Source organism: Juglans microcarpa x Juglans regia, chromosome 6D (genome assembly GCF_004785595.1).
Source record: "Juglans microcarpa x Juglans regia isolate MS1-56 chromosome 6D, Jm3101_v1.0, whole genome shotgun sequence".
In the NCBI taxonomy this organism is placed as follows: Eukaryota; Viridiplantae; Streptophyta; class Magnoliopsida; order Fagales; family Juglandaceae; genus Juglans; species Juglans microcarpa x Juglans regia.
Window position 1 is genome coordinate 20586551 of NC_054604.1, and position 72089 is coordinate 20658639.

Sequence of the window (72089 nt, forward strand, 5' to 3'; positions counted from 1 at the left end):
TGAGTTAATATAAGTTAAGATGGGTTTAAAAACCAAACGAAGCCGGCTCCAACAACAAACTATTATAATTGTCTTGGTGGCCCACTTTCATGTTGTGTGGGATAAACCATCTCTACGGTTTCTATGATCGAAAATCTATTTAAATACTGAGAGGGTTAAACATTCTCCTCTATAACATAATCGTGCCTCGATCTAACTATTAGGAGACACTCTAAGATAAAATTGTTAAAGTGATCATTCTCTCATGATTAAATCAGTTTTTTTGTCAAATTACCAAAAAAGTGGTACATTTTCTATTTCATGTTATTTCATAGTAACGTATTAATGTTTTGTTCATTGGGGAACTCTCAACTGGCCGGACTCTATTGTTTTGCCTTGACTACAAAAAAATGGCAAATTTTCAACATTCCATAAACACTAGCAACTTGGAGCCAAACCCTGGCACCATGGTAACCAGTGTTTGTTTGCTAATGCAATGCAAGGGCCAATAAAAATAGGTCGGGAATTTTATTGTTTGGCAATTATGTTAATGTCACTAAGAAATTTTTTGCTCTCGGCATTATGGGGATTGTGATACCGGTGCTTTCAAATGTTAGTAACAAAATGGTTTGCTCCAAAGTTTTGAATGTGAATACTGGCGCTTTCAAATGTTAGTAATAAAATGATTTGTACCAAAGTTTTGAATTAAGTACCGTACTAGTCGGTACGGTCAAAATATACCCTTTTTGTGGCGTAAAGGGTACAAAGAAGGATATAGTTTCACACCGGTCAGAATTTCGGCTGTTTCGGCCCGTATCGGCCTTTACTTTTTTTTTTTTCATTTCTTCAAATTGCAAGTTGATCAGCTTTTAATTTTGACTTCCAAGCGTAGAAGCTGTCAAAGTAATACAAGGGTAAATCCCAAGATCGAATTCACAGGGACAATGAGAATTTAGCAAACATTTCATTTTCGCAAGACAACATAATACCGTTTGTAGTGACACGAAAGTTTAAACGATAAGATAAGAGTAAACTAAATGAGCTAGCTATGAGCAAAAATAATAAGAAAAGAAAAATAAGTTTTAGAAATTTACCGCTAACAATATTAACACATAAATGAGGCTATTTACTAAGGGAGTGTGGAATGAATTATGAGAGAAATTGTCGGGAAGTTCAAGCATAAGTAAAGCTGAAAATAAAAGTGAATCTATTTTTCTAAAATTGCTAAGAATCAAGAGATTTAAAGAAAATGTGCGGAAGTTGACTTAAACTTGTAAGAAGCAATTAAACAAACACTTGGGATGCAATTTTCACCCACTAATTTGGTGATGGATTTACTTCTCCTTTCATTTTCTCTCAACTATTATCTCATTCATAGAAATCATGGTCGGATAATATAGCAATGATCCATAATTTTTATTTTAATAAAACTACTTGACAAATTATATGACAATCATAGAAAAGTGAAAGAAAAACATTAAAGTCATGTTACTTGCTCAAGTATCAATTGTGCCTTTACGTCTACAATTGATCTAAACCAAGAACAAAGAACTCTAATCTTTTCTAGATGCACATTGAAATATAATCCATCAAGTTAATCATCAAAAGCACTAAATATTGAAGAAAATCCAACCCCAAATAGTCATGGGTTACTCATTGAATCCCAAGCTAAAAATCTAGCCTATCATCTCTAGATTAACAAAATGCTCAAGAAGATTAAAATCCAACATCACTAAATACTGTTTCAAAGGAAAATTGCTGAATGAAAAATATACTATATCCCTAAAATGTGTTGAAATCTGAAACTCAGAACAATAAAAACAGGCGGAAAATAAAATAAAATAGCAGTAAAAAGAATCGGAAAATAAAATGAAGAAGAAGAAGAACGCCGAACGAAAATAAATCCAAAAACACAGCAGACCCTTTCGGCCAAAAATCTTTTCTTTTCATATTCTCTCCCTTTCTGCGTTTCACGTTTGCAGATCGTGCGTTTTGATCTCTCCCTTCTGCTGCACATTTCGTCCCTGCAGTGCGCACGTCTCAGCCCAGTGCGTTTCGCGTCTACTAGCTGCCCGTTTTGATCTCAGCTCCCGCGTTCCACTTCGTGCATCCCTGCTGCTGTCCATTTCTGCCCAGCACCAATTTCTGCCTTTTGAGCGTGCGTGAGTCGCGACCCCTTTCCATGTGTTTCGAGCCAGCCCCGCGTAAGCGTTTCATCTCTCCATTTACTGCGTTTTGAGCCAGCCCAGCACAGATTCATGTTTCATCCGCAGCCCCTTGCGTTTTGACTCCAATCCTCCTCTGCAGTTCGCGTCTCAAGCTGCCCGTTTTGATCTCAGCTCCCGCGTTCCACTTCGTGCATCCCTGCTGCTGTCCGTTTCTGCCCAGCACCAATTTCTGCCTTTTGAGCGTGCCTGAGTCGCAACCCCTTTTCATGTGTTTCGAGCCAGCCCCGCGTGAGCGTTTCATCTCTCCATTTACTGCTTTTTGAGCCAGCCCAGCCCAGATCCGCAGCCCCTTGCGTTTTGACTCCAATCCTCCTCTGCAGTTCGCGTCTCAAGCTGCTCCTCTTACGCGTGAGTGCCCTGCACCATTCCAACCTCTGCAACGCGCCTTGAGCCGCTCGATCCAGCCCAGGTTCATCTTGCATGCTGCGTCTCCTGGAAGCCACTATTCGCATGTCTGCCCCTCAAGTCACTAGTGTTTTGCGTGAGTTTTCAGAGCATTCTTTGTAGTTGCTGTGTCAGTTGGATAATTCCAAGAATACCCATATATTTTTAACAACTTTCCCATAATGCCCTGCAACATTAACAAAAATATCAGAATAAAATTTGAGATATTAATCAGAATTTAACATTGAGTCAAGCATTAAACTTTACTATATAATTAAGTGCTTAATTCATTTTTTGGTTAAACAAATCATTCATTTTAGGAACTTAATCATGTAATTCTTAACACTTTATCACACCCCCCAACTAGCTTTTCGCTAGTCTCTAGCAAATAATGCGATAAGAATATTGTAGGATCCAAGAGTGAGCTACTAAACTCAAAAAAAAAAAAAAAAAAAAAAATCTCTAGAAAAGATCAATCATATTGAAATCTTGGGCATAAGAATGTAGTCAAGTCAGGTTTTAGCTCAACACCAAAAGCTTATAAAATTCTCAAGAGCTCAAACAAGGGAAATGTACTTAAGCTGAAGATCTTTGAGTGCACCAAGTGTGTGAACAGATTTCCATTTGTTAGTTTTAAGATTTCTCACAATAGTTTCAGCCTAACAACTTTTTCAAGAAAAACCAAAAGGTCTTCACTCTAATTCAAAACCATTACATTGGCGGCTTTCACGCTATCACACTTTGAAAGACCCATATTTTTTTTAACAGATCCCGGTGATAGGCAGCCTTTTCCAATGCACTTGCACCTTTTTTTTTTTTTTTTTTGTGTGTGCATGATCTCTAGCTTGTCCCTTTTCTCATGTACTTTTACAACCTTTTTCTTCTTTTTTTTTTTTTTTTATCACACTTTTCCTAAGCCATTAAGATATGGTTCATTGTAGTTCTTGCTAGTTGCTTAGAAGAAACCACTGATTGTCATCAAACAGACCACAAAAAGTATCTGCTTGTGTCAATTAAGGTCATCAATCAATAGCTTTGAAGTAACTTTCCTAAGTTTGAGTTGCTAAGACTTATCATAAGGTCAAGTGTCGAACTTAAAACTAACCAATGAGAATTAGTGTAGCCCAAAACTGCAACTATCTGATCTTAAGTAAAGAAGTGTGAAAATAGTAGCTTTGTAGCAACAAAAAAATTTAGACCCCACAATTATTAATCCTGAGAGACTAACGGTAGAAGACTCTCTTTACCCCCAACTAAAAATGGGCAGTGTCCTCAATGCAAATCATGAATAAAACAAGGGATGAAAGAAAATAGGGCCGAAGGAAAATACCTGAGATGGTTGAAAGGATTGTGAACATAAAAATGAAACCATAAAAGAATAAACAATGCTGAACCTGAAAAGACATACTAAAGAAAAAGAAAAAGAAAACATAGAATTGAAACAAATAAAAGCAGAAAAATAAAAGGAAAAGAAGAGAAAAAAAAAATCAAAGCAAAACAAAAATGAGCTAAGGACCATGAGAATAAGTGGGATCTTCCAAAGGAATGGAAGTATCCTCATGTGAAAGTTTTGCCAAAAAATATTTAAGTCGTTGGCCATTAACTTTGAAAGTGTTTCCATTTTGAGGATTAGTAATCTCAACAGCTCCATATGGAAACACAGCCTTAACTACATAAGGCCCACTTCGCCTCGATCTTAATTTGCCTGGAAATAGATGGAGGCGGGAATTGTAAAGTAAGACTTGCTCATTGGGCTTAAAATTCTTTCTTTGGATGTGCTTGTCATGTAATACCTTCATGCGTTCCTTTGACAATTTAGAATTGTCATATGCATCTCGCCTAAGCTCATCCAATTCTGAAATCTGAAATTTTCTCACAGAACCAGCATGGTCAATAGAAAAATTAAATTGTTTAACAGCCCAATATGCCTTATGTTCAAGCTCAACGGGAAGACATGCCTTTCCATATACCAAGCGATAAGGAGACATGTTAAGAGAGGTTTTAAAGGCTGTCCTATAAGCCCAAAGTGCATCAGTAAGCCTTAAAGACCAATCTTTTCTGTTGGGATTGACTGTTTTTTCTAAGATGTGCTTAAGTTCCCTATTAGCTAATTCAGCTTGCCCATTCGTTTGCGGGTGATATGGAGTGGAAATTTTATGGTGTATACCATATTTTTTCATGAGGGAAGCAAATGGTTTGTTGCAAAAATGAGTTCCATTATCACTAATGATAGCTCTAGGCATGCCAAATCTAGCAAAAATGCTTTCTTTCAAAAACTTAAGCACAATCTTATGGTCATTTGTTTTACATGGAATGGCTTCAACCCATTTAGAAACATAATCAACAGCCACGAGGATATACAAATAACCAAAAGAAGATGGAAATGGCCCCATAAAATCAATCCCCCAACAATAAAAAATCTCAATGACCAAAATGGGTTGTAAAGGCATCATGTTTCTCTAAGTGATCGTGCCTAGTTTTTGACATGGCTCACAAGTTTTGCAAAAATCATACGCATCCTTAAACATACGTGGCCAATAAAACCCACTTTATAAAATTTTTGCAACGTTTTATTTGCATAAAAATGCCCCCCACAAGCCTCATTATGACAAAAAGAAAGAACAGCTTGTATCTCATGATCAGGCACACATTTCCTTATGATTTGGTCAGAATAATATTTAAACAAGTAAGGATCATCATAGAAGAATGACTTTACCTCATGCTTGAATTTTCGTATGTCTTGAGCACTCCAATGGGGTGGAGTTTGTCCTGTTACCAAAAAATTAACTATGTCAACAAACCAAGGCAAATTTTCAACTGACATTAATTGTTCATCAGGAAAAGAGTCAAGGATAGGGATAGTGTGATCCTTTTCAGCAAATGTAAGCCGAGACAAGTGGTCGGTAACTACGTTTTCAGCACCCTTCTTGTCTTTGATGATAAGGTCAAATTCTTGGAGAAGAAGAATCCATCGGATTAAACGTGGTTTAGCATCCTTCTTCGACAATAAGTACTTTAACGCTGCATGGTCAGTGAAAACAACTACAGGAGAACCAAGAATATAAGTTCGAAACTTGTCTAATGCAAAAACTACAGCAAGCAATTCCTTTTCTGTGGTAGAATAATTTCTTTGGGCTCCATTTAAAGTTCTACTTACATAAGAAATGACATGTGGGAACTTATTTCTACGCTGTCCAAGAACAGCTCCTATGGCTACATCACTAGCATCACACATTATCTCAAAAGGAATAGACCAAACAGGGGGCTACATGATAGGGGCTGTGGTGAGCAAAATTTTCAGCTTATCAAAAACATCTTGACAAGAAGAGGTCTATTCAAAAGCAACATTATGTATAAGTAACTCACACAAGGGCTTAGAGATAGAACTAAAATTTTGAATGAATCGCCTATAAAACCCAGCATGCCCAAGAAATGATCTGATTTCTTTTACTGTTTTGGGTATAGGAAGCTTGGAAAATAAGTTCAATCTTAGCTTTATCAACCTCAATACCTCATGATGAGACTATGTGACCAAGAACTATGCCTTGTTGAACCATGAAATGACACTTTTCCCAATTGAGAAGCAAATGCTTCTCTTCACACCTGGCTAAAACAGCTTGTAAGTTAGTCAAACATGTATCAAAAGAACTGCCGAACACTGAAAAATTATCCATGAATATTTCCAAATAGTTTTCAATCATGTCGCTGAAAATACTAAGCATACATCTTTGGAAAGTAGCTGGTGCATTACATAGTCCAAAAGGCATTCTTCTAAATGCAAAAGTGCCAAACGAGCAAGTAAAAGTTATTTTCTCTTGATCTTTAGGTGCTATTTCTATTTGGTAAAAACCAGAATATCCATCAAGAAAGCAATGGAAATCATGACCCGCAACTTTTTCTAGCACTTGATCGAGAAATGGCAAAGGGAAATGATCTTTCCTAGTGGCGGCATTCAACTTCCTATAATCTATACACATTCGCCAACCAGTAGAAATCCTAGTAGGAATCAATTCATCTTTCTCATTTTTCACAATGGTAAGCCCAGATTTTTTTGGAATTACATGAATGGGACTTACCCACTTGCTGTCCGCAATAGGGTATATGATTCCTATGTCAAGTAATTTCAAAATCTCTGTTTTTACCACCTCTTTCATAGTAGGATTTAATCTCCTTTGCATCTCCCTAGAGACTTTAGCATTTTCTTCTAAATAAATCCTATGAGTGCACACAAGAGGATTTATACCTTTTATATCTGCGATTGTCCACCCAATGGCACCTTTGTGTTGCTTTAAGATTTCCATCAATTTTCCTTCTTGATCATGAGAGAGTTGGGCTGAAATCACCACTGGGAAGGTGCTGTCCGGTCCCAGAAATGCATATTTCAAGTCATTTGGCAATGGCTTCAGCTCTAGTGTTGGGATTTCATTTGCTGAAGGTTTCAAACTTACTGTCAACGGTGGGAGTTGCTCAATCTTTGGCCTCCATTTAGTCTCCAATTTATTTTCTGCATTAAAAACATGAGAAACATTAATGGGGGTGTCATCAGTGAGGAGTTCACAAAAATTTTCTAACTCAAACAGCAGGTTAGTGGGCTGGTATGCCAAATAAGTCTCCTCCTCAAGGATGCTTTCTAACAAATTCACTTCTTGTACATCTTCCAAGTCTTGAGGTTGCCTACAAATATTGAAAATGTTTAGTTCAAGGGTCATGTTCCCAAAACTCAGCTTTAAAACACCACTCTTATAATTTATTAATGCATTTGAAGTAGCAAGAAAAGGTCTCCCAAGAATCACAGGTGCTTGAAAAGAAGATTTGTGTGTCAAGTGAACATCCAACACAATAAAATCAACGGAATAAAAGAATTTATCCACTTGAACCAAGACATCCTCAACAACTCCTCTTGGCATTTTAATAGACCTATCGGCTAGTTGTAAAATGATAGGAGTTGGTTTTAATTCCTCCAAACCAAGTTGCTCATAAACATTATAAGGCAGTAAATTCACACTTGAACCTAGATCTAACAATGCTTGACCAATTTTTGAACTTCCTATAACACAAGCAATTGTTGGTGAACCGGGGTCTTTATATTTTGGTGGGGTATTGCTCTGAAGTATGGCACTGACCTGCTGAGTAAGAAAAGCTTTCTTTTGCACATTTAATTTTCTTTTAACCGTACACAAATCTTTTAGAAACATAGCATATGCATGAATTTGTTGAATAGCATCCAACAAAGGGATATTAATCCTAACATGCTTGAATATTTCTAAAATTTCAGATTGGTGTTTGTCTTTGTGCAGAGGAACCAATCTTTGAGGAAAAGGAGCAGGTACAGGACATGAAATCTTTTAAGTTTTAGTTTCATTTTGTTCAAACTCACCATTTTCAGCCTCATTTTGTATAGGTTTAGAGACCTTACCAGCCTTGTCTGAACCTTGAGCCGGAATGTTCACCACCCTACCATTTCTCAAAGTGGTGACCGCCTTCACTTGCCTCACATTTGAACTCTCAACTGCTCCTTGTGGTGGCTGACTTTGTGGATTGTGTTGAGGTTGTGCAGGAAGTTTTCCTTTCTCTTGAGAGCACCATGCCGTAGTCATCTTTGTAAGTGTGCTCCGAATGTCATTTATCGCTTGAGAGTTTTGATTGTTGATTGTTGCTTGACCTTGCATAAACTGCTGCAAGGTGTTTGACAATTGCTGTACTGTCTCTTCAAATCCCTTCTTTTGCATTAGAGGTGCTTGAATTGCGAGTTGAGAGGGTCCCGGAGCCAAGGCTGCTGGAGCTACTTGCTGGTCATTCCTCCATCCAAAATTTGGGTAGTTTCTCCATCCTAGATTATAAGAATTAGAATATGGTTTTTGTATCATATTTACAGCATTAGATTGGTCCAACAATACCTCTTTGAATGCGGGGATCGTGGGACACTCATTAGTTGAATGCCCATGATCCTCACATATGCTACACTTCTCTGAATTTTTATGGACAACATGCACTTCATTTACCTTTTTCAATTCCATAGCTTCCATTTTTCTAGACAACAAAGTTACTTTAGCACGCAAATCATCATCTTCTTTTAAAGTATATTTTTCATGACCAGACTCAACTTGCCTAGACCTATCATGCACATTAGTTGTGTCCCAAGATTGAGCATTTTCAGCAAGGTAATCAAAATATTCGAATGCTTCCTCAGGCTCTTTTTCAAAAAATTCTCCATTACACATGGTTTGTACAAATTGGTATATTTTAGGTGTCAAACTTTTATAAAAAAAACTTATCAAATGCCAATTTTCATAACCATGATGAGGACAAGCATTTAAAAGATCTTTGAATCTTTCCCAACTTTGATAAAAAGTTTCAGAATCTTTTTGGGTAAAGTTCATGATTTGTCTTTTAAGTGCATTCGTCCTATGTATTGGAAAGAATTTCTTCAAAAATTCAGTTTGCATTTCTTGCCATGTGCCTATGGTTCTAGGTCTCAATGAATTTAGCCATGTTTTAGCCTTATCTTTCAAAGAAAATGGAAACAACTTTAGTCTAATAAACTCCTCAGTGCAAGTCCGGTCCATGAATGTAGAACAAACCTCTTCAAACTCTTTGATATGAAGGTAAGGATTCTCGGAATCAATGCCATGAAAATGTGGAATTAATGGAATCATTCTAGATTTGAAATTAAAGGCATTTGCATTCAAAGGTTGGATTATGCATGAAGGTGTGCTAGTTCTGACAGGTTGTAAATAATCTCTAAGTGTCCTATTCTGATTCACTACTTCCCAATCATGATTCTCATTTTCAGCCATGGTACTATTAGTGTCAGAAGATGACTCAAGAGAAAGTGATGCTGAGGTAAAAGATGCTTGTGATTCTGTCCTAACCAACCGAGAAGTTTGGTCCCTAGTCCAACCAGTCATACAAACAAGAACAGAAAATAAAAGAATATGCAAAATAAACACAAAAAATAAAGTAAAATAAAATAAAGAAAAATGTCACCTAAGCTGTGAAGAGGTTCACAGCACTACAAACGTCTTCTCAACAATATGAGAATGCTCTGATAAACACCAGTTGTCCCCGGCAACGGCGCCGAAAACTTGATCAGCTTTTAATTTCGACTTCCAAGCGTAGAAGCTGTCAAAGTAATACAAGGGTAAATCTCAAGATCGAATTCACAGGGACAGTGAGAATTTAGCAACCATTTCATTTTCGCAAGACAACATAATACCGTTTGTAGTGACACGAAAGTTTAAACGATAAGATAAGAGTAAACTAAATGAGCTAGCTATGAGCAAAAATAATAAGAAAAGAAAAATAAGTTTTAGAAATTTACCGCTAACAATATTAACACCTAAATGAGGCTATTTACTAAGGGAATGTGGAATGAATTATGAGAGAAATTGTCGGGAAGTTCAAGCATAAGTAAAGCTGAAAATAAAAGTGAATCTATTTTTCTAAAATTGCTAAGAATCAAGAGATTTAAAGAAAATGTGCGGAAGTTGACTTAAACTTGTAAGAAGCAATTAAACAAACACTTGGGATGCAATTTTCACCCACTAATTTGGTGATGGATTTACTTCTCCTTTCATTTTCTCTCAACCATTCTCTCATTCCTAGAAATCATGGTCGGATAATATAGCAATGATCCACAATTTTTATTTTAATAAAACTACTTGACAAATTATATGACAATCATTGAAAAGTGAAAGAAAAACATTAAAGTCATGTTACTTGCTCAAGTATCAATTGTGCCTTTACGTCTACAATTGATCTAAACCAAGAACAAATAACTCTAATCTTTTCTAGATGCACATTGAAATATAATCCATCAAGTTAATCATCAAAAGCACTAAATATTGAAGAAAATCCAACCCCAAATAGTCATGGGTTACTCATTGAATCCCAAACTAAAAATCTAGCCTATCATCTCTAGATTAACAAAATGCTCAAGAAGATTAAAATCCAACATCACTAAATACTGTTTCAAAGGAAAATTGCTGAATGAAAAATATACTATATCCCTAAAATGTGCTGAAATCTGAAACTCAGAACAATAAAACAGGTGAAAAATAAAATAAAATAGCAGTAAAAAGAACCGAAAAATAAAATGAAGAAGAAGAAGAACGCCGAACGAAAATAAATCCAAAAACACAGCAGACCCTTTCGGCCAAAAATCTTTTCTTTTTATATTCTCTCCCTCTCTGCGTTTCACGTTTGCAGATCGTGCGTTTTGATCTCTCCCTTCTGCTGCACGTTTCGTCCCTGCAGTGCGCACGTCTCAAGCTGCCCGTTTTGATCTCAGCTCCCGCGTTCCACTTCGTGCATCCCTGCTGCTGTCCGTTTCTGCCCAGCACCAATTTCTGCCTTTTGAGCGTGCGTGAGTCGCGACCCCTTTTCATGTGTTTCGAGCCAGCCCCGCGTGAGCGTTTCATCTCTCCATTTACTGCGTTTTGAGCCAGCCCAGCCCAGATCCGCAGCCCCTTGCGTTTTGACTCCAATCCTCCTCTGCAGTTCGCGTCTCAAGCTGCTCCTCTTACGCGTGAGTGCCCTGCACCATTCCAGCCTCTGTAGCGCGCCTTGAGCCGCTCGATCCAGCCCAGGTTCATCCTGCGTGCTGCGTCTCCTGGAAGCCACTATTCGCATGTCTGCCCCTCAAGTCACTAGTGTTTTGCGTGAGTTTTCAGAGCATTCTTTGTAGTTGATGTGTCAGTTGGGTAATTCCAAGAATACCCATATATTTTTAACAACTTTCCCCTGCAACATTAACAAAAATGTCAGAATAAAATTTGAGATATTAATCAGAATTTAACATTGAGTCAAGCATTAAACTTTACTATATAATTAAGTGCTTAATTCATTTTTTGGTTAAACAAATCATTCATTTTAATCATGTAATTCTTAACATTTTATCACAAGTTCAGTATTTTATCCTTTAATTCAGACTAGACTATTTATAATTTTTATATACATTTATATATTTTATTCATATATAAATTATTATTTCGAAATATAATTTATATATATTTATATATATAATTTATTCATTTATAAACTATTTCAAAACAATATCAATATTAAAATATCTCATTTTAATGTGTCGGCCGAAACGATCAAAATATTCGTTCGTACCGTAAACTTACTTGGCGCCATCCACAGATTTCAAGTAATGTGATGTTTAAGTATTTTCTCGCCCCTCATGAATAGAGACAACCTTTTTTACCGATGTTTACAAGTGCTAGTAAAGTCTTTTACTACCAATGTATGCAAATGTCAGCAACTTGACAATCAGAAACTTTTTGATGCTGACACTTGTTAAAGTAGAACAAAAAAGGCCAATAATATATATTTTTACTGAAAGAAAAAAGTTACTACTTTAGAAGATTTTCTCGCTCATTTCGCTCTTGGAAATTATTCTCCGATTCATAGATATTTATGACTTAACATTTAGATTTCAACTGTGGAATGATATTTTGAGCTTTACTAAATGGTTTTCCCAACTTATCAGCTACCGTGGATTTAGAAAGCTAAGAAATAAAGTTATATTAAGACTCAAATGAAACTATTAAGAAAAAAGAAAGTGACTTGGGATTGACAAAAAAAGAAAAATATTTGGGATAATTTTCATGTTTTGATGGATTGAATAAGGTGTTTGTGGGCCCCTTTCCTCGATAAAGGACCTAGTGAGGATTAGTGGTGCCATGGGTGCTAGCCTCACGACAACACCCAAGGTTTGAACCGGATTAGGCATGCAACGTTTACTAAGATGTGCATGTGTAGGAAAATGGTATATAATTCACAGTGGAAAAGTAAAGGTTTAGCAAAAAACTAAACATTATAGTACCAGAAGTCTAAACACCATAATTACATTCTCATAATATCTACAAGTCACATTACTCCTTAAATGTTCATACACATAACCAGTTGTTTAATTGGCATCTCCAAAATAAGGCTGACCGAACACATATGGTCACCTATATATAGTTACTTATAAAGTTTCCACAACTGTAAGCATGTTAGGCAGCTATGACAAGACTACTAACGACAAACAATGCTCGTGAATACACAATAAACAATTGTATGTAGTAAAAACCAAGGTGAATACATATATTTGCATGGTGAGGAATCACGCTCTAAGGTATTACCCTATGCGCAAAACTCATTACATATATATGTAGACATGCATATCGCTGAGGCGAGGAATCATCCTTTTCTCAAGCACATAAAGTTTGTAACACAAATCACATAACAATTTACCATTATCATATAGATATTCATCACAAGGACATATGTCACTTGATGGGCAGACAGGGGATGAGTCGCTCCACTGTTCGGAATGGGGGAATCTCTTCCACCCGACCAACATGGTGTAAGTCAGGTTGCCTGTACCCCAATACAGGTCGACTCTCATACAGAGATATGCATGTTGCACCGGAAAAAAAAAAGTCTACTCGGCCAACTAACTCACCAACATGGTACCGCCCCACCAAAATCAGTCACAGGGACTCTCTACCCGTATGAAGCTTTTGGTGAAGTCTCGTGGCAATAGGTTGAGGAATTCCCCATCCCATCCCATGATGATCAAGACAAGATTTTATTACTCACACAAAGATATCATAAAAAACAAATGCATTCAATTCTAAAAAAATATGAATTAAAAATATCCGTAAACATAATGAAAAAACATTTATTATTCCATGATTGGAAATGGAGAGATTACAGAGTATGCATGAGCCAAAATTTCATAACATCCTCACACAACATTTACCCCCCTTTACTTGGCATTGTTTTAGGAGCTAACTTACCTCACTTTGTTAGAGTTATGGCAGTGTTGCATTGCTCCTTTCTTTGTCTTCTCTGAAGTTGCTTGCTTCCCTCAAAGATTCTAACTTTAAGGCTCTCAGATGCTTACGATATCAAAAGTGAGATTTTGACTTTTGTCTTAAGCACTTTATAGCATCGGCTCATTAGGTGTCATTTTGACTCCAGATGTGATTGAAATATTTCCTTTAGTCTTGATCGTTCTATTGTAGGCTGATAGAGACAATTTGGCAGGGCATGATCCACACGTCCTTACGGCCTGCCTTATGTGCAATCCTCAGTCTCTCTTTGACTAAGGGTCTCTCACATGGCGTTAGACCATACCTTCGGGTTCAAACGATATGATCCATCGAGTCGTTATCCTTTCAGCAGACTCACTCTGGATGTGACTCTTCAAATGGATTGTTTGTACGACGCTGCCACCTTCTAAGCATTTCCATGTAGTCTTGGAAAGCTAGTACGTGTTAGCTAGGTCTTTCTCTTGACCGTTGCTCACCTCTAGCTTGTTTTTTGCCTTTGTACATTAGATGGCTTTTTTGAACTAGGAGCCTCTTCAGTTCCTCATTCTCGCCCCAGTGCTTGCTCGTCCTTCCATTGGATTGGTTGTACTCTGCAGACCATTGCTGCCTTGTTTTCTGGCCATATCGAGGAAGGATTATCTTTGCCTTCCACTCGACAAATAAAGGCTCTCTTCATCTCCTTCCTTTTTACTCCTAAATGATGGTATGCTCTCTTTAGTTGACGCAATCTCCACAATGTGTCTAATTATTAGATACCCTTAGAAATTTCTCCACCTATGACATTTCCCTAAAAATAAATTGATTCAATTTAGTAAAAAAGACTAAAATTTTACTGCACCATATGGGTTATACCAAAGAACTGCCCAATTTCATAAAAACAAAATTTCATCAGACTTTGACATAAACGAGGAATAGAAAATATTGAAACCCACATTTTTCAGCATAAAAAGAAATCTACGTATAGGAAAAAAAAAAAGAAAAGAAAACAATTCTACTTAAATAAACTTATATATCTTGACTTGCTGATTTGCAAAAAGAATCAGAATTTTATTTTTTACGATTTGAAATAACTTCAAAATTGAAATTGACAATTTATGCTCCGTATTTGCCTTTTCTTTCCCTCCGACAATTGTCCAACCTACAGTTGTAGAAGAAAGACAATTCTCAATAGACATGATCAGCAACTAAACGATAGTTTAAATTTCAAATTTGTAATGATTGTAGAGAGAGAGGTCTGTCTATGCTGAGAAAAGTGTTGTAGACAATAAAATGAGTGGCTTGGAAGGCCGAGAAATAGAATTAATTAGAATTTAGATGGAAGAAAGCAAATACAAATGCAAATACAGAAGATTTTTCATTACATGAAAACTAAAAGAAGAAGAAAGAAAAAGACATCATGGTATAACTAAGGAGTTTTGTAGTTTAGAAGTGATTATTGCTGCCATGACTTCCAGTCGGTCTCTATTAGTACGTACCTTACAAAAATACTGTGAAGAATATTTATTACCTAGATCTAGTACTTAACTATATTTGATCAAATTAACATTTCCAATTATCTTTTTGCGATGAATACTATATATCAATTACTATTCACCCTCATACTCCACATCTGACGGTTTTTTTTCATAGGGTACTGTGGGCTAGTTAATAGTGACTGATGAGAAGAATTTTTCAATGAGAAAACAAAACAAAAAATCTAAACTATTCTTGATCTGTTATGGGCGCCGTTATATTCTAGTCATGGAATTGCATCTATTATCCAAAATGGATCAGTAGCATTAATCTTAAACTCTTGGTAAGACATGATGGATTTGAAGAAAAGAACTCTACTTAAATAGATTAATTATATATTTTGATTTGTTAATTGGATCAAGCCAAGTATTTTTCGATTCTATGCTTTGAAATAATTAATTCATAGCTGAAATTGACTAACAAAGACTAACTTCATACGTGGCAGAACATTAAGGCAAACCGCGCAGTGGAATGGAAACAAAATGTAAATATATATAACATGAAGGCCAATCATGGTTTGCTACATTAGTCATGATATTTTATAAAATCAAATATATATTCATTCTTTTTAGTTTATCTTTATTTGACTTCTCTCTCCTGATCTGAATTAGAATATAACTGCCCATGTTTTTAGAAAGTTCATTTTGTTTGGTGTATAGTTTTGCTTTAAAGCGTATGCCAAATAAAATTGTCAGTTTTTTATAACTTTTTTGTTAAATACTCGCTATTCTCGAACACAAGAACAACTCTTATCTTTCTGGCTTTTATGCAAACACCAGCAAATGTATATTTAATTGCCGTCGTAAAGGTATACACGCCTGTAACTATCGACGTAAAAATGAAACTTCTACAAAAGACTATTTTTGCCGGCGTCTATAAACGCTAGTAATAAAATGTTGCCACAACCTCTTTTTTTTTTTTGTTCTCGTGTCGTAAATCTTCTTTTATATCAGGTGTACACCTACAAAACATATATCAATGAACTTTGATCCTATGTATTTTAACATATGATCATTCAGAAGATTAATCTTTGCTGCTCATGTTTTGATAGATCTATATGTATTTTGTGGGTTTTGGGCATAGACTATGGAGGATTGAGAGAGATTTTGCTTTTGTTATTATTGGCATGTGGAGGAAGGCTGCTGGAGGAAAGCATCAGAGCACAACGGACGGTGCATGGGCGGCGCCATAACAGGGATTCAAAGCCTATAATAGTGGTGAAGGAACTTTTTCTTTTATTAAAAAAAGTGTCGATGGTGGGGAGAGGAGGCCAAAAACCACATTACCAACACCTCCTCGCCGGTATGAGTCAACTACCGCATAGATGTGACAACAACAAAGGCTGAAAGCCCGGTAGCGATGGCAAGGAGGAAGTATCTCATTACTTTTATAGACAATTTTAATGGTAGTTGATACATGAGAAGTCTCATGCCATTTGTAATTCTTAAGGTACTTCTCATGCAGGGGAAATACAATATAGTAGAAATGAGAAAATCATCGAATTGGATTAAAGTAGTGAGTGCCATGAAAATAATTTTGAATTAGGCTATAACCTTGATCTATTCCACAAACTTTGTGAACAATGTGGAGTAAAACTCTTACAGACAATGGTGTATATTTGAGACAGTGCTCTTAGTATGTTAATTTCAAAGACTTGTTTAAGGTAGATAATGTATGGGCTGTAGAGCTAAAGCAAGACTACAATCCACATGAAATGAAGCTGGATCTTAGAATAGCTAGTTGGCACGTTATTGATTACCTTGAGAGATTGAAAGGGTATACTTTGTATTTTCCTAATCATAGTCTAGGTATAGGAGAAATTGAAATGTTAAATTCTTTAAACTCGGCAATCTCAATGGAAGCATAGAAACAAGAAATGTAATTTTCAAGGAATTGCCTTCTTGTCTATTTGAAAAAGCTCATAATTCTTTTTACAAATCATTTCAATGATAACATAGGAGAACAAGTAAATGACAATCCATCTCATAAACCTTGGACAGCCTCCCAATACGAAGGGAATATCACAGAAAAGGATCCAGGTTATGCCCCACAAGGATACTTGAGTATTTTATTGTCAAATAGAATCTTAGTAGAAATCCCCCTAATAACGTTTGCTCAAACTATGAAAAGGATCTAGGTTATGCCTCACAAAGGATACTCAAGTTCTGAAACTATTTTATGGTCTGATAGAATCTTAGTAGAATTCCCCCTAAAAATGTTTAGTCAAATGGTTTCCTAGTGTGGTAAAGAGTCTGGTATTATAAGCCAGATACAAAATCATGATTCCATGCATTGATGCCATCTAAACGTCATCCAGAAATATCAACTCTTCCAAGAAGTTCGTCCTTTTGTAGAACTCTATGCACCACAATCTAGACTGCACAAACTAAAGAGAAGTATGATCAACAAATATGATATTTGTCAGCGGGATCTTATGTTTCACTTGGGTTCTATAGTTGTTCCCTGCAACCTAACGGGGCATGAGGTTAACTTCTTTTGTTTTAGGAAAGTGCCCGTTTTCTACGACTTAACTCTAGTTTTTGTTAGAGTGAACACCAAAAACACAAGAAATATTCTCTACCATTCTTTGTGTAAATTAAATTGAAAATTTAGTAAAGATAAACTCACAAACAGAATAAAAAATAAATAAAGTAACCCACAAGAAATACATCAAGAGTTTTACGTGGAAGACCCTCAAATGTAAAGGGAAAAACCATGAGACCTAGTTCGGTTAAAACTTCCACTATAATAAATAATGAGGTTACAGATTGTCTTTTCCAGAGCAATCTCTAGAGGCTACCAGTGAATGATTCAACACATAATCACCATACAAGTGGGTATCAACTAGAGTGACAAGAAAGATCTCACCAATTGGATATTTGTAGTTAACAACTAGAGAGAAATCTCAACAATCAGCACCAGTCAAAACAAAGCTCTCACCATCAGGAACAATATACTAAAATTTCATCAAAATCAGACCATAAATGGTCCATATATATCTTTGGTTGCTCCATATATATCTCCTCCTCCAAGCCACTATGAAGGAAAGTAGTCTTCACATCAAGCTTTCAATTTCTATATTCATACTTGCATCCATGCCCAAGACAACTATGATAGAAGACATTTTTATCACGGCCGAAAAAAGCTCTTCAAAGTCATTGTCTTTCTTCTTAATAAAAATCTTCATAGCCAAACGCGCCTTGTACCTTTTCTACGAGCTATTTGGCTCAATATCCAATCTGAAAACCAGTTTACTCTTCAATGCTCTTTTACCCTTTGGTAGTTATACCAATTTATAGGTATGGTTCTCATACAAGGATTTTATCTCTTCTTGCATGACTCTCAACTACTCATTTTTCCGATCATGTTACATAGCCTCTTGATAATATTTTGGCTCTCCTCTATCTGAAAGCAATACATACTCAGCAATAGAGAATTTGGTTGAAGGCTAATGCTCTCTAGTAGATCCTCTTAACTATTTTCTGTTGGTGGTTCTAAAGGAGGTTCCTATGCTTGTTGTTCTAGTCATATATCATCAATTTCAGGTTCACCACTTTCAACAGTATCAACATGTTCTTCAAATACATCTCCCACATGTTCATCATGCATCACAGAAGAAGGAAAAACTGAATCCATATCAACTAGTTCTTCATTGATAGACACTTTTTCCTTTGATTCATGTCTTCATTGGTTTGATCTTCAAAGAAAAAAAAATCTACTTCTCTGAATTCTCTTCTTAATTTGATCTAGAATTTGTAACCGAATTCTTCATGTGCATAACCCAGGAATATGCATTGCTTGGATTTGCTATCAAGCTTGGATCTTTCATCTTCAGCAATATGAACAAAAGGCTTACAACCAAAGAACCTCAAATGTTCAAGAGAAATATTTTTCCCTGTCCAAACCCTTTCAAGAATGTTAGCATCCAAAGGAACTAAAGGAGAAGTGTTGATCAAGTCAACTGATGTCCTCATTGCCTCACCCCAAAAGGAATTAGGCAATTTTGTATGAGTGTGCATGCACTTGATTATTTCACAAATTATTCTACTCATTCTTTTTGCTACATCATTCTATTGTGGTGTCTTAGTAACAGTTTTCTCAAGCCTGATGCCATGACTTCTGTAATATTATTCAAACAGTTCACTGTACTCACCACCATTATCTGCCCGAATATATTTTAAATGTCTTCCAATTTCCCTTTCATCTTTCACATGTAAGATCTTGAACACATCTAGTATTTGGTCTTTTTTTTTAATGGGAAAACTGACACCTTTCTAAAGTGATCATCAATAAAAGGAACATAATAAAGTGTACCACCAAGACTTTTGGCATGCATAGTGCAAATGTCAGTGTGAAATAAATCAATAATATCACCCTTTCTAGATGGAGAAAATTTATTAAAATAAATTCTATGTTGCTTTCCCACAAGACAATTAGCACAAGGCGTTAGTTGTGTACATTTTATATTGGATAGAAGATGCTTCTTTGCAAGAATCTGAAATCCATTCGTACTAATGTGATCAAGTCTCTTATGCCATAGCTCAATGGAGACTTCATTCTCGATAGTAATAACATATCTATAGATCAACCTTGCATTTGTCTTGTGGCACCCTACACTATGTTTGGGATCTGACGGAGCTTGAAGTGTCGGGACATGCAACATAAGATTACATACCCCGTTTATGATAATTAAGAATGTAATGAATCTAGTAAGCTTCTAACAATATGCAGTAATTGTAGTGAATATTTTTTTTAGCAATACATAATGCGCTAGAATATTAATCCCAAAACATGAACACTTATCCATTAATATTCACATATCCCAAAGGACATATCATCTGTCCAACAAGTTTGTAATCAAAACGACACAGTACTGGAGACAGATCTCCTTAGATATAGACATAATATGAAACTAATTAAACACCAAGCTGCTCGTGCAGCTCGGCTATAAGCTTCAAACCAGAATCCAAGAGTTGGAGGACCAACTCCATGAGATCCTTGAGGCTCCTTCTAGGCCTACTTGGCCTTGTCCTAACAGTCGTGCATTGATCCTTGGCTCCCTGACACATCATCTACCATTGAGGAGAATGGTAGTTGGGATTACCATAATGAAATTATAAATCTCAACAAGTAAAGCTCCTATGTTACTAATCGCATAAATAAGCATGCATGATAGTAAAATGAAATGTATGCTTGATGAACATGAACTTTCTTATGCATGATATGACTTAGAAATATCATAATTTGACATGAACATAACATAGTTGCTCGAGTGAACATAGACATTTATACATATACATGTTTGATTACTTGAAAAGGGATGCTCCATGGGTCCCCATAAACCATGTGCTCCTAACAGTACTGCATCACAACATAGGTTCTTGTACCAACTGTGAGTATGCCATTCTCGAAGGCTTTAACCATAAGTAAATCCATAACTTGTACTTGTTGCAGGTTTCGACACCCATCAGCACTTGGTGCCTGCCTTCGTTCTAGAGTAGACAGAGGAGTTTCACTAGGATATCTCCCATCCTAGCACTTGAGGTTGTGATAAAACAAAACGACTCATGCATGACTAAATAAGGCCTTATTTGGATACAGAAACGGTTTCATCTCATCTCATCTTATCTCATCATTACAATTTTTTTAAATTTCTACACAAAATATAATAAACAATTCCACTTTTTCAAATTCTAAAACAATAATAATATTAAAAAATAATATTCTAATAATATTTTATTCAATTTTCAACTTTCATCTAAAATCATATCATCTTATATCACTATCCAAACGAGGCCTAAATATTTTCGTGACATCCTTGTATGCTTATAAGATGACATTCATGACACGTGACAGATATTCATGTAATGGATTGAAATGACACAGCATGGCATATTATAAAACAATTTAACAAGCTTAGAAAAAACCTGAATATAAATAAAACAACTTACCACCTTGCATACATAAAATACAATGAGTAAGTTTGAAGTTAACTTACAAAATGTCATGTGTAATGTAACTATGTCAGCGTTGCTTAAATTGAAATGAGATACATTTTAGGGTTAGAATTTCTCACTCAATCCTCATAAAAGCAAAATTACTAACTTTGGGCAAAATTTACAAAGTTACCCCTTAACTTTTGAGAAATTACAAATTTACCCCTAAACTTAAGAAAATTGCCAACGGACTCCAAAAACTACCAAAATTAACATTTACATTTCTCATGTAAATTTCATCATAAATCCAAATATGAGCTTAGAAGTTTTTAAAACTAAATCCATGTATGAAAACTCTTCTTGGTCGACTCACTTATAAGTTAAAATCATGATTTTGTTTGCTACTTGATCATTTTACACACTTGCATGCTTAATGTGATGCCACCTAATTTCTTTTGGGATTGGACGAACATCTGAAGTGTCGAGACATGCAACATAAGGTTACCTACCCCTATTCATGATATATAAGATGCAATGTTCATAACATGTATTTAGAATTATGCAATATTCGCAGCGGATAAATTTTTTTTTCTTGAGTAATACTATGTACTAAACTGATAATATCCCAAATAGTTAAAACATAATTCATGGATGATTACAGTACGGGTCTCAGAAGACTGTAATCTCAAAACATGGGAGACCGTGCTCCCTAATTATATTACCAAAATACACTATTGAGCCAGTTTGTCGAGTAACTCGCGTAACTCGACTAACGAGGCCAGAATATTGTCCAAAACCATAACTATGGAAGTTGTAAGCTCTGCGTCGTGTCTTCGGAGTCTAATCAACCTCCTCCAGTCTGCCAGTGTCTGCACCTTGCTCTGGTCCTGACACATCGCTTACCATTTGTGGGGGGCTGATAGTTGGGACTACCACTGTGAGATTTGATTATAAATTTCAACAAGTTAACAGGAAACTTCCACACAGGTTAATGATGCATGCATGGCAGTAAAAGCATGAATGTATAATCAAAGTCATAAATAATCACAACATAATTTGACGTACAACATAACATAACTGACATAACTTAAACTGAAGTATGAACTGAACTTGACTTGCTTAAACTGAACTAGACTTAAACTGAGACTTGATTTGAGACTTGACTTAAAATGAACTTGGAATCTTATTCTTTAACTGATTAAACTCAACTACTTGGGTGCTACATGGGTCTCCTAGAGCCATGTGTTCCTGCCGATTACCGCATTACAACATAGGTATCCGCATCAGTTGTGAGTGCGTTAATACGTACTCCACAATTGTTGTGGCCCCACGTATTCTACATGTCACAATTGTTGTGTTTCATGTAGTGTATACTTCACAGTTGTTGTGACCTCATGAATTGTTTGTGCCACAATTATTGTGAATACAAGTAAAATAAAATATGGCTCTATCAGTGCTAGGGCCTGGCACACTTCGGTGACCAACTAGTTACGCCTTGCTGGCTATCCATTGACAATATTTCTTCAACTCATGAAATTTCACACCTATTTAGACACTCTAGAGTGAACAAAGGAGTTTCACTAGAATATTACCTCATCCTAATACTTAGAGTCATGATTGACATGCATAACTTGACATGATTGTTCTCGAAATACGCAAACTGTATTTGAGACGAAACGTGATTGGATTATGAAAGGACAGAAGCTGTGATGTAATACAACATGACTTGAACGTAACTCAAAAGATATGACATACTTAAGATAGAAACATTTCATAACATGTCATAATATGTAATAGACAACATTGCATAACATGTAACAGACAACATATTTAAAATGACATAATATGTTATATACAACATACTTAAAATGACATAACATGTAACAGACAACATACTTAACAAGACGTACTTACAATGTATAGTAAAACGTGACAGAGTATCTTGCGTAACTGATGAACAATTCATGACAGAATAAATTCTGTGTGACAGATAAATATGTTATGACTTGGCTTAGCGCATAAGAAAACATCCATACATACATACACTGTAGTTCCTTTATTTATCATCCATACACATTAAATTGATTGTAAGTTAAAAGCTAACTTACCTCAGTCTTTGCGTTTCTAAGTAAAAACTCAAGCGCGATCACGGGAAACTAGTGATTTTTAAAAATTAGAACTTAATCGCTAACAATTAGAAATATAAAAAAATACTAACTGAGAGCAAAATTATCATTTTACCCTCTACATGTGAAAAAATGATAATTTTACCTCTAACTTAAGGATTTTGCATCCTAACTACATAAACCACCAAAATTTACATACCTCATATAAATTTTGTCATAGACTCAAATATTAAATTAGAAAAATTTAAAACAAAGCACAACTATAGAAAACTCACTATGGTTGAGACCTCTATAGGTCATTTCTCTTGATTTTTATTGCACTTCTTCCAATTTCTAAACTCCTGATCAAACCAAATTTTTACAACAAATATCTTCATATCCTAAGTTTAAAAACATACTTAAAACATCCACTAAGAAAAAGCTAATCATCACACCAAACTTTTTAACAAAAAGGCACACCATTGAATCACAAGTTTTGACCTTATTCAAAATATCTCCAAGAATTTGAAAAAGTTCAATTCTTACCCCTAACATATTCATAACATCATCCAAAGATTAACCATGCTTTAAATCTTCAAACAAAAGTCACCAAAAATCACAAAACAACACTTGGATTTTTCGGTTCTACACTTAGTCTAAAAACAAAAACTTTTCTTTAACTAGCTTTGATCAATCTCTTGATCCATGGCTTAAAAAAATAGGATCTTCAAACTAAAACATCACATGGTGTAAAAAAATGTGTCCTAAAGAAAATCCAACCATCAAACTTAAAATTAAATGACTAAAAATCAATAGAACATGGATCTAACCCAAAAAGTGAAGTCTTAGGTCTAACCTAAATCTTCTTGCATAGAAAAATCATATATTTGAAACTAATACTAAATATCTTCCAAACAACATCCTAACATGCATATATGAGGCTTAGGATCATCAAATAAAAATATCAAAGCCTTTGGAGTAAGACTAAATCACGAAATATTCAAACTTTCTCAAAACAGAAATTATTTTTCTACTTCCAGTTTCTAAGTTTCTATATCTAAGAAATCTTTCATAACAAACTCTAGTCATGTAACAATTCTCAATGAAAATTCATAAAAACTTGTTAACAACACTCCAGAAAATTCTAGGAATAAGATATGTCTATTAGCTTGGTCAAAAATTTCAAAATATAACACACTCCTTAGTTTAACGCATAGAATGACCTTTCCATGGTTAAAATAACTTTTGACCGACCAAATTACGAAATGAAACAAATAAGATATCCACGAAAACGAGACTCAAATATGAACAACTTTCATGAAGGACTCATGGAGAGAAAATACATAAAAGAAAAAAGGGGTCTCAAATGGCCACACAAAATGACTCAGAAAACTTCCCGAGAGAGCTACTAAGTGTTTCTCTCTAAGAACGGGGATGAGAAGTGATGAAATGAAATGAATGGTGCCTTTCACGCCTCTAGACTTCTGGAGGGTGAGGTATGGGCTTGAATAACCCTTGAGGGATGATGTTTAGGTCACAAAAAGACAAGAATAGTGGAGAGGGAGTGGGCTGCTGCTGCTACCTTCTAGAAGGGGTGTGATGAGGTGACTTTTTTCCCTCACATCATGCACGAATTTGAGGTGTCATGAGTAGTGGATGATCAAACACGGGTGGGTGGAAATTTCCTCAAAAAATTTTGCCAAGGTGACCAAAATTCATGAGCCTTGGTGGGCCTCAACTAAGTGGGCTTCAATTTGGGGTTTAACGAGAGTTTGTGATGCCCAAAACTAATTTTTCTTGACCCAATCAAAATTTCAAGATTTAAAGAATTGGATAATGATGTCATAATATGAATTTGAGAAATTAAACAAAATGCTAGAAATTGGATCAAATAGGGTTTAGAGGCCAACTTTAGGGTTCGGGGAAACTGTTTAGGGTTTTGGTTTCAACCAAATTTTTTAGGTTTCAGGTTTCAATTGAATTCAAATCATTTAGGGTTTCGATAAGGTTGAAACCCTCTTTGGTTTCGCACAATTTGGTTGATCAAATGAAAAAAAAAAGAATAGGGTTTCGCTTAGGTGGCATGATCTCACACCTTGATTCCTTCATAATCCAACTTATGGTTTCTCTTTGTGCCAAGTGTCCAATACAATTCACCAAGTGTGACTAAGATCCTGCCAAGTGTTCAAATAAAACTTGTCTAACCTAATTTGGACATTCCACACTATAATCTTGAAAACATTGCACTAGATGTTACTATAGATGTTACTATTCACTCCGGGAAAGTGAAACATAAATTTTGTATTATACAAACTTAATTGTGCAATTTGTTTATTGAAATTCAATTCTGAAGTGCCTCAAAATAAACAAAATTCGTTTTCGAACTAGCATTTCGTCCGAAAATTGAAAATGAGATTATTACGCCATAAAATTCTAAATAATCAACTGAGTCTAGTAGCACAGAACATATCTCAAACTGACACTTCTAACTATGTCAAATAAATAAAAATCACGCTTTTGACACCATAGTGAGTGATAACTCAGGCTATGTTGACAGACTAAAACCTATGCGATTAGTCGATTCATGAACGATTACGGTGTTTTCATGAGATTCCTAAAGCGTATAGAAATTTTACCATTGAATTTTTAGCGGGCTGTTACTCTTAATTTGAAATTACTAACTCACAACAATCACATTCTTAGTTCTACAATCATGCCAAGACACTAAATCACACATGAAACAAAATTTTAAACTCATTACTTCAAGAAAACGTCCAAAACATCAAGATTAGGTCAAACCAAACCTAATCTCAGTGTTCTTGGTCTAATACTTTTATATAAACTCCAAGGACTCCAAAAATCGATAACTATAACTTATAATATGCTCATCAATCAACCCTAGTTTTATGCTTGACTAAGTTCATAAATCACAAGACACAACAACTTAGAATCAGTTTGCATGGAAAACATTGAAATCGAAACATGCATGCTTTTGACTTAAATCATAGTGATTAGATCCTTGATTTACATGCAATAAATCTTGAAGTAATACAACCATATATCTCAAATTCAAGTTCTAATTTGATCTAAGCATCAAATATAACCTACCATAGCAAATAATCTATCACAGCAATCATCAAACCTGAGAGCCTCTAAATAATGCTTAAATTTTTACTATTGTATGTTCATCAACAATCCAACAAAAACCTAAGGCAGTGTTTGGGTAACGAACACTTCCCAACATTTTCTAAATATTTTCGTACGGACGAGGAGACTCCACATGCCAAACATGTTTGAAGTAGTTTGAACAAAGTCTCTCCACTGTGTTTCGCTATGAGTCGAGAGTTCACTGCTAGCGTGCAAATGCCAGTCTGTGACGGAGAGGGAGAGAGAGGTTCGTGGTGGTTGGGTCTGCGAGAGGTGGTGGAGGTGTGGTGGCCTGGGTGGCTGCTTATGGCAGTGCAAGTGGACAGAAATGGGTGAAACCCATTTCGGTTGGGTTAGATCAAGGGAGAGAGAGCTGCGTGTGGGGAAGATCGGTGGTGGCTGGCTTGGTTGCTGGTGGTGGTGGTGAGGCTGGGTGGTCGCGTATGGTGAGGCAAGTGGAGAGAAATGGTTGAAACCCATTTCGGTTGGGTTACCACAAGGGGAGAGAGAGCTGTGCGTGGAGGAGATCGGTGGTGGCTGGCTTGGTCGTTGGCGTGAGGGGGAGTTGTGTTAGGGACCCGGTCTTGTCCCTAACACTAAGGACCACAAGCTTGCCTTGGTGAGGATGATGACCGAGTGACTTTGCCAACTTGCTTGGCCTTCCACAAAGGGTTGGTGTTTGGGTGATGGAATGACGGAGATGATGATGAACTTGGGTAGGCTAAGCGTTTAGGGAGGGAAAATTAATGTGGGCGGTTAGAGACTTGTTCTTGAGTGAGGTGCCTAGTTGATGGAGGCTAGGGTTGTGTGGATGAGATGAGGCTAGGATTATGGGTTGGAGGCAACTAGGGTTGCTGTGGACTATGGGAATAGGCTAGGTTTGGTGAGATTGTGTGATTGGCTAGGGTTTGGATAGGATGCAATTAGGGTTGCTGTGAGTTAGGTTGGGAAATTAGGGTTTTGGGTATAAGGCAACTAGAGTTGCCGAAATGGGTATGGTAGGATTAGGGTTGGCGTGATCTTTGGAAGATTGGCTAGATTTGATTGGTTTAGGAATGGATATGGAAGGATTCTACGATGGAAGGAATCTCTTTAGGTGAGTGGAGAGATTTAGTTTTGCTAGGATTAGGGTTGATTTGGAAATGGATATGGAAGGCTTGGAAGATGGAGGGAATCTTTGAGGGAAGAGGGGAATTCGAATTTGGACTAGAATAGCAAGTCAATAGTTGACTAGAGAGATTTTAGGAAGAGTGATTTAAGGGATTGAATGTGATTGTCAATTCCTTCAATTAAAGGATTTGAAATGAGATTTGAATTTGAATGTGAGGAAGTTAAGACTCCTAAAAGGAATGAGTTACCTTATAGGGCTTGAGGCGAGCGGCTAGGGTTTTGTGGATGGAAGGATTTATGGGCAAGCCACTTATGGTAAGTGAGACTCACGGCTAAGGCAAAATGGAATGATGAAATATTATGGTGGCCGAATATAGATGGAAGCCAAGTATGGGAAGTAGACTTTGGCTAGGGCAAGTTGGATGATGGGAAGAATTTATGGAAAGTGGCAAACACTTTAGTGGTCGAGAATGAGGGTATGGAAGGATCAAATGAGCAATGGAAGAATGAACACCAAGAACAAATTGATGAACACTCAAGAACAAAGTAAAATACTTAAAAATTTGAATAACAAAAGGTAACATTTCAACTAATGATTCACGGATTGCACAATAGTTGAAATAAACCTCATGAATTAATAACTTGATAAAAACAAGGGAACAACTTGGATTCACGAATTGCAACAAGTTGTAAGAACAAGATAAATGAATCACACCTATTCACGAATTGCAAGGTGTGATCCTCTCTTTAGGAGTCACGAATTGCACCCAAAAAGCCCAAATGCCTAACACCGATTGTTGATCACCTAAACAAAATAATCTACCTCTAGGGAATTTGCTAAAAGATGTAAATGCAAAGACTAAGAGTCCTATTTATAAGAATTACAACTTGGAAACCCCCAATAGGTCCCTTGAAAAATAAATAATTAAATTAAAATAAACAATAAGTAATAACATAATTGGCATGGGCCAAGTTGACCCATGGCATGCATGAGCCCATGGGTGGGTTAGGCTGGCCCATGGCATGGGCCATGGGCATGGCTGACATTGCTGGCATGTGGCTGACATGGCCCAGGCAGGGTGCCTGGGCGCTGGCTTGTGCTGGGCTGTGCGTGCGCTGGGCGTGTGCATGGGGCGCTGGGCTGCGCGCGCAGAACTGCTGCACGTGCGGGACGTGTGCACTGGGCTGCACGAGCTGCGCATGCTTAGCAGGCTGAGCGTGCTGGCCTGGTCACTAGCCTCACTGGGCGTGTCAAGGCAGAACCCATGGCATGCCCGTAAGGCTACTGTGGGCCTGTCCAGCCTTGTCTTGACATGGCTGATGGCTTGGCCGTGAGCCACAAAACATAGAGTTCTACCAAGTTGCCGGTGGGGGCGGTGAGGTTGGGCGGAGCGGAGCTGGGCTGAAGGAGAATCGCGCGTGGGGGAGAATCGAGCCAGAGGAGAGAGAGAGAATGTGAGGAAAGAAAAAATAATAATAAAATCACTATAATATTTATCACTATGATATATAAATAAAAAATAAAATCACTCTAATATTTATCACTATTATATATAAAAAATAAGTAAAATCGCAAAAATATTTATCACTATTATATATAAATAAAATCATCATTCCATCATCGTTAAAAAAAAATTCAATCGTTGATGGGACCCCACATTTTTCAACTATTTATCCAAAAGTCAACAACTCAACATACTTCATACATCCAAACAACTCAAAATACTCTCAATGGGACCCACAAACTCATTCCAATCTCTGTTCATAACTATTCACAAACATTCTCAATACTTCTCAGGTATTCTCACTACCAAACGTAGCTGTCATCAATATTAAAAAATACAATATTAATCCATAGATCAAAATTTTAATAACAAGATTTACAAAACTAAAAACCATAGAATCAAGATTCTGAAGCTAAAATAACAAACTAAACCAAACAAAAAAACTCATTTTAACCATTTGATTTCTATCACTCCATAGATCATGCAAAATGATTTTATAAAAGCCTAACATGTTTTAAATCAAACCATAAATTACACAAAAGTTATGTAAAAATTTCATAAAACCGAGATCTAAACAACTTCTCATCAAAATATCACAAAACTTATAAGGTTCATCAACAAACATTCGAACCGAACCCTTCTATCATCAACACTAACATTTATCCTACAAACCTCTAAGAAAAATTAACCAATACTCTCTAAAGAAATTAAGACTCAATACTTAAAAAATTAGAAGAGGTTTGAGACAAAGAAGATAACTTACAAAAACTGGAACCAAGAAAACACAAGTTGCCCAGATTTTCTCTCTAGCTCTCTCTCGGTTTGCTCTCTAGAAACGAATGAATAAATGCATAAGTGTGGGAGGAAATGAAGAGGGCATGGGGGTGTATAGGAGGGGATGACTTGGTGGTTGAGTTTATGGCACATGAGGTGAAGTTAACTTATGAAAAGGAGAAGGAAAAAGCTAGAAAGTGAGCTGTTGTTTGCTACTGCTGAGTGGGTGAAATGGGGGCTAACCTTGCTTGTTTGACTTGCCATAAATGACACTATTTGGGGCTGAGCATGATGTGAGAAGTCAGCCATGGTATGGGCTTGTAAGTGGAGGAAAACTTGTGGAAGAATCTTGGGAGAACTAGGGGTTTCAATGGGACTAACCGAAATGAAACCATTTGGGTTTTAAAGAGGGTTTCTGTTAGGGTTTAACCCAAATCCCATTTTTCTTGGTCAATGCAAGTATTAAGGTATAAGAGAGTGGATGAGGGTATAAGAGTATGTACTTGAGTAATTGGTTGCTTGTGGAAGTGGTTTAAACTAAGAGGGAACCACATGATCAAAACTAAGTGCATGGTTTAGGATTTGAAATATTTATTGTTTTGGTTAGCCTAACTATTTGGGGTTTCATCTTGCACTACTAGGTTTGGGGTTTTATTAGGGTTGAAACCTTCTTTTAGTTGACCAAATAGTGTTTAAGTGGATGGAATAGTGAATGGTGTAAGAGAGCATGATGATAAGGCTTGATTTACACTCCATCACTTATGCACTTGTACTACTCTTGACAAGTGTCTATAAGATTTCCAAATGAATGGATAAAATTATGCCATCTATCCAAAAAGGTTTTTAACTGGTCCTAAGTGGATTTGAACATCCTACATAGTGATTTGACAGCTGTTTGAATTGAATGCCACTAGTGATCTCCCGAAGGGTTACTATGCACCTGAAAAAGTTGGAAACTTTTTATTGTACCATAAAATCCTAAATCTTAGTATGAGTCTAATGGTATAATTCGTTTCATAAAATTATACTCCTAAATGCCTTAATTAAATAAAAATGGCACTTCCGTCTTCGTAGTAGATCGAGATATGAACACGCTAATGGACTAAAATCTTATCGATTGCTCAATTCATGAAGTCTTTTAGGAATTTCATGACCTTTTTAAGCTCAAAAGAAATTCAAGTATCGAATTTTTTTCAGGACGTTACATAATGTTGATCTTCCTTCCCTTGGTTAGAAAAAGAGAATCCTCACTAGGAGTAGTTTGGATTCAGATATGAGTTGAGATGAGTTGAGATGGTTTGTGAATAGTATAATAAAAGTTGAATTATTTATTATATTTTATATGGAGATTTGGGAAAGCTATTTTGAGATTTGAAAAAGTTGAATTGTTTATTATATTTTGTGTGGAAATTTGAAAAGATTTTAATGATGAGATGAGATGAGTTGAAGTGGGTTTTGAATGCAAACAAGTAAGTTTCCACTTTTCATCTCCAATGTGATTATGGTAGCCTTCATCGTCCAATTTTCTAACTGAAGTCAAATTAAAATGCATATAAGAAACATGCTTGACATCTTTGAAAAACAATTTGCAGCTACTGCTAGTTTTCAATTGCACATCTCCTTCGCCCACAATTACACACTTTACTTCATTTCTCATCCTAACCCAACCAAAATTACCACTAGTATAGGAAGAGAAGAAATCTTTGCGTGGGGTAATATGAAAGGAAGTTGCTGTATCAATTACCCATATAGAATCCTGACAAGTGACATTAACATGTTCATCATCATAAACAAAGAACACATCATCATCATATGTAATTGTTGCCTTTTTTTTCTTTTTGTTCTTTACCTTTTTGCTTCAGCTGTTCTTTTTTAAACTTTTTGCATGATTTTTTCTTATGCCCAAGCTTACCATAGTGAAAACAGTTTATCCATTTTCTTGAAGTGAACTTTCCTCTTGACTTGTCATGACTATTATCACCATGTGGTTTTCTGATTTTAATCCGCTCTCGTTTTTCTTAACAAATGCATTTGAATGAGAAGAAATACCACGCTTTTTCCATATTGTCTCTTCATTGAAGATGCTATCTTTCATCATATTCATAGTCATCAAGCCAATGGATGTTGAATTACTGAGAGACACAACAAAAGTTTCTCAACTGTCTAGCAAGGAACTCAACAAAAGTAAAGGTTGAACCTCATCACCCAAGATAAGCTTCATGGTAGAAAACTCATTAAGAAATTCTTAAGAATTATTTAGATGCTTTACAACATTTTGTCTATCTCTATACTTTAAATTCACAAGCCTTCTTATCATAAAGATTTGTTTTGTGCAGTCTTTTACTCGTAAAGACTTTCTAACTTTCTAATTTCATCCACAGATGTAAGCATCTACTTTAAGTACATAATGGAATTTTTTTTGATCAACCTATTACCTAATAAGACTAACAACTTTTTAGTTTAATTTCTTCCATTCATTATTAGTTTTTTTTTTGGTTTAACACCAACTAAATAAATAGGCTAAAATAACTCTTTGTAATACAGAACATCCTCCATCCGTGTCTTCCAAGTTAAGTAATTGGAAGATGTAAGTTTAATTATGCTACCAAATGGATCCTCCATTTAATCTACACATAATTAGCAAAGTAGTCAACCAAGCTCTGGTACCACTTTGTTAGGGTAAACACAAAAAACACAACGGAATATTCTTTACCATTATTTGTGTAAATTAAATTGGTAATCTATTAAAGATAAACTTACAAACATAATAAAGAAAATCAAGGACCCCACAAGTACTGCACCTAGTCTAATTAAAACTTTCACTATCAACAATAACGAGGCTATGTCTTCTTTAGAGCAATATTTAGAGACTACTAGTACATTACAAATATCTATATTTTTGGCTCAACACATAATCATCACCGTACAAGTGGATATCAACCAGGGCGACAAAAAAAAAAAATCTCACCAAGTGAGTATTTGCAGTAAACAACCGGAGATGATTCTCAATGATCAATACTAGTCAAAACAAAGCTCTTGCCATAAAAAATAACATACTGAAATTTCGTCAAAATCGGACCACATATGATGATCCCTCCAAACTTTCATAGAAGTGTAAGAAAAATTCTCACTCTTTTGTAGATACGACACTTTTCTTTCTCTTTTATTTTTTCTCTTCTTTTATTTTTGTTTTCCCACACACAGAGCAAACACCTTTTAAAACACAAAACCCTATTTTTTTTAGTATTTACCATATTACCACTAAGTGGCTTAATGAGCATCCCTCACATTGAGGGACCCACCTAACAAGTTTTTGTATGTCTCTTATTGCTTGTTATTGTTTTAACTTTTAATCAGCTAAATGCTTATGATTTGCTGCATGTTGTGCTATTTGATTGTTGAGAATACTCAAGAAAATAGAAGTAGAATTGAGTTTTGATCATACATAGAAACATTATAAAGGATATAAGAGAGAGAAATATCCTGTCCAAGGGAGGAGTCAACCGGATTTCAAATCCTATCCCTAGAAATATTTTGAAAAATGCTAGTATGACTCGTAAATATACTCATTAATATGTCTATTCATATATTTTAATTTTTTAATTTTTTTTCTTAATAGTTAAGGAGGGTCATTCAATGAATTTGTATTTTGTTTTATTTTTTGTTAATGGAAGGGTATAAGAGAGAGAAATAATCAGATTTCAAATCCAGTCTTTAGAAATATTTTGAAAAATGCTAGTATGACTCCTAAATATACCAACCGAATGTGTTTATTCATATATTTTAATTTTTTTTTATTTTTTCTTAGTAGTTAATAAAATGACTATTAGTGAATTTTTTTATTTTTTATTTTTCCTTAATGATTAAAATTTTTAAAAAAAAATACTTAAATGAAAAAAAAGGAAAAAAATCATTTACAATGATGTGCATATTTAAAGTGTACATTTTGTATTGTCCAAATATTTTTTCTTTTCGGCCAGCACTATTTCTTGCGATCCGTCGGGTCGTGTAATGCCCAGGCCTTCTTTGTTTCCCTTTCGACAAACCCTGCTCCTACAGCCTAGTTTCAACCCAAGCCCAAACCCCAGCCACTTCAGTTGCCCGAAAGAGAAAACACACCGTTATTAAAACGACGCCGTTTTATATTAGCCCTAAAGCTTGTCCCTCTCCTCTCTCTCCTTCCTTCCCCCGATCCCCTCTTTCCTCTGCTACGCAAGCCCCTGCAAGCCACTGACTCTCACCCGGCCCTGCCCTGTGCCGCCGCCGAAGCCGCAACCTTCTGCGTCACACGACGCCGCAACTAAGCCCCCTTGCTTTGAGCACTATTGTTCACCGTCCAAGAAAACACGCCTCACGCCTCACGGCTCGCCCTTCGTCCACTGTCCTTGCAGCAGCCGCCGCCGCTCCTCCCGATCAAGATCACGCTGCCGGTAAGCCCCTCGGCCCTTTTCATCTCCCACGTAAAAGGCCCGGAACAATCTCCGTCCGTCTTCTCCCTCTCTCTCTATATCTCTCATTCGTTCTCTCTCTCACTCATCCTTGCCTCTTCTATATTCAGAGACACTCCACGGTGACACTGTAGCAACCCTTCGCACCGCAGGGCCTACCGCCTCCTCCCCTCCGCTCGATCTTCATCTTGGTAATCTCTCTCTCTCTCTCTCCAGTTCTGGTATCCCTCTATCTCACTCTTGCTTCCTCGATTCTACTCAGTTTTCGATTATAAATTCGATTCCTGTACCGAGCATTATATCGGTGACACTGACAAAACAAGCCACTTGCTTACTGCCGTGGCCCCCCTTGAATCGACTTGAACCTAAGGTAAATCCATGTTTCTCAAGGCTTGGGCACTAAGATTTTGATATGATGCTGGTTGGGCTATCTTCTTGGTTTGGCTAAAATGGTCATTGTGTTATGGTGTTAGATATTAGAGCACTCTCACTGGAATAGCTAAATGCAAACTCAAATTTTAGCTAATATCACATTAGTTTGCCTTTGCCTATGCCATTCAAATCCAATCCCCGATTATCCATATACTCTCTATATAATAATAAAATATTTTTTAATAATATTTTTTATTTAATTTATTGTTATCACATTTTACAACTCTACCGATTATATGTTAATTAATAATCATATTCTAATTAAATTATTGTTTACAATAATAATATTTTGTAGTTTTGTGTTGTTCTTTGTTGGATGAGGAGTTCCGAGCAAGCATTATAACAAAAACGAGAATGCTAGTTTGGTGCATTGCATACTTATAGCTCTCAGTATGTTGAATTCAGCATATCTTCTACAAAGCAGCTACAAAACTGCCCAAATCAAGTATATCTTATACAAAGCAGCTACAAAAAAGAAGACCGGTTATTTACTGCACTATTCTTTGTATCTGCTTCTATGCTAGGCTTTGCTAAAAGCTGACTGAGGTTGATTTTGTGAAAAACTTGCATGGTTTCATAAGAAAACTACCTCGGTTATTTACTGAACTATTCTTTGTATCTAAACCATGAAATGAGATATTTTATCATGACTGGTGTGACATGAGCATTTTTTGTACTCTGGTTTCTCTACTGCATGGCATTTTTTTTTTTTACGAGTAAACAAATTTTATTGATCAAAGAATAGTCAAAGCCATGTACAAAATTCTAAAAGAGAAAACAAAGGCAGTCCCTAGGCTAAGTAGGCGCATTATAGACAAGAAAATCATGTAGGTCCATGCCATTGAAGTCAACAGCAATGGCCCAAGTACATAGTGTTCTAAAAAGTAAATCTTTAAGCTCCTCCAACGATCTTTCCTTGTCTTCAGACGTCCGGTCATTGCGCTCCTGCCACAAACACCACATAATGCATATAGGGATCATCTACCAAATAGCTTTAATCTGTTGCATGGCTCTTAAATTTGTCCAACTGGCCAGCATTGCCGCCACGGTCTCCGGCATAACCCAAGTCAAGTTTAATCTACTGAACACCTCATTCCATAATACCCTAGCTGTCTCACAATGTAGTATACCCCATTCACTAAGCTTATGGGTCGAAACTCCTTAATCCCTGTAGCCCCCACCTTCTTTGGTATCAATGCAAGAAAAGTGGTGTTAAGGCTTTTCTCAAATTTTCTAACCAAGAATAACTACTGCATAACATGTACATATGAACTTCTAAATTTTTTATGTGATTATATGATATTATCTATTCAAGTACACTGTTCTGTTATTGCATTGTATTTGAAAACCCTAATGCACAAGATCCTATTCTGTGGCCTTGCCACAATTGTGGCCTCTGTTCTGTTACTAGCTTTGCCACAGGTGATAATTGTGGCCTTTGTTCTGTTTTTGGCCTTGCCATGGGTATAAAATGTGGCCTCTGTTATGTTGGTACCACCCTCTATGTTTTGGGCGTACTCACTTTGGAGACAGTGATTTTCTGTTTCTGCTTTCTTGTCTTTAATTTATCGCTCTTAGAATGTATTTAGGTGTTCTTCTGTATACTTCTTGTGTACACGGGCTATGCCTATTTTATTCATATCAATAATATTTATCTCTTATATAAAAAAAAAAAATCTGTTTCTTCTTGGCTAACCATAGATAATGCACAACCTTGCCACAGGGTAAACATGGCATGTTTATGTTTCTGATGCTGTTTCAGTTTTGCTCATGTCAAAGGTTATTTTGTTCTGTACTGTTATTATCAAATGCTCATTTGTTTCCGCTTTGTTGTTTCGAGGCATTGTTTTTTTTCTGCATTCTATAACTAACCCTGCTCTACACACTAGAGGAGTATAGGTGCACTGCTTACTGAGTCGGTGGAGTCACCCGTTTATCTATATTATTTTTCAAATGACTATGGGGTTCATGGTGATGATTGTGGATAGAAAGCATGATGAGTGAGACTAAAAAAGAGTGTTGAGATAAGTGCCAAGTGGCACCGATATATTTGCCGATTTAAGAGAAAGGTTATCAGTGTTTAGTTTATTTTATTTGGAAGAATTTTGTAGACATTTGACTATGAGGGAGATTTTTGTATTTGAGTTGTTATTTTGTTTGATTTTGGTTAAAAGGATTCATCCTGTGTACGGGGTGTGACAACTCAGGTGAACAGTCTTATTTGAGAGAGGGGGCATGCAAATTTATAGGAATTTTAAACTAAATGATTTCAATTCTACCTGAAAACTTTTACCTATCGGTGTGCATCTGTAATATGGATAGTGTAGATAGAGTTCTGATTTTGATGGAATTAACACGGACTGTGCTTTTCAGATTCTGTAACATAAACAAATCCCAAGAAACAGAATTGAAAGATGGCTCGTAATGAAGAGAAAGCGCAGTCAATGCTGAACAGATTCATCACGCTCAAAGCTGAGGAAAAAAAGAAGCCAAAAGAGCGTCGTCCCTACCTTGCTTCTGAATGCCGTGACCTTGCTGAGGCTGACAAGTGGCGCCAGCAGATCATGCGTGAGATTGGCCGCAAAGTTGCCGAAATCCAAAATGAAGGCCTCGGCGAACACCGTCTTCGCGACCTCAATGATGAGATTAACAAGCTCATCAGGGAAAAATCCCACTGGGAACGGCGCATTATTGAGCTTGGTGGACCCAATTATACCAAGCATTCTGCTAAAATGACAGACCTAGAGGGAAACATAGTGGATGTTCCTAACCCTAGTGGGCGTGGGCCTGGATACCGATACTTTGGGGCAGCGAAGAAGTTGCCAGGAGTGAGGGAGCTGTTTGAGAAACCTCCAGAGTTACGAAAAAGGAGGACTCGATATGATATATATAAGAGGATTGATGCAAGTTACTATGGGTATAGGGATGATGAGGATGGGGTCTTGGGGAAGGTTGAGGGCCCGGCAGAGGAGAGGATGAGGGCAGAGGCAGTTGAGGAGTGGAGGAGAGTGGAGGAGGTGAGGAGGGAGGCAAGGAAGACAGTGAAGAGTGGGGAGGTGGTGAGTGTGGTGAAGGAAGTGTTGTTCGAGGGTATGGAGGAGGAGGTGGAAGAGGAGGAGAGGAGGGATAGGGAGAAGTTAGAGGAGGAGGAGAGGGAGAGGGAAGGGAGAAGGGAGTTTGTGGCACACGTTCCATTGCCGGATGAAAAGGAGATAGAGAGGATGGTGTTGGAGAAGAAGAAGACGGAGCTGTTGAGTAAGTATGTGAGTGAGGGGTTGTTAGAGGAGCAGAGTGAAGCAAAGGTTATGCTTAATATTCAGCGCTAGACTCGGTAAGGCTTGAACTCTTTGCTTCTGTTTTTGAGTAGAGTAAGAGCTTTTGTGTACTCAGTTTTAAGCTAATTGATGCAATTAGAGGCTGTAATTTTTTTCTTTAATTTCAATGTTGCTATATCATGCTTCAACGTCTAAATCATTGTTTGGAATTTATGGTAGCATTGCTAATGAGGTTCCTAGATAACTTGCACATTTAAGAGTTTGCAGATACAATTTGATAGCGTTATCTTGATTTCTTGCTTGACGAATTTCGGTAAATATCTAATCATGCTTGGTGTGAGATGCTATTGATCCTAATCCGGATAGAGTAGTGAAAGTTTTGTCTTTCGAACTTTAATGCAGCTTGAATTCTATGGTTTGTTTACCCTGTTTTATGAACTCTTTATTAGAAAAGATTTGACCAACAATTTCTTAGACTTATATGTGCAGTTGTATGCTTTCTGTAAATAATGTTTTATTTTGTGGAATACTGGCTCCCTTTATACCAGTTGAGTTCATATTTTTATAGCAGTGTATAAAAAGTACTGTGTTCTGTTGGCATATTTATTTTTCCAGTATTCAACAAGACATGCATGGACATATGATCATATTAGGGTTGTAACCTGTCTAGTTTGGTCTGGTTTTGGACAAATTTTGGAATCAATACCGGTTTTGCATTTTCAAGAACCGATACCACGCCGGTTACCCTCCTAAACTAGTACTTCTGGTTTTTCGGTTTTTAATATATATATTAAATTTCTAATCTCTCATACTTATATATATATATTAATATATATAAATATTAGTAATATTCTAATACTATTAGTATATAGTTATACTATTGGTATAGTAGTATTACTATATGTTAGTGATAATATACTAATTAATATACTACCGTGTATTAGTATTACTAATATATTTATCAAAAGGAATATGTTGAGAATTTATTAAGCCATAAAATTTAATTAATATATATTTTATATTTAAAACATATGATCAAATAAATGTTCATGTTTAATATTAAAATTTTATATTATAAATTACAATATAATTATATATAATATAAAAATATTATATATAATATTATAATTAAAAATATATAAATATGCGAACCGGTCTGGTCCAATCTTAGAAAACATAAAATCCAGATCGGGCCAACCGGTCCAGGCCGGTTGATTCAGTCCGGTTCGGGTCGATTTTTTGATTTATTTTGACAGTCCTAGATCATATCCAGTGTTGTCACAAGCTGTCTGTAGCCTAGTTTTTGTGTGATTCTAGAGGGGCATGACAGGCTTTAAGGGTATGCATCTGGATACAGATCCAAATATTTGGGAATATCTGGATCCGTACTTAGATTTTTAAAACTGGATAGATACTTGCTCGAATAAAACCGGTTACAACTCGAGCGGGTACCGAATACTAAGATTGTAACCAGTATTTGGTTTTTAACTCCCCTTGTTTTTTTAAACTCTAGTTTTTGTACATACAGGTTTAAAAATGACGTTGTTTTGAAATAAAATTTCTACTTTTAAATAAAAACATGGTTATGGATAACCGGTTAAATAATTGGATCTGGGCGAATAATTGCCTGGACTCACTCGAATTTTCGGGTTGCGGACTGGATCGGAAAAAAAATTGATTTGGATGCACACTCCTAATAGTTGTGCTGGAATTTCTCAAGTAATTGATTGCAGCGACACTACATGTTATGGCGGTAAAAAGACCCAAATTGATCAAGAGATCTCATCTTTAATAAAATATACATTTATCTCATAAAAGAATGATTTAATAAAAACATGTCTGCAAATAAAATGAAAAGAACAACTAAATAAATTTATGTCATAAAAGAATAATCTATTATAAGAAGTCTGGAATTTATCAATTGCTCCATCTAATCCCAGTTTGCCTGTTTGTGTTCATCATTCTCACCTGTGTTGTTAAAAAACATGAAAAAAAATTTAAACGAGTCGAATACTCAATAAGAAACCAATTGTAACGTAAACATAATAAACGTATGATTTTTCATAAAACATTTCATGGTGAGAATTTAAAATTATGATTATTCATACATATATTCATGTCATGTATGACTTATCTTTAAATTATTTGACTTATCATATTATACATCACTAAAAATTTTAGAATAATTGATAATTTTAAATAACTATTCTGATATGTACTAAAACAAATACTATTATTATTTTAAATTCAAATAATTTATCTATTCTTCTAAATCATAACACAATAGAAATTTATATTAAAATCTATTAAAACAATTAGTGGAAAATCATAAACTTAAACAATTTAAACTGTTTGAAATACTTTAACCTATTATTATTTACTATTGAAATTAGTCATAAAATATTTAATAATTTAATTTAAGTTTGTAGGTATTTTTCTGTACAAATAGTTTCTGTAAAAAAATGAAATTTCTGGACTATTATGAAATAAACTAAGCCCAATTAAAAATGGTTTTTGAAATAATTAATTTAAGCCCATTAAAATCCAAACTGGAATTGAAAATAAGCCCACTAAAACAAAACTCAATACAGTTCAGCCGATCCAAAAAGTTAGGTTCAAATTCATAAATTATGAAGGGTGATAATGTTAAAGAGTATAAGATTGTGTTTGGTTGTTGAACCAAACTTAATTTATTTCAAACTGTAAGAAAGGGGCACCCATAGTGGGCACCCCTTCACCTCCTCTTGGAGTTATGAAGTGGCTCTTAATGAGGCTTGATGGCTGGCTCTTAATGGCCAGCAAGGGAGTTATACTAGAGAGGTTATTTACATAGTCTCTCCCCCTCTTTGGATGATACACTTGGAAAAACAAGCTATCTCTCTCAAATGGTTCTCTCTAGTCACGGCATCTAGGCTGTGGAATGTGTAAATGTTGTTTTGGTATTACCATGTAGCACACTCCACCATCGATTTGAAGATCGTGGACGAACAACGACGCTGGAGAATCCGTGGAACAACTGCACTAGATCCGAGATATTTCCTATGAGGTAATATCGCTTCCGCTGTGCATTTTGATCTAATATTTCTAACAACTAATTATTGATGGGACTTATTACTTTTTCAACTTTTCATAAAAAAAAAAAAAAGGTTAAAACTTATCTCAACTTATTTCATATATTTCAACTTAAAAAAAGTTAAAACCTATCTTAGTGAGAACCACAAAATTCTATTATTCATAACTTAATTCAACTTATCTTAACATCCAAACGTAACCTTAAGTGAAATGCTTGGAGTATTCTGGCAACACATGGAAAAAGAGGATCAAGCTTAAAATAGGGTCACTAATGTAAATTTAAACACGAGGAATGATAAAATAATTTAACAAGAACCCAGATCGAGAAAAGGGAGGCTTGAAGATTTTTTGCATAAAAACCTTTCAATGGCTTCTGTAATAACTGTGAATGGCAAGTAAAAAGTGATATGACTTAACAACATTGACATTTCTTGAAACTTTAAAGACACGCTTCTGGTATTTAAAGTAAGGGAGTAACGAAGAAAACAATCGGATTCGTATGTGTTGGGCAATTAATACAATGAGAGAGAGAGAGAGAGAGAGAGAGAGCTCACCAAAAGAGAGACATTGCGACAACACTTGGAGTCTGAGCTACGGCGGGGATGCCTGTGACAAGATGATCAATGACGGTTCTAGAATATAGTGGGACGATGAATGATGTGGTTAGCTTTTGGAGTTTAGAGAACGTGCGTGACTTACCGAGAAGGATTGGGTAGAGAGAGAGTGTAAGTCGACGAGGACCTACCAAGGGAGGAAGCACACGACGGAGCGGGATGGAGATCTACGGCGATGTGACTTGAGGAGGTCTCTATTTGAGGAGGGGTGAACCACTACGCGGTGGTGATTCTGGATTGTTGTTTGTTGAGGAGTTGTAGGGGAATATTTATAAATGGAAACCGTGTTTTGACGTGTTTAAGTCATAATGTTTCTGTGAATTTGTGGGAGGGATACTCGGTATGATCACTGAGAATGGAGGGATAATGTATGGAAAAGTGGTCTTGGCAGTTTGAATTTAACACGTTCAGAACTAGAACTAATTCTCACGGATTCTTTATCCCTTTTGAAGTTAATAATCATATTAAATCATATTAGTATGATTATTTAAAATGCTTATAAAAACATAAAATAACCAATTAATTAATTAATTAAATTAATAACAATAGTAATATTAATAATACTAAATAAAATTTATTTTATTATCCAAATTTTGAATCTGTATGTTACAATTCTCCCCCTAAAGGAAGTCTTGTCCTCGAGATGAAACGTACCTCAATTAAAATAAATAAGGATATATGTCCCTCATGTTGTCCTCGTGTTCCCAAGTGGTTTATCTCTCATTGTGGTGACTCCAGAGTATTTTGACCATTTGAATAGTTTTGTTTCTTAGTATTTGGGCATTCTACTCTAATATTCTCACCGAGAATTCTTCATAGGTGAGGTTATATTGAATCTGAAAGGACTCATACTCTAATACATGTGTGGGATCATGAGCATACTTTCGTAGCATAGAGATATGAAATACGTTGTGCACCGTTGATAAGGGAGGTGGAAGTGCTAGTTTGTAAACTTATTCTTTCCAAGATTTCAAAAGGACCTATGTATCTGGGGCTTAATTTTTTACCAAATCTCATTACCCTTTTTATCGGTGCAACCTTCAAGAGTATTTTCTCTTCTATCTCAAATTTTAATTCGTCTCTGTTGGTTCGAATATTTCTTTTGTCGCTCTTGTGCTATTGCAAGCTTCTTTATGATAATTGATATTTTCTCACACGTCTTGTATAATTTTTGTCTCAGTATCTTCCGCTCTCCTACTTCATTCTAGTAGAGGGGTTATCTACATTTATGTCTGTAGAGAACTTCATACGGTACTACCTGAATACTATCCAAACAGGAGCTTAATATGCGTCGCTGATGGGATGACTCAAAGATTGGAGAAATTGTCTAACCAATAAAGTGCCAAAGAAATATTAAATATCCCTATCTCACAAGAAGTAAACCTTATGAATTGGATAGTATCGATCGTCCGACTTGTTGATCCTTGACCAATAATACCCTTGGCGTTCAAGCTTCCCAATCGCGTGCTTAATTTTTCTTCCAAGTAATGGAAACGATTATGGAAAATAAAACTTCATGATATACGTATAATCTTGATGTGAGAGATTATTTTAGAATGTGTTGCCCACGAGAATGGATCTTAAAGCTGCTTTTGTTCCTGCAAAATATACTTGGAACTACTTCACTATGTCAACTTTGCAACGATGAAAAGGAGTCTTCAGAACATATTTTTCTTAGATGTCATTTCTCTCGTCCTATAAAGAGAAGGTTCTTAATTGCATGGCGACGACTGGATGCTTTATTTTTTAAAAAACAACCCATTTTAGGTTGTGTTTAGATGTTGATTTGAGTTAAGTTGAATTAAGTTCTTTATAAATAATAGTGAGTTGAGTAGGTAGAGTGAGTTATGTGGGACCTATCTAAAATGAGTTTAGATGTATTTAAATATTAAAATAAATTTAATACTATTTATAGAAAATTGGGTCCTATGTATAAATATATGTTGAGTTAAAAAAGGTTGTGAGTCCTATACGTAAGAAGGTTTTTAATTAAGATAAATTTATAATTTAAGAATTGAATATTTAGATAGTAGACTCGGATTAAAATTGAACTTAACTGAATTAATTTTAGTTGAATCTCACGACCATACGGACCATAATGAACTATATTCTTTTTAGAAGGAGATGCACCGGTGGTCAGTGCAGTCATTGAGAAAACACTTCTTATAATTTTTTTTAACTTAATACGTTTTATAATTTGGAGTCCACATAAGTTCTATTATTTAGGTTCTGTTTGTATGATGAGATGAGATAGTTTTACATGAAAGTTAAAAGTTGAATAAAATATTATTAAAATATTATTTTAAAATTTTATTATTATTTTGAGACTTGAAAAAATCAAATTGTTTATTATATTTTATGTGAAAATTTAAAAAAATTGTAATGATGAGATGAGGTAAAATTGTTTTTGTATCCAAATGAGACTTAGTATAATTAAGGTTGGGGTCCAGATACGCTCTACCATTTAGGCATTTACTGCATTACCAAACTATTGATCTTTGATTAGAATAATAATAGGCTTACAACTCTCTTACCATCCTTTTATTACTCTTTTTATTTTTTAATTTTTTTTTGTTTAATTAATAGTTAAGGAAGTAATTATTAGTGAAATAGTATATTTTTAAAATTTTTTTTGATTAAAAATATTAAAAAATACTCAAGAAAATAATAATTTCAAAGCAGTAAAGGGTGGTAGGCATATACTAACTGTATCATCATCCCATTTTAGGTTTTCGTGATGGGAGAAAAGGGTAAAAAAAAAAAAAAAAAAAAAAAAAAAAAAAAAAAAAAAAAAAAAAAAAAAACCTAAATTGAACGGAAGTTTACAATGATGTAGCGTTCAATCTGCCAGATTCGTAGAGGAGGGAAGAAAAAAAAGATTTTTCACAATGGCATATTGTCCATTTCCTTTCTAAAAGAATTCCTATAATCTAAGATTCACATTTTCACCGGAAAATATAATCGAATTAATAAATGAAAATGACAGTTTTCCTTCAAGTTGGGAGGAAATTTATTCCAATTTTGAGAAATACTTTAACTACAAAATAATTACATAAAAATAATCATACAAATTGGCGTGACTTGATATGATTCATCATATTGTAAAGTTACTTTTATTATAAAGTAGAATTAATGGATAAGATAAAATCATATTATAAATGTAACCGTACTTTTTAAAAAACTGACGAGTTTCTTGAAAAAACATGTGATAAGCATGTGATATTTTAATGAATGGACACATGTCAACCTTTTAAGATGGATTTATTAAAATGAATGTGCTTACCATGTATTTAATAGACATTTTTTACAATAGATTCAAGGAAACCTCAATCCAAATAATTTTTGTTTTTTTTTTGAAATTTCAAAACTTCATTTCAAATAACATCACTATAGCCTTCAGCCATTACATTGTTCAAGACAGGAACAGACACTAAATTACTATGACCTACACCATTTACAATAGATTGTGCTACAACTATTACATTTGGACAAAAACCTGGTCTATATCTATCAGCCATAACTTGAGCACTTATATCTGGATTGATAAAATCAATATTAATAACCTCACAACTTTGGTAAAATGCTTGCTGTGCTAGTTGATGAGTCACCTGGTTGGCACTCTTCTTTACGTGTCTTATCTCCCATCTTATATCTGTCAATATGGAATGAACACCTTGCACAAGGCATTGGAGCATACCATTCTCTTGAAGATGCTGTTTTACTGCATTTACAACTTGAAGTGAATATTCTTTAAAAACAACTTTCTATAAATTGAGCTCTTTGCATAGTTTTACAGCTGATATTAATCCTCTAACTTCTGCCACAGTAACTTGTGAGCAGAATTTTAATGATTGCATGCACGAAGTCCATAGATCCCCCTCAGTCCAAATAAATATTGATAAATAACTGTGATAAGAAATATAATGGTCCAATCAAGTAATTAGTAACAAGTTGGAATAGGGGGTGACATTACTTTGCCCAATCGACCAACTATACCAAAAAAATAAAAAAGTAAAATAAAATTAAAAATAAATAAAAATAATAATAATATTTATAACAGTGAATTGTGCAATCGTCGCGTAATCATTTAAAGTAAATAAAATATGAGACTTACATAAAAAAAATTAGTTTTTTAATATTGAATTTCATTATTTTTCAAAACGATTATTCAGTATTTACGTACTTTACGATTATTTATAAAGTTATTAAAATAAAAAAACACCCGAATAATGACAAAACGCTCAAAATAATAAAATAAACCTCGCAAAACAAAATAGAATCATCCAACTCAATAATTAGAATTCGCAATACCCTATAAATTCTTCGCATTGGGTTCAGGATACCACCTAAGAGAAAGGGAAATGATATTTCGAGGAAAGTCACCGACAAAATCTACCGATTGTTTTGTTTTATGTTTTTTTTTTTACGGAAATATTTTTTTAATCAATTAATGGGTGTAGCATTATCCATAAGGAAAAAGATATAACCAAACCTTGTAAAATGGGCCCAATAAGTTAATTTATGACAAAAGCCAACACATTTTCAACGAGAATTCTTAATAATATTATTTTTCATCTTAAATTTATTATTCTTTATCATATCATACTGGTTGGTGTTACAATTGTTACAATTCATTTCTTCTTGTCCATATCCTGTACATAATACCAGCTATCACTTCCACTTCTGCCTTTTTCATAAAGTTTCCCAAATCTCCATAAAGTTTTTTTTTCATGTTCAACTCTACGAAGTAAGCACTTGACAGAAAAGTACTCAACCTTTGTATATCCCCATATTGTATATTCCAAGTTTATCCTCAACTCATATTATGCTTAGAGGAATACGAGAAGTATGAATTGTTAAGATGTTAGTTTAAGTGATTGATACATGAACTCAATTAAAACATATCACACCACTACAAGAAAACTGTTTATTTGTAGTCAGTTAATTTCAACGAAATGACTATTTACAGTTAAAATGAGTCTGTTTTGGTCACAAATAGTCTTTTCACTGAGATTAAATGGCCACAAAAGCCCATTTTTCTTGTAGTGCACGTACGTCAAAAAATAAGTACTGACGAAAGATGACAAGATTTAAGACAAGTAATATAGCATGACTTTTCCCACTCTCCTAACACGCATGCATCCAAAAGCCTCACATGACTTGCTTAGCAAATAATGTAATTATACATATCACAAAAGCTTTTACACATCCTTTTTTCTCTTTGGTCATTGGAGTCTTCTTAATTGACTAGTTGATAACTTGCAACCAACAACATTAATTTGGTAGTTATTTTTTCTCAGTAAGTGTTTTAGAATTCCCCATCCATCAACCTTTCTCTAACCAAATTTCAGCATTCTCCACCCAAATTAAACTCGTCCGTGACCTTCGCTTGACTTCAAAGCTCTACCTTTCTTTCTTTGCTTTTGTTTTATTCCCTTTTTACTGCATGTCCTCAATTAATTGTCTAACCTACTTTCAACATTTTTCCTTCCTCCTTTGAAAAGCAGCCAACAAATTACAAGATCAGCTTCTTTTGATCTATTACATACATAATTATTATGAATTCTCATTAAGAAATTGACAAAAGTATTTATTTATTCATTTATTTGGTGTTATAGAAATCAGTCCTTAACAATTAATTAGTGATGAAAATGTGAGAACCCAAAATTCTGAAAGACGTGAAAATCTATTTATAAGTCTGTTCATTGACAAGATAATTGCAGATATAAAAATCTATCTCATTACATTAATTTTAATTCTTGACACAAGTACAAATTCATTCATAAATAAAGCAAATAATACATAGTCATCAGTGATATCAAAAATAAAATACCTATTCATCAGAAATATTATTATAGATAATTAAATAGGATTCAATACAAGAATTTTGTTTTACTAAGAGTTTGATGGCCTGATGACATATGATCAAATTCTCTGAATAGAAAATCTGGATTCGAAACCCCCACTCAGCCACTCCACTAATAAAAAAAAAAACACAAGTTTTCAGTAGCATGATTGGCATCTACCGCCCTGGCCTACTCGAGAAAAAAGTAATTAGAAATTGCTTAATCGCTGCTATATATATATATATATATATATGATATAGCATGCACGCACATTCATCAAGAATAATTCATCGGGCTGGACCGAGTGCTGATATTTCGCGCGACCATGAAGGCTCAGTCACGGAAGTGGATGATATTGGTGTCCACCATATGGATTCAGGCATTCACCGGCACAAACTTCGATTTTTCAGCCTACTCTTCGGCATTGAAATCGGTTCTTGGCATCTCTCAGGTGCAGCTGAATTACTTGGCAGTGGCGTCGGATCTCGGTAAGGCATTCGGGTGGTCGTCTGGTCTGGCATTGAAGTATTTTCCGGCGTGGGTGGTGATGTTCATGGCTGCTTTCATGGGCCTTGCTGGCTATGGCATTCAGTGGCTTGTGATTACCAGTATCATCACCTTGCCTTACTTCCTGGTATGCTCTCTCTCTCTCTCTCACACACACACAAACACTTGATGAACATGTGGCCATGTTAATGGCGGTTGTGATTGGGCACATTCAATTCAGTCAATTTTCGATTTGCAACTCTGAATTAATTTTTTAACTTTCTATTTTCCAAGTTTTGAATAATTGATGGATTGAATTCAATTTATAAACAGTTGTGGATAACACATTTAATTAATAAAATACTTACATGATAAAATTTGATTTAGAAAATTATAAATTTTAAAATTTTATATCTTATAAATTAAATTTTACAATTTAAATTTTGTAGATAATATGATTTATATATCAATTTGAAAATAAAATAATTCTTCACGCATTATATTATCAAATTAAGGAAAAAAAAAGTACATCCCCGACCGTTAAAGTTATATTATGTTATCTATTTTAATATTCAACGTTCTAGTTTTAATAATTTAAGTAGTTATATAAAAAGTTAAAACCCTTGATAAATGTTTATAGCAAAAAAAACCATTTATCAGCTCTCGGCTTCTGAATTCGTACCTTTCAATAGCCAGTCTAGAAGCACTAATGTTGTAAGGCACGTGATTGCATTTCCTAAATTCTACCTCTGTTCCTTTGCTGCTTCCCAAACTGACGTGCCTTCACTGCATGCACTGCTTCTTCTAACAATAATAAAATTATTATTTTATGAATAGTAATAAAATAGTTTGTTAATGGTAATGAGATAATTTGAATTAGGTGTCTTTTAGATCGTGAGTTGAGATGAGATGAAATTTGAATAAAATATTATTAGAATATTATTTTTTAATATTATTATTGTTTTGAGATTTGAACAAGTTAAATTATTTATTATATTTTATGTGAAAATTTAAAAAAGTTATAATGATGAGATGAGATGAAACACTTTCACTATTCAAATGGGATTCAAAGAAAGGAGAGAGAAAAAGTTGAATAAAAAATATTATAAAGTTAAAAAAAATGGGAGGAATTGTGATTTTTCTTGTTTAGCAATAATTCATTCATAATTTGAAAAAATTGTAATGATGAGATGAGATGAAACGCTTTCACTATCCAAATAAGGTTTTGGAAAAGGAGGGAGAAAAAGTTGAATAAAAAATATTATAAAATTAAAATATTATAAAGTTAAAAAAGGTGGAATTGTGATTTTTCTTATTTAGCAATAATTCATTCATTATTATTATCCTTTCATTTTTTTAAGGTTACATCTACCCATAGACTATGGTCTGAGATTCAATATTATTGTTTTGTTGACGGTTAGACTTCTAGTTAGTAACAAACTAGTGAGGTGTGGTCGTTGTTGATAAGGTTGCCCACCTTATGCCAATAAAAATGTGCATCCTAAGATTAGTCGAAATATGACTGTCTTTGCATTTTTATCATCTCTGTCTGCTGATTTGGTACTATTATTATTTTTAATCTTTGACGAAGTTAATTGAAGTCCAGACTCCAGAGTAGTAGTCATTTTTAGCTAACCAGCTTGTTCTTTAGTATGTGTTTGATTCATGCCCATTCTCGTTTTTATCAACCCACCTTTTTCAAATAGAGTCATGCTACAACCACCGAGGGTGTAGTTCGAGGATGGGTGTCTATAAGTATTAATGCCTTTTTTTTCATACATTTTTTTAATATCTTTAAACATTTAAAAAAGATTTCACAATATTATTAAAAAACACTTACTTAATTATTAGGCAAAAAATAAAAAAAGGTCTCGGTAGAAATGCTCGGAAATCCCAAGCTTTTCTCTTTCAAATAACTTGCTATGTTTCATATGTATATATATATATATATATATATATATATATATAGTAATGATAGATATAATATTATGGTGTATAAGTTCCGCGCTTTTTTTTTTTTGAAAAAATGTTGGGTGTACCATTAAAAAAATAATTTTTTCATATAAATCTTAGATTTGTCTATTTTTTCCGAAGAAAGTGCAAAAAACTTGCACAGACTCACAATATCATTTCTTATATACATAGTCTCTAGTGTGAATGTCAACAACAACAGATTAAGAGTGCATTTAGATGTTGAGTTACCTAAACTATGTATATAGTTTGAAATATGGTTACCTAAATTTCCAAGTGTGGAATATATGGTGCATGGCAGTGGGAATTAGAAATTTCTATGCCCTCGATTCTCTAATAGATGTAGGTCTAACTACAAACATTCAGAGTTCATTTTTATATTTACATTTTTTGTCCCAATAGAACAGTTGTGGTCCAGAAATTAGCTTTTGGATCATAATCAGGTTGATCTGTATATTATATTATTCACATCATCTGAAAATATTTATCCATATAAACCCATATCATTCCTTCAAACACATTACTGTTAAATGAAAAATTAATAATCTTTGCAACATCCATGTTAAACTTAATATATGAACAATATATATGAACAATAATATTATTATTTATTTAATTGATTTATTAATTTTCATTAAAAACAAATAGTTCTTTATCTAGTTTCTGATTTTAAAAAAATTATACATCTTTGAAACATTTAAACATAATTAAAATATTTTTTAAAGTACACTTTATTTTAAAAAATTATGCATATTATTTTTAATTAAATATTTTATATTATTACAACGTATTGCATGCACGTGTGACAAGTAATAATTGATAGGACAGTGCTAGAGTCACCGATAGTGGCTGTCGTGCCCACTCAGATGGCTAGATGTCTCTTTTTTTTATGTATTTTTTTATAGTCTTAAATATTTTTTTTTTGTAAAATTACAACATCATTAAAAAATACTTACTTAATCATTAAATAAAAAATTAAAAATAAATAAATAGTATTGGGAGAAATGCTCGAGACCCAACATCCGGAAAAATGGGGACTCCAAGCATTTTTCTAATTAATATAAGAGCAGACAGTAGACACTGCCACGAAATCTAGTCAGAGAGGGATCCAGCGGCGAGCCACCTATTGATTGGGTTAAAAAGGCTGTGTAATGCATATACACTGTTAAGGACTTGTTTGGATGTAAGATGTTTTCATGAATGATGTAAGAATGACCCATAGTCCAAGAGTTTTTGGATGCCCGTAATATCGCTAATTGATTCTCTTTGAAGTTCATTCAGAGATCCGGTTAATAATATGGCATTCAACATTTAAATGGAGGCCAATCTTTTCATAGGATTTAGAGAGAGAGAGAGAGGAAAGAACAGAGTATTGTAGTCATTTATAAAAACCACATGAATTTGCATGTACTGAAGTTTAATTAATTTCCAAAATCACACATTCACATTTCAGAAATTTTAGATTAATTAACAGGCCATAAGATCATAGCTTAAAAGGGACCCTGAGCCATTTATATGGACGGATGGTGTCTCATGGAAGAGCATAAACATCTGAAGCTATGCAGAAAGAATGCCAATATTCATGAATCTAATAATGCGTGAAACAGAAGATTGTAATCAAGTTTTCATTTGCTAATTTCCTTTTTGCTACCTCTAATTTGATTATGCAGTACTGGAGCTATTACCACTAACTTTTATAAAAGATATATGTTCATCCAACCACTAGGAGTTGGCTCAAGTGGTAAAGGCCTTGGGTTTAGGGGTATGCTCCTCCTAGGTCTAAGGTCAAATCGCCTTTGGTGCAAACAATCTCTAAGGATCATCGGATTGAGAGATTTTTTTCCTTTAATTAACTGAGATGCACTTGCAAAATATTCCTTAATGAGGGCATATGTATTCCTGGGATTAGTCGGGATGCTGTTCCGGACACCCGACGCCAATAAAAAAAAAATATATATATATATATATATATATGTTCATCCTTGGCCTCTGATATTAATGTTGTCTTAATCTACTGTGGCAGGTCTTTCTTCTGTGTTTGTTGGCTGGCTGTAGCATTTGTTGGTTCAACACTGTATGCTTCGTTCTTTGCAATCAAAACTTTCCATCCAATCGACCCCTTGCAATCTCACTCACAGTAAGCTTCAATGGCGTAAGTGCAGCCTTCTACACTCTTGCTGCCACTGCAATTGATCCATCTTCTGATTCTATATATCTTCTTCTAAATGCCCTCATTCCCCTACTCACTTCTATAGCATCATTGATTCCAATTCTTAGCCAACCTTCTCTAGACCCCCTTTCCCCAGATGAAGTTCACCGTGACTCCCTTTTGTTCCTGTTTTTGAACTTATTAGCTGTCATCACCGGCATTTATGTTGTCTTTAGTCCTTCCAATTCAGATACAACAACAGCTCGTCTCCTTTTTAGTGGAGCCATTGCCCTTCTAGTGGTCCCTTTATGCATCCCTGGTGTTGTCTGTGCTAAAGATTGGTTTCATCGCTCCTTTCATTCTTTCCGTCTTCAAGCTGGGTCTGGCTTCATTCTTGTTGATGCAGAAGATCTTGAAATTCATAAAGAGCTTCTTTCCCGTCATGCTGGTAGTATTGGCTCTGTTGGGCAAGGATCATTCCATCACTCAAGCGAAAACGGGGCTGTGAATGGGATCAATGACCAGAAATTAGCTGGAGAGATTGAAGGGTGTGGATGTTGGCAGAGAACGATAGCCAAGGATCAGTTGGCAATGCTCGGGGAAGAGCATCCAGCACGAATCGTTGTACGCAGGTTGGATTTCTGGCTGTATTATCTTGCTTACTTCTGTGGAGGTACAATAGGGCTGGTTTACAGTAACAATCTAGGACAGATAGCGCAGTCTCTGGGACAAGGTTCAGAGACTACAACGCTCCTTACACTCTATTCCTCATTTTCTTTCTTTGGCCGATTGCTTTCAGCTGCACCAGACTACATTCGTGCGTAAGTAATGACCACTTCTACTTAGCCAGTCCTTGCTCTTATTACACAATGACCTGTCTCACGAATCTGCTATCCTAGCTTGTTTAAAAGCATCAAGGGCAACTTAATTCAGTAGAGCATAACAGAAAGATTACATTTACCTATATTTATGTGCAGGAAGTTTTATTTTGCAAGGACTGGATGGCTGACAATTGCACTTTTGCCAACCCCAATTGCTTTCCTGCTGCTAGCAGCATCAGGCAGCGGGCTGGCACTGCGTGTAGGCACATCACTAGTTGCCTTGAGCTCCGGGTTCATCTTTGCTGCAGCCGTATCAATTACATCGGAGCTGTTTGGACCAAATAGTGTGGGTGTGAATCACAACATTCTCATCACCAATATCCCAATTGGGTCACTCGTTTATGGCTGTGTTGCTGCAGTTGTTTATGATGCCAACACAAGCTCTGAATCAGCAGTATGCATGGGGAGGCAGTGCTATTTCTTAACGTTTGTATGGTGGGGATGCATGTCGGTTCTGGGGCTAGCTTGTAGTGTGCTGTTGTTCTTGAGAACCAGAGATGCTTATAACCATTTTGAACAGAACCGCATGTCTACACAGCTCTATTAATATATACATTGCGTTGAAGTGACAGTACAAGATCGTAGCTACCTGATTCATTAGGTTGAACAACAAAGGAAAAGGCACCAACTAAAAAGATACATGACACACATTGGGGCCACAACAGAATTCAAGGGAAAGACATCTATTCCGCGCATTGGGATCCACAACAGAGGCAAGTTTTGAGGATTTCTCATTTCATCTTATTTACCAAACGTACCTAGTCTTATATCCACCAACATCTTATCCACCAACGGCATTTGCATCTAGCAAGTGTTTGCTAAATTGAATTTTCTCACTACTGCACTTATAAACAGCATAGTCTTTCGCTTAGCTTTTCTCACTAAAACCAGCTTTAATTATGGGGGGAGCTTACAAATTATCAACACTAATGCAAGACCTGGAAAGCAAGACGTACGTTATTCCTCTAAACTCTCTCTCTCTCTCTCTCTGTCTGTGAAAAAAATTCTCCACAAATCACACATCAACCTCCCCCGATTTGAAACCATTTTTTGAGGCCCCTTTTTTCATTTTGAAAGGACCAAAATCGATCTACTGCATTGAGTCCTCCGAGCCACACACCCTACACTTTTTAGAGCAATAGTGGGATTTGGCATAGTTTAATAAATAAGAAATTAATTAGCTAATAACCTTTTACATTTTGACAATTGACTCAAAGTTTTGAGTTTCGTTTCAGTTTAATTACTTCAATACTAGTATGTAATATGTATCAACATACTGTTTCGGAATAACCACTATATATAATAATAATAATAATAATAATAATAAATTAATCATTCTCTGTTGCAACATTTGATTTACAACTAGCTAGCATTTTGAAACTTTATATCATCAGGGAACTTTATATAAAAACAAGTTCAACTTGCATAATTGATAAAATTTGGATAGCATGGTGTGGAGTGTAATGCCCCGTACTTGGATGGGTTGGAGAGTTACTATTACTATTCGCCACCCAAGGTGATGCACTCAGAACAGAGATCACTATTATTTCCTGTGGCGAGACTAGAGGCCACTATTGTATCCCGTGAAAAGGCCAAAGGCCACTATTATGTCTCGTGGCAGGGTCAGAGGCCATTATTATATCCAGTGACGGGGCCATAATCAGACTAGAACATAAATGTTGGTACCACACCATAACAGAATCAGAATCATCGAATCAGAATCACAAATAGAATCAAGATGTCATGTCAAAGGTTTTCAGATGCCCAATCATGTCATAATAGAGTAAACAGATTCATAACATCTTCAATTAACATGCACAAATTTTTAGATTTCATATTCGGTCTTTTTGCACAGTTAAAAAATAAAATGCTAAATATTTGCTTATGTTTACACTAGTCATGACAAAAATACTTCTCTTTTATACATATTTCATGAGTAATGCAAAAAAAATAATTGAGGCTATTTCAAATGTCTTTTCATAACATGCATATTTTTCCAAAATCAACCTTAGTTCATTTCTTTTCTGCAAAGTCTAGTATATGAACCCGCTTACTTGACTCTTATCCTCACAACCGTGTCAAGTGAAATTGATCGTCACTTAAACATAATTAATACGAACTATTAATCCAAATAAATTGAGACCGATAAAATAAACGACACAATTAAACGACTCTATGACCACAATCTCATGTTTCTAGATCTTATAACTATAAATCAGCACACTTAATCTATAATTCATGCCTCGGTTTCTGATTATGGCATAAACACAACCTCTTCAATTCCCAGCACACCAATACTTTAACCCAAACTGTGAAATTCCACTTTACTAAACACTACAACATATCAACAAAACAGTCTACGCTTACTCCCGCCATGACAAGCAAATATACAGCCACTACCCCCGACTAGTCCACAACCAACAACCAACAACCCACAAACCAACCTATCAAGCACATCCAACAGTCCTCAAAATCGCTTGTTTTAAACAAACACCACCCCCACTCGTTTTAAGCACTTCACAAATCAAATACTCCCACCCTTCTCATGGTCGATCTAATCAACACCAAACCAACCACCACAACTAAAATCCCAAAACAGCCACACTCATCAACTCACTATATATTCTCAATTTCCACAATTTCAAACACACCAATAGAGATAGTACAACCTTCAGTCTCCAACATTTCATTCAAAAGGACCTCCACACACCAACCCACCATGTATTCATAATCTTCACAATTTCCAACACCCAAACAGCCTCAGAACCCACAACCTATCGAACACAATCAGTCCACCATCACAACCCATCCAACACGACATAACCAACCCAGCAGCACGTTCAACTCATACACGCTCCAAAAACAATCTAATTAATCAACAACCCCAAACTAACTATATATTAAATAACAGGTACACGGGCAGAGAGGATACCTCACTAAGCTTGAAGCAATCTTCGACTGACTCAATGAAGGAACTACGGGGGATGACCACGATAGGGCATAACAACGATGGAGGCTCCAGTAATTACGGTGTAGCACTGTTACTATACAAAACATTTTTACACCGTTTGAAAATAGAGAAATCAAGAGGAGGGAGAGAGAGAGAGAGAGAGAGAGAGAGAGTGACGGACTTACTGCGTGACGGCGACGTCGTAAGAGTTAAGAGGGTTGGGCGGCGTGGAGGGGTCACGCTGGCTCCAATGGCTTTCGTTGGTCATCGAGATCAGCCTAACAGTGATAAGCTACCGGTGTCGAAAATCGAAGGGAGGCAGCAGCAGCGCTGGACGCTCTATGATGAGCGGAGATGTAGAGGGGAGACGAAGAAAATTCAGGCTAGAAAAAAAAAAATCGAGGCTTGGTGTGGCGGTGCGCATTCCGGCAGTACCCACGGTGGAGAGAGAGAGAACGAGATTAACAGAGTAATAGAGAGAGAGAGAACACAAGGGAGAGATAGAGAGTTTAGCAATCACAGAGGAAGAGGGGGCAACGGAGAGAGAGGAACAACAGAGCGAGTGAGGCGCGGGGAAGTGGGAGTTCGGCGCGCAGAGGAGAACGAAGGCATTGGTGGAGCAGTTGTGGAGTGAGAAACTGAGGAAAGGGAGAAGGTGTATGGACTCTACTCTATTATAGTCCCTTCACCAATTCATCGAGCACACTGTCCCACATTCATTCAAGAATCCTGTATATAATATTTTAGAGCTATACTAATTAAACTACTCCAAAGTCTACTACTACTTATGCAATACTCATGCTTTCACAAATTCACAATCAACATAAAGTATTGCAATGTACTTATATTTGCAATTTAATTTAGCTATTTTCATGTATATTGTGAACGATCTCAATGTGTGTGTTCATATATGTAACATTTTCAGTCTTGAATTAATAAAATTTATTTCTTCTCATTATTTTAAGTGGCGTTTTCACTTGATATCAAATAAGAGATTTTATATTTAAATCCTTAACTTTACATTTTACCCATTTAATTAAATATCTCACATATTGGACCCACTTATTAAGAGAGAGTCTAACCTACCTGTGAAAGGAGTGCTAAGACATAAATATAAATAATAAAATTTATTTATTTCCATTAACTTAAATTTTTTGGGATAAGTGATCGTTTCACGTGTTATTAAAGTAGATGCCCTAAATTCGAATCTTAACTTATACTCACCCATTTAATTAAATATTTCATATATTGGACCTATTTATTAAGGGAGAGTCTAGCCCACACGTGAGGGAGAGTGCTATGACATAAATATAAATAATAAAATTTACATGCTAACATTTTAGGACAAGTAGTACTGAAACAATACTACTTGGAGTTCATGACATGGGCGATTTACAGTTTCAATACTCTTGTCTCTATTTCTATTTATTTGCCTGTCTTATGTACGATTAATGTGATTCTCCCCAATCATGATGTGATTTTGAAGGCTTGTTTCCATAAATCTAGTATGCAACTTTTGCCATAGTTTTTAACTAATGTAAGTTGTTAGGGATAAAATTAATGCAAGTGTGAAGCCCACTAAAGGTGCATGTAAGATTAAAATCCACTATACTAGGATGAAAAAGAGAGATGATCTGACAATGACAATGCTTGATAGGACATAAAGGGAAGATGAGACATAAGGTTGGAGGATAAGATATAAAACAAGGGTAAGGAACTTGATGAAGGGGGAGAGGCAACATAGAGAGGGAATTGCTCCTTTGGGTTGTAATCAACTTCTGGAGGATTCGATGAAATGTAGACAAAGAGGAAGAGTGGGAAGCATGGCAGTAAAACTTGACATTTCAAAGGACTATGATAGGATGGAATGGAAGTATCTGAAGGCTGTTATGGAAAAACTGGAATTTGGTGCTAGGTGGATTGGGTTGATTATGAGGTGCATTTTATCAGTTTCATATGTTGTTCTTGTAAATAGAAAGCCAGGAGATTCTATTAATCCAACTAGAGGATTAAGACAAGGAGATCCATTATCTCCTTATATTTTTCTGATTTGTGGAGAGGGGTTAAGTGCTTTGTTGAAACAGGTTAAGAGGAGAGGTGAGATTAAAGGGGTTTTAGTGGCTCGAGGGGTTGAAATTGACTCATCTCCTATTTGCTGATGACTGTTTAATTTTTGGGAAAGGTTCATGGAATGAATGGATGAAAATTAGTGGGATACTAGAAATGTATGAGAAGGCATCGGGGCAAAGCTTGAATAAGCATAAGACAACTATCTTATTTAGTCCTACTGTTGCTTCTGAGGTAAGAGCAGATATTGTGAAGGATTGTGGGGCAAGAGTAGAAAGCAATTGTGAAAAATATTTAAAGTTGCCAATTATGGTTGGTAGAGCTAAATATCAATCTTTTAGTAACATCAAAGATAGAGTATGGAAAAAGTTGAGTAATTGGAAGAATCCGTTTTTGTCACTCTCAGGTAAATAAGTTCTTCTTAAGGCAGTCATCCAAGTTATTCCCACGTATTACATGAGTGTGTTTAAGTTGCCTTTGAAGCTGTGTCAAGAGATAGCATCACAAATGGCTAAGTTTTGGTAGGGTTTTAAGCAAAGGGATAATAGAATCCAGTGGAGGAGTTGGGCAAAAATGGGATTGTCAAAAGCTGTTGGAAGTTTGGGGTTTAGGGAATTAGATGCTTTTAATAAGGCCCTACTTGCAAAGCAGTGCTGGGGGGGGGGGGGGTTGTTAAACCCTCAATCTATGGCTGCAGTAGTTCTAAAGGATAAGTATTTTCGAAATTCTATGATTTTGAAAGCTTCCTTGGGGTTTAAGTCTTTTGCTGTTCGGAGAAGTCTATGGGGTGCTATGGAATTATTAAAGGATGGTTTGGTTTGGAGAGTTGGGGATGGGAAGAATATCAAAGTTTGGGAAGATAGATGGATTCCTAAGGAAGTAACTTTTAAAGTTCAATCTCTTGTGAATATCTTAAATGTTGAGGCAAGAGTGGAGGATCTGATTATTGAGAAGAAAGGGTGGAATGAAGAGTTAGTGAGGCAAGTTTTTAATGTTGATGAAGCAAATATAATTTGTAGATTACCTATTAGTATTGATGGGCACCCAGATAAGCAAATATGGGCCTATTCAAAGGATGGTTTGTTTAGTGTGAAATCTGCCTATCATGCTGAAATGAGCAAAAGAAGAAGGGATAAAGGGGAGGCATTAGAAGAGGTAGAGATGGCTTGGAGGAAATTATGGAAGCTGAATATTATAGAGGTTGCAAAAGTTTTTGTTTGGAAAGCCATTACCAATTGCCTTCCAACAATAAGAAATCTGATGAGGAGGAAGGTTCTAAGAGAAGCCTTATGCCCAGTGTGTAAGCTGGCTGAGGAATCAGTTTGTCATGCCTTGTGGAGTTGCAGTGGGGATAGTGATGTGTGGGCTTGTGAGAGGAGTCCAGTGCAGAAGTGGTCTAGTTCTGAAATGGATATGTTTGATCTATGGACAGAATGGACCTAAAAGCTTTCTCAAGACCAATTGGAGGTGATAGCCGTGGTTCTGAGAAGGGTGTGGCTAAGAAGGAGTGGTGTGGTTTTTGAGAACAAGTTTGAGGGTCCAAATGAAGTTTTTAATCTAGGAGCAGAGATGTTGAGTGACTTTCAACAAGCTCAAAGCAAGCATGGAAGTGGCCAGAGGTTTGGGACTCAAGGCAGTAGGATTACTCGTTGGAAACCACCTGTTGGGGAAACAGTCAAGGTCAACTGGGATGCAGCCCTAAAGATCGATGAGAACAAAGGTGGGATTGGGGTGATTATTAGGGATAATTGTGGAGAAGTATTAGTTACTTTGTGCTGTCGAAAGCTAAATGTTGCAGATCCTGTTATGGCAGAAATCTATGCCCTTTGGAGGGCTATGAAGTTGTGTAATGAATTAAATTTTGTAAAGGTGCAGTTGGAAGGGGATGCCTTAACTGTGATTCAAGCTGTCAACAAGGCTGAAGCCTCGTGGGTGTGGCATGGCCAAATGATAGAAGAATTGAAGGTGGTTTTGACTAACAGAAGACATTGGAGGGTTGGGTACGTGAATAGGATATGTAATAGTGTTGCACATAGTCTTGCCAAAAGTGCTTTACATGTAAATGAAGAGATAGTGTGGATGGAGGACTATCCTCAAGAGATTAAGAAACTTGTGGAAATTGATAAACTTTGTAATTCTGTTGATTCATGAATATAATACATAGATTGTTTTTTTCAAAAAAAAAAAAAAAAAACTTTGGGAGGAAAAGAAAACCAGAGAGCTTTAAAACCATTTTTCTTAGAGATCTTTATGGGAGTGATTGTAGAGAGTTTAGTCAGAATGGAGAGTTTGTATTGAACCATGTTTATGATGGATTTTACACAAAACCCATGGACGTATGTCTCAGTGCCAAACCAAGTAAATAATTGTCTTCTTTATTTCCTTTCATTTATCATCAACCAAGCCATGGACGAGTCTTCCAAGTACACCACCAGCAAGAACCACCATGTGAGAGGAGGGCATCATCCGACCATTCTGTTGTGGCCTAAAAATGCATCAATAGTTAGGTGTCATCTGGGATATTTATTTTTTATGCTCTAAACAAAAGGTTGCATGACCTAGCAACAACTATTTCCATATAGGGGAGACATTGCACTCAATGGAGCATTACAAAAAGGTTGCATGACCCAATAAAAGCTATTTCCATACAGAGGAGGCACTGAACTCAATAGAGCATATAGAAAAGTTGCACAACCCAACAAAAGCAATTTACATACATAAGAGGCATTGCACTCAATGGAACATTAAAGCGAAAAGAAAAGAATAGAGTTCTAGATCAAGATCGTAGCTTCTAGCAAAATCATGCCAAAATATCTGTAAGGATAATTTGTTCATCATTCCTTAAAATATTTTATGTTTATTTGATGAACTGGAGCTACAAGTTGACAGGCATATAGAGCTTGCGATCTCAATACCATGGGAGGCAAACTGCTCATCACCTTGGCGATCACCCTAGATGAAGCACAATGCTTCTCACCATGGCCAGCATTGTAAAGGAAAATGAAGTTTGCCAGCTCGACAAACATTGTAGAGAGGAAATGTGCTCGCTCCAAGGCGTGCACCATAGAGAGCAAAGTGCTCACCACCATGGTAAGTAAATTAAAGGAAAATAAAGCTTTTTGCTGTGATGAACATTGCAAAGGAACATGAAGCTCGCCTCGAGGCGAGCATCACAGATTGATAGAGCATACAGATTGATAAAGAACTTTCCCCCTTAATGAGCACTATGACTGAATCACAATGCTCCTCACCTTGGCGAGCACCATGAAGGAGCCTGGAACTTACCACCTCGGCTAGTATCATGGAGAGGAAAAGTGCTCGTCCCAAAATGGCACCATGGAGAGCAAAAATGGTTATCACCTCAGCAAGCATTGTGGCAAAGCAAATTGCACCACCTGGGCAAACACCATGGGAGGACAATGCTCACCACCTTGGCGGGCAACGTGAAGGAGCATGAAGCTCACAACATCAGCAAGTAACGTGAAGGAGTATGAAGCTTGCAACCTCAGCGAGCACCATGGGACCCAAAGTGCTTCTCACATTGACATGTAAGGTGAAGGAGCATGATGCTCATAACCTTGGCAAGCATTGTGGAAAGGAAAAGTTCTCGCCACCCAGGCGAACACTGCATGAGCAACGTGAGGGATCATGAAACTCACCACCTTGGCAAGAAATATGAAGAAGCATGAAGCTTGCCACCTTAGCGAGCATGGTGGAAAGGCAAAGAACTCTTCACCTTCACGAGTACCATGGAGAGGAAAAGTGCTCACCATCTCTGCAACCACCACAGAGGAAGCATAGTGCTCGCCACCTCAAAGAATTTGTGGCAGCGCTTCAAGCTCATCATTGTATGTAGTGAGCACGTACTATGCCAGCCTCATAGATAGAAGGACAACTCGCAGGCATGGAGCCCTTAAGCTTGAAGGCCACATACTTGAAACGTGCTATGCAGACGAAATGTGCTCCAACTCATCATGATGAGGACATGCATACAAAAGATACTTGCAGACATTTTGGATGAACATTGCATGTTTGAGAGTCAAAATGTGGAGACTAATAAATCTAAATAATGAGTTGTGCCTGCATGTAATCCTATAGATGTCTACAGAGATAATTGTGTGCTAAAGTATAGGTTACATATGAATGGACCACCAAGATGAAAGCTAAGAGTTTGACCAATCGACATCGACGAGAAGACAACAGAGTATCAGGGCAAACAAGTGAAATGTGAAGAAAATAAAGAATTTCCACTAGGCTCTAACGAAAGAGACAGGTAGGTACAAAAGTCAACGGACAAACAAAGTGTGAAGACAAGTAAGCCCCATAGTCTATTTGCTGGACCCCATCAATAATGCAATAAATGAATTGGGCTAAAGTACAAAGATTGAGCCACATGGCTTAGGAAGGCTCTGCTCCAAGCAATAGTGACCATCTTTGCCTCCTTCCCTTGAGGCATCCTTGAGAAGTTAGGGGCTGTCTTCACCCCTTTCACTCAAGACATCCTCGAAAGCTGGGAGCCATCTTTGCTCCCTTCCTTCGGGGCGACCATGGGAAGCTAGGAGTCTGCTTTGTCCCACCTTCCCACGAGGCTACTCGAGAAGCTAATTATCCCCCAATTTCCCTTGAGACATCCTTGGGAGGCTGGTGCCCCACTTTGCCTCGTCTTTTCCTTGAGGTGTCCTCAGGAAAATGGCACCCCTCAATGTACGATGATCATAGACGCCACATCCATGCTAACTACAAGGATTTTGCAAACTAGAAGGTACGTTCCCCTACGACCCATGCTAGTTGTGGGTGCCACATTCCCGCGACATGCGAGGATTCACCAAAATCAGGGGGGTGGTATGCCACTCGATGGCCCATGATAATCCCGAATGCTACATCCCAAAGTTTTCTTCCTTGAGGCCTATTTTGTAACACAGGGATTACAACTCAAAGAAGCCACAAGGAATGTGGGACCGTAGGCAAAAAGAAATATTGAATTGCAAGTTTGGGATTCTCGATGTCTTCCTAGAAAGACAAGTCGACCATGAAAATCAATGGGTATTGTTGGGGATAAAATTAGTGCAAGTTTTAAGCTCATCAAAGGCCCATGGAAGATTAAAGCCGACAATGCTAGGATGGAAAGGAGAAAGAGGGGATATGACAATGACAAGGCTTGATCAGACATAAAAGGAAGATGAGATAGAAAGTCGGAGGACAAAACATAAATTAAAGGAGAGGGACTCTTAGAAGGGGGTCGGGGAAAGGCTATAGAAAGAGGGATCTGCTTCCTTTTGGCCAAAATTAGAGAGCTACAAGACCATAATTCCTAGAGATATCCATGGGAGTGATTATAAAGAGTTTAATTAGAATGGTGAGCATGTATTCAACCATGTTTATAGTGGGTTTTACACCCAAGATCATGGGCATAGGCCTTGGTATCGAGCCACGTAAATACTTGTCTTCTTTTTTTCCAGTCAATTATCATTAAGTAAGCCATAAATGAGCGTTCCAACCACACTACCACCAAGAACCACCACGTAAGAGGCCAGAGAGGGTCACCGACCATGCTATTGAGGCTACAAAATGCATCATCATCAATTTATGTCATCATTGCTCATATATCCATTGATATAGGGTAAGTAACATGAATACCCTGTTGGACCACTTATGGACCATGGATCAAATTAGTTAAACAAATTAGCTACATAAACATGAAATAACTGCAAATTTATGAAATATAAAACCATCAGAAAATGGCGCATTATAAATTATGGTAATTAATATAAAATATATTGATTTGATTAAAAATTAAAATATGATCTGTAGATCTGCAAAATCCAATAGGCATAAATTAGATAAAAATAAATAATATTTTATTATTACATGAAGTTTAGATGAATAACTCAAAGATTATGGTAGTCGGTTTTAATTGATGAAAAACCGATGAAGCCAAAGGACAATGTTTTTTTTTAGGAAATAGACTTCATTTCATCAATGAAGGAAGTTACAGCTGTGACTAGTCAATACAGAGAAAAATTCTGAATAAAAGCCGAACTACACATCTGTTGTACGTCTCCCCACACATAAATTTATTTGCGATTGACATTATCTTAACTTCTAAAAACTATTATAGTGAAAGTATCACTCTCTGTAAAAAAAATAGAGATAAAAACCATCCCCACCTCCAAAGAATGAGAGGGTATCCCAATCCCCATTCTCCAAAGGAGGAGGAGGAAAAACCACCCCCATCCTCCAAAAGAGGAGGGGTTCCCCTGCTATGGATATAAGTCTAATAGTATATTTCTTTTATTATTAACACAAACAAGGAAACAAAATTACAAACACAAAAACACTACAAAAAAATCTAAAAAAAACACTACACAAAGGGGCTGTAGGGGCGCGTGCAGGACATGCACCGGTCGAGGGAGAAGTCTGGGATGGTCGTGAAGGTGCCAGAGGCGCTGGATCCAAGGGCTCCATACGTGGTGCCAACATATGTTTCCTCACGGTGGCGTGTGGCAGCCACGCGGGGACTTCAAACTGCGCGAGTAGGAGACACGCCGCTCCTTTGGATGCAACATTCGGTAGATTGACAGATCAGCAACCTATGAATCCCCTAGAGGAGCACGTGTTGACCTCTGATCACCATAAGGTTTCCAACCGACACTTCTCCACTTATTTGGCCTGAAAAAACCCAAAAAAAAAAAAAAAAAAAAAACAAAAAACCACAAACTAGAAAAGAGATCATACTGGGTTGTGAGGATGAGAAGGGAGGAGGGGAGGGGGCTCCCCCCAAAGACTTGATTCGGTTTGGGCAAGCTTTCTAGATAGAGGTCAGAGTTTCTAGAGAGAGATCATTTATGGTGAACTAAGGACAATGTTTAATTGTGGCGTTAGGAGAAGGGCAGGTTTGGGGGGTGAGATGAGAATTTTGTGTTTTGTTTGAGAGTTTAAAATATTGTGTTTTAATATTATTATTGTATTGGGATTTGAAAAAGATGAATTGAGATTTGAAAAAGTTGAGTTGTTTATTATATTTTGTATGGAGATTTGAAAAAGGTGTAATGATGAGATGAGATGAGATGAGAATTTTGTGTCTCATCCCATCCCCCAAACCTGCCCTTAAAGCAAGGCTCATGCACTAGTCAAAATGAGACATTTTTGGTATTGATATGTAAATAGGCTCATGCGCTAATTGAGTTTTTGTTATTGTTCAATATATAAATAATAAATTGCTTGGAAAGAAACTATAAACGAAAAGTACTTGGAAGAACAAGAAAATTCATGTGCATCCGCGATATGATGTTAAATACACCATAAATTCCAGAAGTAATAAACAGAGAAGATCAGAAATAAAATGGAAAGGAGGTCTATATTAATGATCTAAGGATAGGTACAAAATGCTTCATTCTTGATACAGAGGAATAACCTCTCATATGCCAAGGCCATCTTACGTGCAGTAAACATGGAAGCCGCATATTCCTGGCAAGCCTTTCCCCTCTGGGCTAGCCTCTCTGGACCTTCCCCAACCACTGCTTCAAGTGCTTCCAACAACGAATCCACGTTTGGAGCAAACATGAAACCATATTCATTATCAACAACTATTGTACCTTTGATGCTTGGAAACCTAGAAGCGATTACAGGCTTCCCACTCATCATGGCCTCCATTAAGGTAAGATCAAGCCCTTGCGGTCTAAGTGTGGGATTTACAAATATATCAATGGCATTGTAGAAAGCCCTCAATTCCGATGGATTCATAGACCCCAAAACAAGGACTTGAGGCCATAAATCCTTGTACCTTTGCTCCCACGGACCGGATCCGGCGACTATCAAATAGACACCTGGGTGCTTCTTTACGAGTTTAATGAATGCTTCGTAGAGTAGAGGATGACCTTTGTCCCTTACTAATCTTCCAGCCACGCCAAGCACTAAGCTTGCGTTGTTGGGGATGCCAATTTTAGACCTGAACTCACGGCCTAATCTCAAATCCCTTACAAACTCGTGATCATCAACACCATTGAGAATAACATGGACTCTTTTATCAGGGATTTGATACACATCCCTAAGCATCTCCCCACAACTGTCACTAATGGCAATATGGTGGGCATAGTTTCTAAAGAATCTTATCTCATTCAGTACCTTGGGGACTTCCCCTTGTATACTTCTGTTGAAAGCTGGAGATATTGGCTCATTGGGTTTTCGAGTCAAGTCTTGGAAAATGTCAGATTGTAAGCTCTCAAGAGCTATGCCATGCCATGAAACAGCTAGGTTTTGAAGTTGACGAGCAAGCCAATGAGGAAGTGCAACGCTTTCCGAGTGAACCACATCGAATGGTTTGCTTTGGTTTTCCTCCAAAAATTGTTCCCAAGCTTTATTATAGCGCCACTGGCCTGGTTCACCGTCATGGCAGTGAATGTAGGGCGAAGAATTAGATAGATTCTCAGGGCTATTATTTGGCTTTAGGGACAATAGTCCTTTGTCATTAAGGGGAGGAGAGGTGAAGACATGAACTTGATGACCACGAATTGCTAGAGCAGTGTGCAGAGTATGCGCGTGGCGCTCCATGCCACCTGGTGTTGCACCGATGGGCCACTTACGAGAAAATACAGCAATTTTGAGAGCAATAGGAGGAGGATGACCTTCGATGAATGGAAGACGATTCCACGGAAACAGAGCAGTTCGGAGATCGCCGGACCAAGGATTGACATGAGTGGCAAAGCTGGTGCATATGGAGGTGGTAGGGGTGTGCAGGAGAAAAAGGGCTGGGATGGTGAAGAGAACTATGAAGAAAAGTGTGGTGCATAGATTGGATTTGAAAGGAGTAATGGGTTTCTTGAGTTTGTTATTGAATGCCATTTTGAGGAGGCTTCGATCTGATCTGAAAGGTGAGGAAGGATATTGGGTTCCTCTCTTCGAATGGCTCTAAACTTCAGATCTGACGAAAGACTCGAAGAAAAATGCAGGGGACTGGTTTTGTGGGGGAGTTGGGCACGCACTAAATCAATCTTACATTCGGATGGAGTTTACTTTAAAGTGCGTTTCTCACGCCTCTTTTGATCAGAAAAAGTGGATTCATGTGCCAAAAATTATGCGACTTTTCTTGAATAGAATATATTGATGGAGCGTTTGTCACATGAAGCACCGTGAGAGACTCAAAATATTCCTTCTAATCGTTTTCTCTGGTATTCTATCAACTGATTCTTTTAATGGTATCTAGCTAAAGAATTTTCATTTGAGCATATTACGTACATGAATCACTATAATCGTTACATACAATTGTAAAGTACGTAAACGTCACGAAATTGTTTTGAAAAAAAAAAAACTCAGTATTAAAAAATTATTATTTTTATGTAGATTTTATATTTTATTCTTTTTTTTTTCAAAATGATTACGCGGTAGTCGCAAAATTTACAGTTGTAATTATCTTTTCTCATATATATATATATATATGCCTAATGTGTATATATATACATATATACGTGATACATACATATATAACTCATGATGTTATTCACTGGATAGCGAGTCAACTTTGGACACCGTTATTTAGACAATGGAGTAAGTGCAGATTTTTAAAGTGCAGAAAGTCGGTCACCCATTGAGGTAAGTTTAAAGCTGAAAGCGCGTTAATGCACGTACGTACGCAGTCTTTGACTTGGAATTAATATTCTATCGGGCATCACATTAGTGCTATTTGCGTCTCTATGCACTCATCTAACTTTTAGTTGCTCTCTTTATCAGCAAAATATGTATGACTTCCAGTAACTTACGCAGCACTGCATGTATACATAGATATATAAGAAGAAATATTGAGATGAAAATTATCTCACGCGTTGAGATAGAGAGGGTGTACATTATTGATATATATAAAAAATTACAATCTATTATCTTAGGAAACTATACACAAGTAAAGGAATTAAGTATGAGCTGAGATCAAGGAGAAGAATAAAACAACCTAGACTTTCTTATAATGGACTAACATTTGACTATATACATATGTACTGTGATTTAGCAATCTGACTTGATACTTGCTGATTTGATGCATGTATTCCTTATATTGCCCCTCAAACTTGGATGTGGTTGAGAGCACAGTCCATGTTTATTTCGCAGCTGCTTAAATTGTGGCTTAAGAAGAGGCTTGGTGAAGATGTCACCCAGCTGGTTAGTCGAGGGAACAAATTTCGTTTCCAGTGACCCGAGAGCTACCCTTTCCCTGACGTAATGATAATCAAGCTCTATATACTTAGTTCGAGCATGTGGAACAGGATTAATGGTCATATATAATGCACTCAAATTATTACAATACATTGATGGAACCTTGGTTAATGGAACATGAAGATCTTTGAGAAGTAGGGACAACCATGTTAACTTTGCTGCAGTAGAGGCCATAGCCCTATACTTAACTTCAACACTTGATCTTGACACTGTAGGTTGTTTCTTTGCACTCCAAGATATACAATTACCTCCAAGAAATGTGCAAAAACCTATTGCAGACCTTTGTGTAGTTGAGCAGCTAGCCCAATCTCCATCTGAAAAACCATATAGATCAAGTGAACTATTGGACAGAATTCGAATACCAAGAGTAGCAGTGCCTTGTAAGGCTTAAGATCCTCTTAACCATCTGAAAATGGGTTATTGTTGGAGCTTGCATATACTGGCAAACATAGTTCACACTGTAGGAAATATCTGGTCTTGTAAAGGTGAGATATTGTAGACCTCCCACGAGACTTCTATAGGTTTTGACATCAGTAAATAATTCCTGGGAGCCAGATTTATGTTGTGCTTTTGTTGGCATTGGAGTTGATAATGGCTTGCTCTCATGCATACTAGCTCGAGTGAGGAGGTTCACAATGTACCTGTGCTGTGAGAGAAAGAGATTAGAACCATATTTATGAACCTCAATACCCAGAAAATGATGAAGAAATCCAAGGTCTTTAATTGAGAACTGAGTACTAACCTATGTGATTAGCCACTAAGTTCTTTGTGGATTATCACCTGTCACCACCATATCATCTACATAAAAGAGTAGAATTAGTACCTCATGTTCTAAGTGTGAAACAAAGAGACTAGGATCTGCTGCACTCAAGTAAAAACCAAGTTGAAGGAGATAATCATTGAGACTATCCAACCAGGCTCTAGGGGCTTGTTTGAGACCATACAAAGCTCTTTGTAATTTACATACATGCAGTGGATTATCTTTATTGATATATCCTGGAGGCTGATGCATAAAAACTGGTTTGTTAAGATAGCCATGTAGAAAGTCATTCTTAACATCTAGTTGGTGAAGTGGCCAATTTTTAACAGTGGCAATTGTAAGAACAACTTGAATGCTAGCAGGCCTTACAACAGGAGAGAAAGTTTATGAAAAATTCACACCATCCACTTGACTGAACCCCTTTGCAACTAGTCGAGCTTTGAGCCTTTCTAGTGTGTTATCTGCTTTAAGTCTAGCCTTGTACACCCACTTGCATCCAATTACATTCATCTCAGGTGTTCGTGGAACTAATTCCCAAGTGCTGTTCACAGCAAGAGCTTTCAATTCTTTTTCCATTGCAGTAGACCATCCATGGTGATTTCTTGTAGCTTTGATGGTTTTTGGTTCAACTGGTATTTTCACCAGATTATGCAAATTTGCATATCTTGGATTTGGCTTATGAATACTACTTCTGGCCTTGGTTTGCATCTGATGTTGCAATGGTGGAACTTGCAACACTGGTTCAGCAACAGACTGTGATGGGGAACTTGCTTGAGAAACATTGTGGGATGAAGTTGGAGAAGGAGAACTACTTGATACTTGCTGAGTTGAAGATGGAGGTTCAACATCATTTTGAGGGAAATTTGCATTAGCAGGTGCAAAGGCAGAAGGTGGTGGCTAATTGTCATTGTGACATTCCTCAGAACTTGAAAAATCTCCTTCACCAGGAGGAGAGGCATACAGCTGAGTAGGTTGTGAATAAGGCAAGACAGACTCATCGAAGACAACATGCCTTGAAATATAAATCCTACCAGTAGGTGGATAAAGGCACTTGTAGCCTTTATGTTTACTGCTGTACCCAATGAAAACACAAGGCAGTAACTTTGGTTCTAGTTTATTGGATCGATAGTCTCCAAGATATAGAAAACATCTAGAACCAAGTATTCGAAGCACTGTATAATCTAGATGCTTGTCATAGAGTCTAAGAAAAGGAGAGTCCATGTTAAGTAAAGAAGAAGGTAGTCTGTTTAGAAGAAAAACAGTAGTAGAAAAGTAGTCTAACCAGAATCTGTTTGGGAGTTTAGCATGGAACATTAATGTTAAGCCTAAATTTGTTATGCTTCAATGTTTCCTCTCAGCTTTGCCATTTTGTTCTGGTGTTTTAGGGCAGGCAGATTGGTGAATGATGCCATGGTTTTGAAAATAAGTGATAAGGTTTTTGTCATTAAACTCACCACCTTCATCACTTTGAAAAACTTGTATTTTGGCATTAAATTGACAAGTAACCAGTTTATGGAATTGAATAAAAGCTTGAAACAGTTCAGATTTATGCTTTAATGGAATTAACCAGGAAAAGTTGGTAACCTCATCAATGAAAATAGCATAAAATCTGAATTTCTCTCTAGAAGGAATGGGAGCTGGTCCCCATAGATCATAATGTATCTTTGAGAAAGGAATATTGATATTATTTGTTCTATGAAGAAAAGGCAATTTTGATGCTTTCCCCATTTGAAAACTTGTACAAATTCCTATGGAAGTTTGTTTAGAATAAAATGAAATAAGCTTATTATTGCAAATATAATCAGTAACTATAGAGTTTGGATGTCCTAGCCTCAAGTGCCAGCTCTCCTTATTTGTTGTTCGAAATCTAGAGGTGAAGTAGGTCTGTTTTTTCTGGAAGAGTTGAAGTTGCAACATTAAAAACATATAGGCCTTTCTGTTTCCTCCCTATTGCCACTGTCCTCTGTGTCATCCTGTCCTTTATCACAAAACCATTGCCATCAAACTCAAACTTTAATGGATAATCGGATGTTAACCTACTGACTGATAGCAAATCTTTCTTGGTGTTAGGTCTACAAGAACATTATTTAACTGGGGTTTAGATGGGGTAGAACCAATCATGGCTTGACCAGTATGAGTAATAGGTAAGATTTTGCCATTTCCAACCATTATACCATCATGACCAGTATAGGGAATCACAGAATGGAGGGTATCTTGATTTGCTGTCATGTGATCAATGGCTCCAGTGTCTGGATGCCAAGAGGCTTCTGCTGGTTCTTCTAACTTCATTGTTGCAAAACTTTGAGGAAGATTATCATTTGTAAAGGAATGATTAAATCTATCAAAACACTTCAAGGCTGTGTGGTTTCTTTTATGACAGATTTGACAAACAAGTTCTTCTCTTGGTGCGGATTTGTTATTGCTAGAGCCTCGAGAGTTGTTGTGGGAAGCTTGGCCCTGATTGAAACCTCGAGAGGTATTGTTGGAGGCTTGGCCCAGATATGATGCTTTGGATCCATGTGAGTTTCCTTGAGCAAAACCTCGTCCCTTGGAAGTGAAGGAACCAGTTTGTTTCCTGTTTTTGTGAGACTTCTGTCCATAGAACACCATTAATGCAAATGGAGCATCAAGTTTGTACCTATCGGCATAACTTTCAATTAAGGTTACTACTTCAGAGTATGAAGGGACATGAGACCTCATCATTGTGGCTGTAAAGACCTCAAAGTCCTTGCCAAGACCATTGAGGAGACACCAAGAATTTTTATGGTCAGAAACTGGCTTGCCAATAGCTGCAAGCTTATCACAAATGGTCTTGAATTTTCTGAGATAATCACTTAAGGACTCAGATCCTTTGGTGATAGAGGTGAGTCTTTGCTTAAGAGCAAGACTTCGATCTGAGTATACTCTTGCAAAAGCATGAACAAGAGCATTCCAAACTTCTAAGGCAGTGTTTAATCCCAACTACAATGCCTAAGACCTCTTCCGAAAGTGTTGCTATGAGCCAACCTTTGACCAGCCTATCAGACCTGTGCCATTTCTGATAGAGTGGATGTGGCTGAGAAGTGGAGGACTCATCAAGGATGATTTGTGGTGGAGCTTGAATTTCACCATTGATGAATCCTTGGAGATCATAACTCTCAAGTATGTTCAGCATTTGGGTTTTCCATAGCAAAAAATTGTTGGAGTTAAGTTTGAGAGAGACATAGTTTGAAACATTTTGTGAAATTGCGTATGGGTAGGGATCTGAATTATTAGAAGACACAAAAGATGATGATGAAGTCATTTTCGAAGAAAAAAAACACTACTCTCTGTCAATACGTTGTGGCTCTTGATACCATGAAGAAATATTCAGATGAAAACTATCTCACGCATTGAGATAGAGAGGGTGTATATTTTTAACATATATGGAAAATTACAATCTCTTATCTAAGG

General features: G+C 36.3%; 4 protein-coding genes and 1 non-coding gene across 6 annotated transcripts; 3 read left to right on the top strand and 2 right to left on the bottom strand.

Annotated features, from left to right (window-relative positions):
• Positions 1–4006: 4006 nt before the first annotated feature.
• Positions 4007–8320, bottom strand: LOC121235452. The gene is made up of 4 exons (XM_041131799.1): positions 8003–8320; positions 6835–7933; positions 5308–5612; positions 4007–4453 (listed from the first exon to the last, which is right to left on the bottom strand). Exons 1-4 carry the CDS (start codon positions 8318–8320, stop codon positions 4100–4102), a joined length of 2076 nt encoding a protein of 691 aa, XP_040987733.1. The 3' UTR covers positions 4007–4099.
• Positions 8321–8882: 562 nt separating this feature from the next.
• Positions 8883–8989, top strand: LOC121236236. Its single transcript, XR_005934677.1, has one exon. It is a non-coding gene; the product is annotated as a small nucleolar RNA R71 (small nucleolar RNA).
• Positions 8990–33676: 24687 nt separating this feature from the next.
• LOC121235649 (pre-mRNA-splicing factor ISY1 homolog) lies at positions 33677–37842 on the top strand. 2 transcript variants are annotated; one of them, XM_041132003.1, is made up of 4 exons: positions 33741–33936; positions 34065–34145; positions 34217–34324; positions 36760–37842. In XM_041132003.1, the coding sequence occupies exon 4, from the start codon at positions 36801–36803 to the stop codon at positions 37710–37712; it is 912 nt and encodes a 303-aa protein (XP_040987937.1). In that variant the 5' UTR covers positions 33741–33936; positions 34065–34145; positions 34217–34324; positions 36760–36800; the 3' UTR covers positions 37713–37842. The 2 variants fall into 2 exon arrangements, with proteins under 2 accessions (XP_040987936.1, XP_040987937.1); XM_041132002.1 differs by lacking the exon at positions 34217–34324 and having other exon boundaries at positions 33677–33936.
• Positions 37843–47451: 9609 nt separating this feature from the next.
• Positions 47452–53671, top strand: LOC121268845 (protein NUCLEAR FUSION DEFECTIVE 4-like). Its single transcript, XM_041173108.1, has 3 exons — positions 47452–47827; positions 51674–52620; positions 52777–53671. The coding sequence occupies exons 1-3, from the start codon at positions 47519–47521 to the stop codon at positions 53225–53227; spliced, it is 1707 nt and encodes a 568-aa protein (XP_041029042.1). The 5' UTR covers positions 47452–47518; the 3' UTR covers positions 53228–53671.
• Positions 53672–65028: 11357 nt separating this feature from the next.
• Positions 65029–66680, bottom strand: LOC121268859. The gene has a single exon (XM_041173123.1). It carries the CDS (start codon positions 66536–66538, stop codon positions 65066–65068), a length of 1473 nt encoding a protein of 490 aa, XP_041029057.1. The 5' UTR covers positions 66539–66680; the 3' UTR covers positions 65029–65065.
• Positions 66681–72089: the final 5409 nt, after the last annotated feature.

Coding starts and splice junctions, on each gene's coding strand:
- LOC121268845 (XM_041173108.1), top strand. CDS start 47,519: ATGAAGGCTCAGTCACGGAAGTGGATGATATTGGTGTCCACCATATGG. Junction 47,828..51,673: donor TCACCTTGCCTTACTTCCTG/GTATGCTCTCTC, acceptor CTACTGTGGCAG/GTCTTTCTTCTGTGTTTGTT. Junction 52,621..52,776: donor GCACCAGACTACATTCGTGC/GTAAGTAATGAC, acceptor ATTTATGTGCAG/GAAGTTTTATTTTGCAAGGA.
- LOC121235649 (XM_041132002.1), top strand. CDS start 36,801: ATGGCTCGTAATGAAGAGAAAGCGCAGTCAATGCTGAACAGATTCATC.
- LOC121268859 (XM_041173123.1), bottom strand. CDS start 66,538: ATGGCATTCAATAACAAACTCAAGAAACCCATTACTCCTTTCAAATCC.
- LOC121235452 (XM_041131799.1), bottom strand. CDS start 8,320: ATGCAAAAGAAGGGATTTGAAGAGACAGTACAGCAATTGTCAAACACC. Junction 7,934..8,002: donor GTTCAGACAAGGCTGGTAAG/GTCTCTAAACCT, acceptor AAAACTTAAAAG/ATTTCATGTCCTGTACCTGC. Junction 5,613..6,834: donor GACAATCGCAGATATAAAAG/GTATAAATCCTC, acceptor CTGACCATGCAG/CGTTAAAGTACTTATTGTCG.